Here is a 67,764-nt window from a genome sequence, read left to right as displayed (position 1 = left end):
ACCACGGTAGGTTTGCCCCGTGTTCCCACGAGCTGCAGCGTGATCAGGTTCAGTGCATCCGGGGCCTGATCTGCATATCCGTCCCTCGGAGAGGATGGGCTGCTCTTGGTGCTGTCACCACATTCAATGTTTCCTCTTCCTGGCGGGGGAGGGGAGGTTCCTTGCTGCATCTGAGCGGTCTTGCGACCACAGAAGGCCGTCAAGGAGGGGAGATGATCCGGGGCACTGGCCGTCCCTCTGGCAAGTCTGGACCCTGTTGTCCCTGGAAGTGGCTACCAATGGGCAGAGGTCCAAGCGTTAAGTGTCCGTGCAAAACAGGCCGTTGTGGCTGTAACTGCAAGTTCACAGGGGCAGTTGTGCCTTGTTCAGTTTGCAGGAGTCTCTGCTGTTCATCATTTGACCTGCACCTCTGAATATGCTGTCACCAGTCTGTGTTCAGGGACTGTCCCCCGATCACCGGCTGCTTGTCTGTCTGAGATGGGCTAGGTGCTTTATTACGGCTCCCGCACAGATCTGCAGCCCTTCCCTTTGGCTTTTATTAAAGGGGAAGGCGATGCGAGAACTATCCCTGCCTCCAAACGTAACCAGGGTGAACAGCCAAGGAGGGGTGATCAAATGGATTTAGTTCCAGCTCTTCTTTCTGCCAGCTGCTTTGTGAGGCACGCTCATGTACCCGCTGTGCCCCCCAGCCCCCACACTCCCACGGCCACGGGCTGGCTAGAGCAAAAATAGGGCCAATTTCTTGCATACTCGTGGCCGTTCAATATATGGTCTGTACCTCCCTAAATGCAGCATTTTACTATTGCAGGGGCAGCCGCGCACCTCCCAGCATTGGTATCAAAAAGAACCTCGAAACGTTTCATGTCACTGCTGTCAGCAGCTAATCATAAGAGTTACGCAGCAGGCTCCTGCCATTTCCGTTTAGGCTGAATCTCTGCTCAGTTCATATTCAGTGTTTCTCCTCCTCTGCTGTTCAAATCCCACCTGGCCACGTGCTCTTGTTAGAACTCCTGAGCCGGGGGGCGCATGGAATCCCTCGGTAGTGACCTTAGTCGTTCAGTCGCTGGCCTCTGGGACTGAACCAATGCCCCAAGCTCAGAGCTAGGGCAGCTGTGCTGCTGAATGCACCACCTCTCAGAGGAGGCCCAAAACTGATCGCTACAGCTCAAGTGTTAGCCCAGGTGTGACCAGGAGCCAGCTGAGGTCAGTCAATCAGGGGGAACTGCAAATAAACGCTGGTGGATATTCCAATACTTAGATTTACCCAGCCAGTACAAAACACCTTCTGTAGTACCTCCCTGGTGACTCAGACGTCCAAACAAGACAGTTCCCTTAAAGTGCCCAGCCTCAGGGCTCCATCCAGACACACCTGTCAAACATATGATGATAAACTCTGAAAATCTTGTCTCATCATATAAAAGAAAAGGTTCTGCTGACCCCAAAGGACCAAGCCCCTGACCCAGCTCAAATAATAACTTTAGATCTTACCCCAAATACACGCTTACAGTCAACTCTTATTAACTAAACTAAAATTTATTAAAAAAGAAAAGGGAGAGCGTTGGTTAAAAGATCAATATGCAGACAGACTTGAGTTCAATTCTTGAGGTTCAGATACACAGCAGAGATGAGTTTGTAGTGGCCGAAAGTCCTTTTAGAAATAGTCCAGAGGTTATAGTCCAATGTCCGTGTTCAGGGTGACTCCAGTCAGTGACTGGGGATCTCAATCCTGATGGCTTAAGGTTTCCCCCTCTCGAAACCCAAAGCAGATCTGAGATGAAGAAGAATCGTGTCCCAGGGTTTTTATACATTTCCAGCAGCCTTTTGGCCTGAGAAAACAATCGGCTTCACTTTCCTTCTCCCAAACACCCTGGCCATTAGCCCAGGGTCATTTATTCATCAACAGTTCAGACGCGGGTTCCCACAGCCTTCCCAGAGACAGAGATGAGAATACCGCTTCACTCAAGCGTCTTCCTAAGTGTCCGCAAAAGGCACAGGAGGACTTGTGGCACCTTAGAGACTCACCCATTGATTTGAGCATGAGCTTTCCTGAGCTACAGCCCACTCCATGTTAATATTCCTCTTTTGATCTTTGAATCAAAGCTAAAGCCATAGACAAGACTTGTTTGCCTACATCACAAGACCTGAGAAACATCTCCCCTTCTACCTCTAACAATGCCGGCTGCATTTCAAATCGCTATTCATTTACATCTCTTCCTAACCAGTCTTTAAAGTTCAGCCATGGGTCAGGTCAGTCTGTGAGTTAATTAACTCTTTCTGGCCCTGTCACTTTTCAGTGAGATCTTAATTTTATTAAGATGTTAAAATTTAAAAAAAATGGTACAGAGTTTAAGCGTAGACAATTCTGGTTATCAGGGAATAAGGTACAGATTATCAAGGGGTGCAAAATTCGATTTAGGATTGGATGGCGTAAGGAATACATAATCTGCAATATCCCCCTGATGGGGGGTGAAAGGTTAACGGGTCAAAGTACAAACATTGAGATATTGGGGGTATGTTGATATAATGGCTATGTTCAGGTGCGGGATATAATGAGTGGATACGATGATGAGGATGGATTTACCCTCATTTGGTGAGATTTAATGTTCAGGGAGTTTATGGTTCCAGTTCATATGGTCCATACACTCAGAACGTCACATCAGGTCTGGCTGCTTTCCATATCCAGCAGCTCCCTTTTCTCCCCCACTTCTCCCTGCTGTTTCGGGTGGCTGGGAGGTGGTTCTTCACTTCCTGGGATAAGCCGCTGGTGCCCTTAGGCTGCTGCTATAGTTCAGTGAACTTGGAGGTGCTGTGGAAGGGGGTCTCCTTGCTGATCTAAGCGTTCGTGGTGGAAGCAGGAAGTGCTGACTGAGCCGAGCTCACCCTTGGGTGGGGAAATAGTGATTGCACATATCCTTTGCTTAGTCTAAGCAGCACCACGAAGGAGAAGCTGAAGTCGGCCCCGGAGCAGTTCACGGCAGAGAAGATGAAGCGAGCTTATTACTTGACACAGAAGCTACCTGATCAGGTGTGAGACGCCACTCTTCCCCAGCACTCACCGCAGCTGCTTCGGTCTGGCCCCCCCGACGAGTTGGCACTGTGGCATGTTCCCGAATTTCAGTCCCCTGCTGTTTATCCCCTTTTCACACTGCATCCCCTCTGACTGGGGCAATCAGGGTTCAGTCCAGTTTGTCAAATGGGGCCTCCTCTCAGGAACTTCTGGTTTTCATCCTTTATTTGCCTAAAAATTGAACAGCCCAGTTCCCTCCACAGTTGTTTTCATGCCACTTGCTTTACGTTTGCAGTGGTTACATCCTGACGTCCTACCTCTCCATGTAGCGTGGTAGCTCTCCCGCGGGGAGAGCTGTCTGACAGGCGCCTGGACCACCAATGAATTCGTTCTAGGAGAGAGCAGGACAGACCTATGAGGGCGACTGTATAAAGGGGTGGCTTGTGATGGTGGGGGCAGGGCTCAGCCGCCCTGGGGGTTGTTTCTGGTTTGTATCTGATGTTCCTAAAGCTCATGCTTCAGGGTTTGTCAGCCACCAGCAGGGGTCAGGAAGGGATGTATACTGGGGGCTTTTTAAATCTCCTGCCTCTGAAGCATTGGGGTAGCCACGTCTAGAGACGGGCATCGGGCGCGGAGGGGCAGGGCTCTGAGGTGGCATGGAGCATTCTCTCTCTCAGGTGTGTGGCTGGCTGGCTCCGGCTCACATGCCCAGGGTCTAGCTGATCTCTGTATGTGGGGTGGGGAGGGAATTTTCCCACAGCTCAGAGTAGCAGAGATCTTGGGGGGTTGTCTCCTTCCTCTGCAGCGTGTGGGTCACTTGCCAGGTTCATCTGGGTGTATCTCATGTCAGCATTGCCCTCCATGACGGGGTCCTCGGGCACTGATGCCCCTCGCTCCCTCCTCTCCTCTGCCTGTGGTATGTCATGGGCTGGTCTCCTGTGGGCTGTGCCACTCAGGATCTCATGTCCGTTGGGAAGGTTTAACCAGGGGACTTAGGGATTGGGACTCTGTCCCCAGCTCTGCCACGCCTCCTTTGGGATCCTGCAGTTAACCTGTGTGCCTCAGTTTCCCCCTCCTTAATATCTGCCTGCTGCTCAAGGGACATCCACTGTCCAGTGCACTGCGGTCCCGGGGTGAAAAGCACCGTGGGGCTGGACAGTAGGGAGGGGCATGGGAATCTCTAGCTCTCTGTGACCCTGGGGCACTCTCCGCTGCAGGATTTCTACTCCTCCATCCTGGACATCCTGACCCCGGATGACGTGCGGGTGCTGGTGGAGACAGAGGATGAGTTTTCTCGGCGTGGGCAGTTTGAGCGGGCGTTCCCGACCCGGATCGCCATGCGGTACCTGCGCTTCTTCGAGCAGCCGCGCTATTTCAACATCCTCACAGCCCAGTGGGAGCTGAAATATTACTTGAACAAACCCAGAGGTAACCAGCTGCCCCTGGGGATCTCAGCCCCGGCGCTGGCCAGGGCAGCCCCATGCTGGTGGCTCTAGCTGGCTGGCGCACCGGGCTGAGTGGAGCAGGCCGTCTTCACAGCAGCACTGGGGAGCTTGTTCTGGTGCCAAGCTGCGTGACACCTGAGGGAAGCCCAGATCACCGCTACTGAGCAGCCATCAAATGGTTGGACAGCCCAAGAGTAGGCAACCCTGAGAGGTGTGGGGCTGGGCAGGGCTGGGTCTTGTCCCGTTGGTCATCCGGTGCCGTCATCAAAAACAAACACACCGGGCCAGTCGGGACCATCTGCCCTTCTGCATGAGGTTTTGGGGCCAGCTGGCTGCCCCACGGCCATCGCGTCCCGAAGAGACCTGTGCTTGCTACATGCAGCAGAGCACCTCCACCCACACGCCCTGCAGCAGCTCCTCCGCTGGGGCGCTGCTTTGCGGTCACTGGTTCTGAGCGCCCCAGCTGGCCTAGGGGCCGTTCCCCTTGGGGGGTGTTGTAGCTTGTCCTTCCCCTGTGCATTAGGCCAGGCTGCCTGTATCTCCTGCAAAGTCGGCACGCCCCTTTCGGCAAAGGGACCTGTTGGTGCTCAGAGCACCTGTAGAGTTCACCACTGTCCCCTACACAGAGGGGCTCTCGCCCTCCCTGCCCCGCACCCACCCGAAAGGGCTGAGCTGCAGTCCTGTCTCCAGGTACGCAACGGGCGCCTTGCTGCGAACCTCTGGCCCTTCCAGTAATGTCCCGGCACCGGAGACAGTGAGTGCTTCTCCCCGTCCCCGCCGCCCCGGGGGAGGGGCATTAGACTGCTCCGTTTCACTTGCCGTTTCCCAGGCCCTGGCCCCCTCCTAGGGTCTGAGATCCCAGCACTGCTGGGGAATGTTCAAATTGTTCAGCAACCCCCCGGGAAATGTCTGCAGTCTGTTCGGGTTTGTTCCCACCTGGGAAGCGGGGGGGGATCAGGTCTGTGCCCCCTTCTTTTGCTGCCGTGCGATGTATGAAGGAGGCCTCTGAAGTGGGGGACAGTTCTGCCTGTTGAACACTTGAAATGCAGGTCTTGTCTCCCCTGGGAGACTCTCAGCCGATTAGGAGCTAACAGGACAGGCAGGGGGTATCCAGGACAGGGGTTGTGTACCTGGGGGAAAGCCTAGACTAGCTTTGGATGCGGATTAATCTAAACTGCACAAGGGCACTCAGTGTGGAGTAAGAGCCCCCACATTAGTTGTTGTGCTTTAAATCCACTCCCAAGCTCCTTCACACTAACTTCCCCACATAGACATGCCCTTACTTGAGAGGGGAAGTGATTTCTCTTGAGACTGCTCCAGAGTCTGTCAAACACTGAGAGGCAGATCTTTGAGCCAGCATCTCCCTCCCCTCCATGGAAGAGCTGTGTCCATGGCAGACCTCGAGTTCTCCAGCAACACCAGAGATCCTTCCACATGAGCAGGGAAGCCAGCCCAGCCCCGCCCGGCATTTCCGCTGCAGCCGAAAAGGGTCCAGCCCCAGCCTTTGTTCCCCCTTCGTTCCTGGACATTCCGTACGGTCCCCCTTAGAAACCAGCCGCCTTCTGCAAGGGGTGGCAGCTGAATGCAAAGCAGCCCCCTTTGTCTCTTGCAGACGGATTTGGCCCTGCGGAAGCATCAGGCTGAATGGCCTCTCGCCTCCCGCAAGTGGCAAAATGCATTTTCCCCTTCAGGCCGCTGGGCCGTGTTGCAAGGTCCCTGAAGGACAGCAGGGCCCCCTCTGTTAGATGTGCCCAGGCCAGGTAGCAGAGCCATGGTGACTCCAGCAGGGAGGCCTCACTCTGCCTGGCCCGCACCCCCCGGCGTCTGACTTGGCAGCTGAACGTACTGTGGTTCCCAGCTGCCAAGAAGGGGACAATGCTGGCTCTGTGTTCTGCTTTTTCGAAGGCCCCTTTCCCTGCTGGGCTCCGTGTATAATGTGACTGGCAGGGAGCCTGGCGAGGGCTTTGGGGCATATGGGATCGCCAAGCTGGGCTGTCGTTCGGGTGTTACCAGGCAGGTGTAATGGGCCCTGGGATGAGATCAGGCTGCCCTGGGGCATTCAATGTAACATCCCTTCTCCTTTGAGAGGACCCAGGGGGTTTCCGCTCTTAGGATGTGCCCTGGGCCAAGTTCAACTCAAAGAACACCAGGCACCGTCATAACCTGCCCCGTCCAGCGACACAGGCTCTGTTTGCCAGCCTGAGAGCTCTCTACCAGTGCCGGGTTGTTGGACAGATCCCAGCTTATCATAGAATCTCAGGGTTGGAAGGGACCTCGGGAGGTATCTAGTCCAACCCCCTGCTCAAAGCAGGACCAGCCCCAACTTGTCTTCATGTGGGAGGGACTCGGAGCCCCATGGAAACAGATCAGCTGGGTTTGGAAAGAGACAGAGTAGTTTTGTGGCCACTCTTTGGAACTGCCGTGTTAGGAGAAGGGGAACCAAATCTTCAGGGCAAGAAGCCGATCAGTGAGCTGGTGTGTTCTAGGGCCGTCCCCTTCCCCTGAAGCATCCCATATGGGCCCCTGCCACATGCAGGAGACCAGACTTAAGGGCCCAGTCTGGCAAAAGCTATTGTTTCTGGGTGTGGCCGGGGACACCCGGAGAGGTGTGACATGCCAGGAGCCCAGCCTCCTCTCTGGGTTGCCTGCATCTTACTGCTTGCCCGTCCTTTCCTAGGTTTGGATCTGTTAAGAAACTGGTGTCACAAGGGATACCTCAGCGGGGCAGTGACGGACTTGGCCCAAACGGTGAGTGTCTTCCTCGATCCGGCTGTCCACAAGGCTGTCCCCTCACCGTCTCTCTCAGCTCCTTCCCTCTTTTCGGGCCCATGAGCTCATCCTGGCCAAGTGTCCTGAGTCCAGAGGCTTTCCCTGCCTTTGAGCGTGGCTGGGAGGAAGCCCCATGGCTCTGGGTTTTCATCACTCACCACTTCCTCTAGTTTCCTCTCCCTCCCTTAGCGCCAGCGTTTTCCCTGCTCTCCCCACCCATATCAAAGGGTCAAGCTGCAAGCAGAACGCATCCGCCTGCCTGTCTCGCAGAGCCATGGCCCTCAGCCTCCAGGCCCCGTTAGATGTTCCACCGAACTCCCTTCTCCCCGTCCACCTCCGGGGGACACCGCGGGACCCGTCGGGTCGGTTCTAGCTCTGAGGCTGAGGAAGCGACGGGCTCTGGTGCGATCCGGCGATTGCAGCGTGTGAAAGGCGCCTTTTAAACCACTTTCCCTGACTCCGTCTCTGCCCTGAGCAGGGGAATTCTGCCATTACCATTCTTCTCCCCTCCTAGTGGTCACTGCCAAGGCCCCACCTCTTCCCCAAGAGTGACAGCCACCTGAATGGCTTCTGCAAACTGGAGTCGGGCCAGTTCAGGTGAGTCCCGGGGCGTGTCCCCAGTGGCTGCAGCCAGGGCCTGTGGGGAGGGGCGGGCGTACCTGGCCTTGGGGCTGCCCTACTGGGAAGGAGCTCGGACGGATGGCAGAGCTGCACTGGGGCGGGATGAGGGGCTGCCCACCATGCCTTGGCTTTCGAAGGAGCCGTCCGTCAGGCTAGGCTGACGCGCCCACGTGCGTGACCTCTCCTGGGTTCTGGGCACCCCGCCCATGGCACTGGAGTGGGCGTGGCGGGAGCTTGCCCAGCCCTGGGGAGCAGGTCAGGGGTGCAGGGCACACTCACTCCTGCAGCTGCTTTGTAACGAGTGGAGCTGTCCCGTCATCCCGGGTACTCCTGCGCCTGCCTCTTGCCCCCCGCAGCGAGCCGGGGACTGATGCCAAGGCCTGCCAGGGGGCGTGGCTGGGACGTTTGGGGGCGCGGGCGGATCAGAGCGTTCGAAGCATCCCTTTCTCCGGAGCTCCGTGTCCCCAGGCACTAAGCGGCCTGATGTTCCCTTTTCCTGCAGCAAACCTCTTCCGAGAGATGCCGAGGAAGTTCCCAAGTCCCCGGAGCCCAGCGCTTGCCCCCAGAGTTTGCCTCTGATCAGATATGCCGGTGGAGCCATCAAGAAACCCGTCCTCCCGCGGACACAGAGCCACCTGTCTGACTCCGCCTTGGTCATGTGACCGAGAGCCAAGGGCCCCTCGCCCTGGCGGGGGGCCGCACAAACCTACCTCAAAGGAAGACGCTGGTGCTGGAGGCCGGCGAGGCGGGGGCGACTCGTGGGCCGCGCACGGGCCAGAGGGTATTTTTGGAGAGGGATTATTACTCGGCCAAAGGGTTAGATGCTCAACGTATAGTTTTTAAAAACAAAAGAAACGTTCAGGCACCGAAGCCTTGAGAAGGCAGGTTTGTCCCTTAGCACGGGGGAACTGCAGATCTGCAAGTGCCTCTCCACTGCCAAGTGCCCTCGCGGGGAGGGGCCGGAGGCTCAGCGGGGGCTACCGCGCAAAGGGGCGGGGGTACGTGTGCTTTAACCAGGCTGAGCTCTCGCTTAGCTTAGTCTCGTATGGTTATCGCAGGCTAGTGTCTCCCGAGCCCTGGTAGCCCGGCAGGGCTGAATTCCTGCTAGCCACCAATCGTGGCTTGTGACCCCCAACTCAGCCTTGCCAGGAGCTGCAGCTGGCCCTCAGGCTCCATTCCTATGTTTCTCCTCCGGAAGGAGAAGACTTTGGGGTCTTTTTAATCCATGTGCGTCGGCCCTACAAGAGCAGCCCCTGAACTCTTAGCAAACCTCCCCCCTCCACTCCCCAACCTGACCCTGGTCCCCGAGGGAAGCCAAGGGGGGCGTTAGAAATCAGGGAGTTGTCACTGCACTAGCCACTAGCAGCAGCTGCTGCTCCGTGGAGACCCTGCTCGGGCCCCATTACACTGTAAACGCAAGGCAGGCAGGGGATCCCAGCCGAACAGGCTTGTCTCCTGCCCCTTACAAACACTGTTGCACTCAGTAGTGTAGATGGCCTCTTGGCTCTGGTCCCTACCCGGGCCAATGCTTTGGTGTTTGTCTGGTGAGAGAACCCGAGGGCCATCACGTCGCGGTGAGCCGTTAGCACTGGGCGGTGTTGGGGTGGAGATGGGGCCGTATACGGTACATGCACAAAGAAGGATTGCAGCTGCCCCCTGCTCTCTGAGGCCAGTGCGGTTCCGGGAGGCCCCATCTCCTCGGTTGGGGCCTTTTTATCTGCCTTTTGCCAAGGCCCTCCATTAAAGTTCAACACCCGAGCTGCGCTGACTGGTTTGTTTGGCGGGGTGCGCGGTCCAGCCAGCGGCTGATCTTCCATCAGACAGTGGGACGATTCCTCCTGCTCCTTTCTCCTGTCTCAGCCCAAACCCCTCCTAGCCCAAGGGGGCCCAGTGCTGCTCGGGGCCTCAGAACCAACCCCCGCCCCCCATTTTCTCCCCGGTCTTCGCCCTGCTCGGTGACCCGCTCTCTTTCGGCGGGGAGCCTCCCCTCTGAGCTGCGCCAATGTGCAGGCGAGGGCGGCTGCAGCCTCTGCTAATCCAGCCATTTGCAGGGAGGGGGCCGGGGCAGGGGGCGGCCGTGTAGGTACAGTCGCACCTGGCACCACGAGGGAAGGACACTTGCTACTTTCGTGCTGGGTGCTGACTGATGGCTCGGCTGACTCCGTGTCCCCAACCCTGGGCGCCAGGAGCCTGTTTCATGTTCTTGGTCTTGGGTCGCTGCTGATCTGTCAGGTTGGGAGGGGACAGGAGGGCGGTGACCCTGCAGCCTTCTCCTTAATGGCAGGAAGGACTTAACCCCTTGTCTCCCTTGTCCCCCCGCCCAGAGGCTCAGCTCCCCACAGTGGCTAGAGCCAAGTCCCAGCGGGCGATAGGCCAGCTTGACCTGAGCAGCGGGGCTGTGCCATGCTGAAGGCTGGTATTAAAGACGAGGGCTGGCTGCTCTATTGCCCGGAGCAGGGTTCGCCCCCAGCACCTCCCACGTCTCCCACCTGCTGGGTAACGGTTGGGATCTTTCCAGATCTGACTGAGCTGCTCTGGCCCCGGGGGGAGCAGCTTGGGGGAAACCGGCAAGGGGCAGGTGCGTCTCGTCCGCACTGATGGTGAGCAGGCTGCCGTGTAAGTGCTGTAATTCGAAGGCATCTTGCTGCCAGGCCCCTGGGCTCGCTCGCTCGCTCGGGCTTTGCTGGAGGGCAGGGGAGCTTGTTAGCCTCTAAGGTGCCACAAGTCGTCCTGTTCTTTTTGCGGATACAGACTGACACGGCTGCTACTCTGAAACCTGCATGAAGTAAATGTCTTAAGGGGGGAACGTAGGGGAGGTGCACATTCACCAGACGGGTGAGGGTCTTCTCTCCTCCTGGCACGGCGAGTGCCCGAGGGCTGCGAGCAACACTGAGCCTCTGTCCGGGTCTCGCTGGAAACCAGCACCGGAGCTGGGCTCGAGCTCCAGGACCTGCCCCCCCTGCCCTTTGCATCCTGCACGTTCCGAGCCCAGTGTGCTCAGCCCCCGGGGCTATGGAAAGGGGGAGACGTACCCGGCTCTGCAGCGGTCCTGGCAGAACCACCCACAGCAGCGGACTCCTAGGACCCTGCCCTGGTACGCGGGGGGAATGGGATGGTCCACCTGCAGCTGGACTTTCTCCCCGCTGCCCCATTCCTCATCTGTCTACCAGGAGAGGCCCCATCTGCCTGGCAGGGCAGCCCCCCTTCAGCCTCTCCCTCCCCACGCTACGGACCAGTCTGGTTCTAGGCCCCACCCCTCCTCGGGTGTGCACACGGGGTCGCAGGGCTGTCCCCTTCCCCATGCCCCAGCAACCTGCTTCGTGCTTGCTGAGCCACCCGCTGGATTCACCTGCCTGGATGAGAGGCCCCCCCGTCTCTTGCGGGACTTTGTAAGGGGAGAGCCCAGGCCTGCGTTGTTCAGCCCGTGGGACTCGCTGCCAGGGGACGGGTGAAGGCCGCACATGTAACTGGCGTCTAAAAACGGTTTGGTAAGTTCACGGAGGACAGGTCCAGTGGTGGCTGCTAGCCAAGCTGGTCAGGGGCGTAACCCCTACGCGGGGTGTCCCTAAACCTCTGAGTGCCAGGAGCTGGGACTGGCCAACGGGCTGGATGACTCAGTAATTGTCCTGTTCTGTTCATTGCCTCCGAAGCACCTGGCCCTGGCCCCTGTGGGAAGACAGGATACTGGGGTAGCTGGTGTCACGGAGTCCCCGGGCGATGCTCTGGAACCGCTCCCTACGAAGCCAGGCAGGACTCTGGGGAAGTCTCCTCTCGGGGAGCAGCCTGTCTGCAGGACACACAGCTCCCCCGGCTTCCACCTTCCTGGGTCTGACCTCGGAGCATTCAGCCTCCTCTGCCCCTCCGTGCGCTTCCCACAGCGAGTCCACTCAGGCGGGGTCCTGGGGGGCCAGAGGGTCCTGCCCCCGACTCCGCAGTCAGACGGGACTCTCAGCCAGCCAGTAAAACAGAAGGTTTATTAGACGACAGGGACATGGTCTAACACAGAGCTTGCAGGTGCAGAGAACGGGACCCCTCAGCTGGGTCTATTTTGGGGGGCATTAAGCCAGACAACCCCATCTGCCCTTCACTCCGTGTCCCCAGCCAGCCCCAAACTGAAACTCCCTCCAGCCCCTCCTCCTCTGGGCTTTGTCCCTTTCCCGGGCCAGGAGGGCACCTGATTCCTTTGTTCTCCAACCCTTCAGCTCTCACCTTGCAGGGGGAAGGCCCAGGCCATCAGTTGCCAGGAAACAGGGTGTCGGCCATTCTCTGTGTCCAGACCCCTGCACACACCTGCCCTCTAGGGCTCTGCAATGATCATACACCCTAACCCCACCCCCTAGATACTTAAGAACTACCTAGGGGAAACTGAGGCACTATTCAGAGGAAACATTAAGAACAGTCCCGCTTCGTCACAGCTGGCCCCTTCTTCTGACCCAGTCTGGCTGCTCCTATGCCCCATGGAAATTAGGGGCCTGATCCCAAAATCTTTGGCAAAATTCCCATTAATTTCTGTGGGAGCAGTCTCAGGCCCTCGCTGCCTATGTGGCCAGCGCTGGGCAAGGGCAGTGGGGTTGTGTGATGTAGCAGGGAGCGGGGAGTGTTGACCTGGGAATGTGGCAGGGGAGTTTCACTGGGGATGGGAGACCTGAGAGCCTGTCACCTGAGCCAGGAGGGGGAGGGGGAGGTGACACCTCTGCCCAGGAATGTGAACAGAGGCTGCAGCAGGGAACCTGCTGGGTGGGTTTAGTTTCAGTTTGGGGCTGGGGTGGAGGAACACAGGGAACCCCAGGGCTGGGGTCTAAGCTCCCTGCTCCCCCGGAAGGGCTTGACTGAGGGGTCCTGGGGGTACCCACAAGCTCTGTTGTGGACTGTGTTCCTGTTGTCCAATAAACCTCCCGTTTTACTGGCTGGCTGAGAGTCTCAGTGAATCCCAGGAAGAGGGGTGCAGGGCCTGGACTCCCCCGCACTCCGTGACAGGTTGTCCCCTGCAGCTGTCAAAGTGAATTTCCCTTGGAGTTAGCCGGCTCTGCAGCTGGGGTCTGGAAACCTTCCCCAGCCCAGCAGCTGGGGGCCCCACCTGGGGACCAGACCTGCTTTGTCACTGGCATAGCCTGGTCGGGTGGGGGGTCCCCCGTTCCCCCATGCTGTGCCAGTCACTCTCCCAGCCGTGCTGTTGGACCCGGACATGTCATGGGTGCCTCGCTCGGGTCTCCTTAGTGCCATCCCTGCCTTGAGTAGCCTTTACCCAGTGACCTAAGAGAGCTGCCAGGGTGAAAGCGGAGAGGCCTGGTGGGGTGTCCTCCCAGCTGGATTCCCCAGCTGCCGGTGCCTTAATCCCCCACCGTGGCAGGGGCGGAGGGACACAGCCCTGCCGGCTGAGCAGGACCCAGGGCCACGTCCTCAATCCTGGCATGGGTTAGACTTGGGTCAGCCAAAGCGCAGCTGTCAGATCATGCCCCTGGCGAGCGCTTCTCCAGCGCGGGCCAGGCCCCTGTTGGGCGGGCGGCGAGGGGGGGGATCCCTAGGAAAGGTACTGGGGGTGCAGCCTGCTCTGTTGGGGTAAATCCGAGGCAGCCCGTAGCTCCGCGCAAGCCCCGCAGGCCCCCGCCGAGCGGCAGGGGTGCGTCTGCCACGTGAGCCTGTCTGTGCCACCCCCTAAGTGCCCTCCGCCCCACCCGGCCTCTGCTTTCCTGGAGGAGCCCTGCCACGCTGCCCTTCCCTGGCCACCGGGAAACCCTTCTCTGCTACCACAGCCGGCTCCCTCCCGGGCGGTGCCTGGGGGCCGCTGGGTTCTGGGCAGACCCCCAGCTTATGACACTTGGGCGCGCAGAGGGACGGTTGTAGGACCCTTCCAGGAGAAATCCTCCAGGAGGCAAGGGGAGGCCGGGCTCACGCCGGACGGGTGGATGGGGGTGGACAGTGCCTCCGTGCCCCGGCCCTAATCCCGTCCATGCCGCCCCGCCAGAGCTGGATCTGCCGCGAAGAATCTGGTCTGCGAAGCGCGGCTGGACGCTGAGTGTCCGTGGGCGGCTGCCCCAGCATCCTGCCGCCATGTGACATGTTTGAATTCCCGGCCACATGGGCAGCTCCCCAGAGGGGCAGGGCGTCTGACTCTGCCTGGAGGTTGCTGGTTTGCTGGAGGGAGGTCTAACGGTGTCTGTAAGTGCTGAGGGGATCGCAACATTGGCTTGGCCTCCAGCCCTGCCGGTGGGCGAACAGCTGCTGGGTCTGGATGTTGAGGATCCGACCCCACAGCCCTCCGCGTTCTGCCTGCAAAGCCCCCCTGGTCCATCGGCCCCATGCGCTTCCTTCTCTCTCGGGCTGGCCCTGTTCTGTATCCCCGCTCCCGCCACTTCTCCCCCTAAAACCAGAACTTCCCCTGGGACCCTTTACCTCGCACACTGCACCCACCGCTCTGCATGCGCTTTGTGAAGGTGGGTACCAGTACACCATCTCCTGGGGAAACCGAGGCACGGAGCAGCCTCCTTGAGTTACCTGATACTGGCTTCCTACCCACTAGTCCTCATGACCTCCCTGTTTCAGAGATCTTAAGGCTAGAAGGGAGTGTTAGAAATCATCTCCTGCAACCTCTGGGACGCAGGTCACCATGACGGGCTCCCTGGCACGAGGGTCCGATCAGGATTTAAAGATCGCACCCACGTCCTTCAAGCCGCTGAGCCCACCTGCCCCTTTACACGTGTGTCTTACTTCCAGCCCCTAGAGCTCGTTATGCCTACTATGGGCTCCATTAATGAGGCCTCGCCTGCTTCCAGAGAGGACCAAGGCAGAAATACGGCTGCATTCTTCCTCTGCGCCCCCTTCTCCTCCCGGCTCCAGCTCTCACGGCTGCCTTGCTGGGAGTTCAGGGGGTTACTGGAACCAGAGAGGATCCTTCCATAAATAGATCTGCAGCCCTCGCCAAGCTGGCAGCAAGCCGCAAACTAGGGCAGGGGAAATCGAGCACCTAGCCCAAGCCCCTAGGGAGGGAGCTTTCCCCTTGGGTAGACCCAGGGTGCCTGGCCCAGCACGGGCTCGCGGGAGCAAGGAAGAAGTCATCTCTTTCGGGCAGACAGGAGCTGTGGTGGTAACAGGCTCGCTGCAGCTTCTGCCAGCCCCCGCTGCCTCCGGAGCACCCCGAGATCCTGCTCCCAGTGCACCCCGCAACCCTTCTCCCCTCAGCCGGGGGTTCTGCCAGCCCCACCGGGCCCCCTGTGCTGTGCTGAGTGACGGGGAGACGCGGGAAGACCCCAGTCAGCGCAAAGGAACTTTCCCCACCGAGGCTCGTGGCCTGGGGCTGACCGGTGAGAGTCCCGGCCAGGCTTGGGGGTGGGGGACTCGGCCCTGCCTGGCCAGGCCATGGCGGGAGTAGGACCAAGCCCCAGCCCAGTTGGTCGGGAAGCTGGGCTGAAGTCATGGGGCAAATTCCCCTTTGGGGTAGAACGCCACTGACCCCTGGGCCGGGAGCGCTGTGCCCCGGCTGGTTCGGGTCACTGACGGATCCGTGCTGGGAGCAGGCGTCCGGCCTGCGGAGCTGGCCCCGGCTGCTGAGCGGGGCAGGGCTCTCCGGCCTGGGATGTGCCGGAGCCGAGAGGGGATAATCCTGCTGGTCCCGGGGGCCCAGGAATCCCTGCGGCTGCCCCAGCTGCTCCGTGCGGGGACGCGCTGGCAGGTGCCAGGCACAAGGCGTCTGGGGCCGGGGCCGGGGGGCTGGATTCCCTGTTTGGAGCGTGAGTCACCCCAGTGGAATTCCCCACGGCCAAGGGCGGGGAGGGGAGCTGGCAGCCTGGCTCAGTCCGGGCAGCCGCAGGGAGCCGGGGGCACAGCATGGCAGGGGGCACGGCCCTGGCTGAGTGGGGCTGGGCGCCAAGGCGGAAAGTTCTGCAGGTCAGTGCCAGAACGGAGCGTGGGGAGACCCTGACCCTTCCACCTGCCGTGAGCTGATCTCCCCCGAGCGGCCCTACGGCAACAAGCCGGCCCCCCGGCCCCCCGCGCCCCTGCAATAACAAACTACACCCCCTGTGACCCTACGACAACAAGCCCGTGCCCCCAGCGACCCCGCAATAACGAAACAGCGCCAGAGGCCTGGAGACGCGAATCTGGGACGATCAAAGGGTCCAAGTGAGGGGCTCCCGCCATGGCCTGCTGGGGCTGGCTCTGCCCCACTGAGTGCTCACCGGGGTCCCTGCAGGCTGGGGGCTCTGCCGGGCCTCTCGGGGGCCGGCATCGCGGTGTCCAGTTCCAAATCGCCTGCCTGTTTCTGAGCCCCCCAGCTGAGCTCACTGCCCCACGCTGGGCAGCGCAAAAGCCTTCTCTAGCCCAGCCCCTGGCGCTGCCGTGCCCACCTGGCTCTGCCCCCAGGCCACCCCGCTGCAATTCATCTCCTCCGCAGCCCCCCGCCCCCACCGGGGCTTGGCCCTGCGACTGCCCCCTCACTGGCTCCCTTGGCCGCTCCCAGCAGGGTTCGTGGCCCGGCTGAGTCTCCGATTCGCCACCCTAAGCACAGCCCTGGGGGTGAGTCGGGGCAAATCCTGCCTCCTTCCCCACCCTGGCCTCCCTTCTCCATCCCCAAACACCCTCCTCCCTCCCCCATCTGTGTGTGTCCCTCCATCCCCAAACACCCCCTCCCTCCCTCCCTCTGCCCCTCCCCAATCTGTGTGTGTCCCTCCATCTCCAAACACCCCCTCCCTCCCTCCATCCCCCCCAATCTGTGTGTGTCCCTCCATCCCCAAACACCCCCTCCCTCCCTCCCTCCGCCCCTCCCCAATCTGTGTGTGTCCCTCCATCTCCAAACACCCCCTCCCTCCATCTGCCCCTCCCCAATCTGTGTGTGTCCCTCCATCCCCAAACTTCCCCCTCCCTCCATCCGCCCCCCCCAAAATCTGTGTGTGTCCCTCCATCCCCAAACACCCCCCTCCCTCCCTCCTTCCCTCCCCAGGCCCCTTCTCTCTGGCTGACCCATTTAGCTGCAGAGAGAAGCTGCTGGGGGCGGGGGGGGGAAATATCTGTCACTGGACCCACGTCCCTTGGGGCGAGAGACCCGCTTTCTTTCGCGCTCGCTGAGCCCTTCGCCAGGGCCGGAAAGGCCCCCGAGAGGAGGGCGCGGCGTGCGAGGCACGGGGAGTTAACACGCCTTGCCAGCGCCCATCCCAGGGCAAGCGGGTGGTCAATGGGCTGCGGTCCCTGGGCAGGACCAGCTGTGCCGCCGGGCATGCGCCAGGAGAGCCCTTCTGGGCCCCGGAGCCCAAATTCTGCCCTGTGCCCCTGTCTGTCTGTCTGTCCCCCGTCCCAGCTCTCCGGCGTCTGTCTGCCCCCTTCGCCCCAGTCTGTCTGTCTGCCTGCAGCTCCCGGGGGGGGGGTGCAGGTCTCTATTTCAGGGCTTCGCTTGGTTCGGCTCCCCGCAGCCCGGGAAGTGCCCGTGGGGCCGTGGGCTAAGAGCAGGTGGCTGGCTGCCGGCCGTCCCCGCGGGCCCTTCCAGCCGGCTCCGGCGCGTCTCCGCGGAGGGCCTGGCAGGCCGCTCCCACAGCTGGGTGCCAGCCTGACACTCAATCTGCCGGGGCTGGGGAGCGAGCGGCAGGCCCAGAATAGCATGGAGCAGCTCACGGCCCCGGCTGCACGGCAGGTAGGGGAGGAAACCAGGGGGCGGCCGGGGTGCCCTGTTTGGAGGGGCCTTGGAGAGGGGATTGCCTTGGGCCCCTCCTGCAGCCATGCCAGCCTTCGGAGCAAGCCTGGGGGGACTTCCTGTCCCAAACTGCACCCACCGACTTCCTGCTTCCTTTCAGCCCTGCAAGGCTAGCTTTCACCTCCACCCCCGAGACCCCTTCTTGCCCCTGCCGCCACCCCCTGGCTTCTCCCCACCCCGCCCCCTCCTCCTTCCCACCTCCCTTCCCTACCTGTCACCCCCAGCTGCTGCCCCCTGCCGGCCCTGCCCTGCAGCGGTGCCCAGCCCGGCTCCCTGGCTGCCAGCTGCGATTCCCGTCTCAGCTGAGTTTACTCCGCCCTTGGCACTGGTTTGGAACAAAAGCGCAGCCAGCGGGAACCTGACACCCACGTGCGTTTCCCCCGGCGATGCTTTGCCCTCCCGGGGCGTGCCAGGCTGCTCTGTTATTGTAGGGTTGCCCCATAGCGACAGGCTGGGCCCGCTGGGTTTTGGTTGTAGGGCAGATTGTGAGCACTGGGCTTGGGTTTCCTAGGGCAGCCCAGCTGGGCTTTCCTGTCGTCGGATCGCTGCTGAGAGAGAGGTGTGCTTGCTGGTTTGTCATTGTAGGGTTGGTAGCAAGCGCTGGTTTGTTATTGTAGGGTTGCTTGCTGGCAGGAGCTGGGTTGGATACTGTTAGTTTGTTATTGTAGGTTTCAGAGTAACAGCCGTGTTAGTCTGTATTCGCAAAAAGAAAAGGAGGACTTGTGGCACCTTAGAGACTAGACATTTATTTGAGCATAAGCTTTTATGAGCTACAGCTCACTTCATCGGATGCATGCCGTGGAAACTGCAGCAGACTTTATATATACACAGAGAATATGAAAAAATACCTCCTCCCACCCCACTGTCCTGCTGGTAATAGCTTATCTAAAGTGATCATCAGGTGGGCCATTTCCAGCACAAATCCAGGTTTTCTCACCCTCCACCCCCCCCACAAATTCACTCTCCTGCTGGTGATAGCCCATGCAAAGTGACAACTCTTTACACAATGTGCATGACAATCAAGGTGGGCCATTTCCTGCACAAATCCAGGTTCTCTCACCCCCTCACCCCCCTCCCAAAAACCACACACACAAACTCACTCTCCTGCTGGTAATAGCTCATCCAAAGTGACCACTCTCCCTACAATGTGCATGATAATCAAGGTGGGCCATTTCCAGCACAAATCCAGGTTTTCTCACACACCCCCCCACCCCCATCCACACACAAACTCACTCTCCTGCTGGTAATAGCTCATCCAAACTGACCACTCTTCAAGTTTAAATCCAAGTTAAACCAGAACATCTGGGGAGGGGGTAGGAAAAAACAAGGGGAAATAGGCTACCTTGCATAATGACTTAGCCACTCCCAGTCTCTATTTAAGCCTAAATTAATAGTATCCAATTTGCAAATGAATTCCAATTCAGCAGTTTCTCGCTGGAGTCTGGATTTGAAGTTTTTTTGTTTTAAGATAGCGACCTTCATGTCTGTGATTGCGTGACCAGAGAGATTGAAGTGTTCTCCGACTGGTTTATGAATGTTATAATTCTTGACATCTGATTTGTGTCCATTTATTCTTTTACGTAGAGACTGTCCAGTTTGACCAATGTACATGGCAGAGGGGCATTGCTGGCACATGATGGCATAGATCACATTGGTGGATGTGCAGGTGAACGAGCCTCTGATAGTGTGGCTGATGTTATTAGGCCCTGTGATGGTGTCCCCTGAATAGATATGTGGGCACAGTTGGCAACAGGTTTTGTTGCAAGGATAAGTTCCTGGGTTAGTGGTTCTGTTGTGTGGTATGTGGTTGTTGGTGAGTATTTGCTTCAGGTTGCGGGGCTGTCTGTAGGCAAGGACTGGCCTGTCTCCCAAGATTTGTGAGAGTGTTGGGTCATCCTTTAGGATAGGTTGTAGATCCTTAATAATGCGTTGGAGGGGTTTTAGTTGGGGGCTGAAGGTGACGGCTAGTGGCGTTCTGTTATTTTCTTTGTTAGGCCTGTCCTGTAGTAGGTAACTTCTGGGAACTCTTCTGGCTCTATCAATCTGTTTCTTCACTCCTGCAGGTGGGTATTGTAGTTGTAAGAAAGCTTGACAGAGATCTTGTAGGTGTTTGTCTCTGTCTGAGGGGTTGGAGCAAATGCGGTTGTATCGCAGAGCTTGGCTGTAGACGATGGATCGTGTGGTGTGGTCAGGGTGAAAGCTGGAGGCATGCAGGTAGGAATAGCGGTCAGTAGGTTTCCGGTATAGGGTGGTGTTTATGTGACCATCGTTTATTAGCACTGTAGTGTCCAGGAAGTGGATCTCTTGTGTGGACTGGACCAGGCTGAGGTTGGTGGTGGGATGGAAATTGTTGAAATCATGGTGGAATTCCTCAAGGGCTTCTTTTCCATGGGTCCAGATGATGAAGATGTCATCAATATAGCGCAAGTAGAGTAGGGGCGTTAGGGGACGAGAGCTGAGGCAGCGTTGTTCTAAATCAGCCATAAAAATGTTGGCATCCTGTGGGGCCATGCGGGTACCCATAGCAGTGCCGCTGATCTGAAGGTATACATTGTCCTCAGATGTAAAATAGTTATGGGTAAGGACAAAGTCACAAAGTTCAGCCACCAGGTTAGCCGTGACATTATCGGGGATAGTGTTCCTGACGGCCTGTAGTCCATCTTTGTGTGGAATGTTGGTGTAGAGGGCTTCTACATCCATAGTGGCCAGGATGGTGTTATCAGGAAGATCACCGATGGATTGTAGTTTCCTCAGGAAGTCAGTGGTGTCTCGAAGGTAGCTGGGAGTGCTGGTAGCGTAGGGCCTGAGGGGGGAGTCTACATAGCCAGACAATCCTGCTGTCAGGGTGCCAATGCCTGAGATGATGGGGCGCCCAGGATTTCCAGGTTTATGGATCTTGGGTAGTAGATAGAATATCCCAGGTCGGGGTTCCAGGGGTGTGTCTGTGCGGATTTGATCTTGTGCTTTTTCAGGGAGTTTCTTGAGCAAATGCTGTAGTTGCTTTTGGTAACTCTCAGTGGGATCAGAGGGTAATGGCTTGTAGAAAGTGGTGTTGGAGAGCTGCCGAGCAGCCTCTTGTTCATATTCCAACCTATTCATGATGACAACAGCACCTCCTTTGTCAGCCTTTTTGATTATGACGTCAGAGTTGTTTCTGAGGCTGTGGATGGCATTGTGTTCTGCACAGCTGAGGTTATGGGGCAAGTGATGCTGCTTTTCCAGCAGGAGAGTGAGTTTGTGTGTGGATGGGGGTGGGGGGGGGTGTGAGAAAACCTGGATTTGTGCTGGAAATGGCCCACCTTGATTATCATGCACATTGTAGGGAGAGTGGTCACTTTGGATGAGCTATTACCAGCAGGAGAGTGAGTTTGTGTGTGTGGTTTTTGGGAGGGGGGTGAGGGGGTGAGAGAACCTGGATTTGTGCAGGAAATGGCCCACCTTGATTGTCATGCACATTGTGAAGAGAGTTGTCACTTTGGATGGGCTATTACCAGCAGGAGAGTGAGTTTGTGTGGGGGGGGCGGAGGGTGAGAAAACCTGGATTTGTGCTGGAAAGGGCCCAACTTGATGATCACTTTAGATAAGCTATTACCAGCAGGACAGTGGGGTGGGAGGAGGTATTGTTTCATGGTCTCTGTGTGTATATAAAGTCTGCTGCAGTTTCCACGGTATGCATCCGAGGAAGTGAGCTGTAGCTCACGAAAGCTCATGCTCAAATAAATGGGTTAGTCTCTAAGGTGCCACAAGTCCTCCTTTTCTTTTTGTTATTGTAGGGTTACTTGTAAACACTGGTCTTTACACGCTGTCATTCTGGGGTTGTTCTTGCTGCTGGGCTGTGCACGCAGCTTTATTATTGTAGGGTTGCTTGCAGGGCCGCTCACCCGCAGGGGTTTGTTATTGTAGGGTCGCTCAGGGGTGTCGGGTTCCCGGCCCATTGTGTTTTTCTTGAATTAGAGAAAATCAGAGGATTAAAGCCTTCTATTTGGGGAAAACCCAGGTGGGTTCCTTGGGGTCCTGCTGAGGGGCAGTGGTTCTGGGGGAAGGGATGGATGGTTTAGTGCCCAGCGCTAAGCACGGTGGTGCAGCCTGACCCTGCCCGGGGGCACAGAGCAGTCCACATGCGGGTTTCCCCAAGGGCTGGCTCTCTGGGTTCTCCAGTCCGAGCTGGGGGAACGTGGGTGTCAGGCACCCGCCGCCGGCCCTGAGCCAGCTACCAGCTGGAGTCAGGTGCATTGTCCAGTCCCAGCTACTCAGTGCGATGGGGAAGGGCAGCGGGAGGCAGGGATCTGGGTTGGGCTCCGGGAGGGCACAAGACTGGAGCTGGTGCATTCCCTCCCGAGCTGGGAAGGGAACCCAGGTGTCCTGGCTCCCAGCCCCACCCTCCCCCAAACTGGGAATGGAATCCAGGGGTCCTGACTCCCAGTCCCCCCACCCCCTCCCCCCGAGATGGGAAGGGAACCCAGGCGTCCTGACTCTGTGAGGCAGCAGGGAGGGGGGAGTGTTGACCTGGGAATGTGGCAGTGGAGTTTCTTTGGGGATGGGAGACCTGAGAGCCTGTCACCTGAGCCAGGAGGGGGATGGAGCCAGGTGACACCTTGGCCTGGGAACCCAGACAAAGGCTAGAGGAGGGAGCCGGCTGGGGGTGGGGTTGGTTTCAGTTTTGGGCTGGGTGGTGGAACGCAGGGAACCCCAGGGCTGGGGTCTAAGCTCCCTGCCCCCAAGAAGGACTCGACTGAGGGGTCTTGGTTGTACCCACAAGCTCTGTTTTAGACTGTGTTCCTCTTGTCCAATAAACCTTCTGTGATATTGGCTGGCTGAGAGTCATGGGGAATCCCAGGAAGAGGGGTGCAGGGCCCCCCACACTCCATGACAGACTCCCAGCCCGGTGCCCTAGCCACAAGCCCAGCCTTGAGGCACTCGAGGCGTCAGGGACTCACTGTGGGGCACTGCAGAGCCCTGACCTCGAGGCCGGCTCAAGCAGCCCTGTCGCCTTCCTGGAGCCCCGAGCTCCATTTGGCCAGCAGTGCCTTGCCGGGGTGGCCTCCCGGGGCAAACGGTCAGCGGGGGCTGCAGCCGTGGCACTCCGGAGAAGGGGGAGAAAGGTCTGCCTCTGACTCCAGGGCTGGGGAGGATCAGCCCTGAGTCCTCGCTGTGCCCGGCTCCCCCTGCCCTGGGGGACAGCTCAGCCCCTGGCCTCTCCGGGGCCTGCCACTGGCGGGGCCTGGTGTGACGAAGTGGGACTGTTCTTAATGTTTCCTCTGAATAGTGTGGGAGTGCCTCAATTTCCCCTAGGCAGTTCTTAAGTATCTAGGGGTGGGGTAAGGGTGTATGATCCTTGCAGAGCCCTAGAGGGCAGGTGTGTGCAGGGGTCTGGACACAGAGAATGGCCGACACCCTGTTTCCTGGCCACTGATGGCCTGGGCCCTTCCCCCCTGCAAGGCGAGAGCTAAAGGGCTGGAGAACAAAGGAATCCGGTGACCTCCTGGCCCGGGAAAGGGACAAAGCCCGGAGGGGGGAGTCAGTTTGGGGCTGGCTGGGACATGGAGTGAAGGGCAGACGTGGTTGTCTGGCTCACTGCCCCCCAAAATGGACCCGGCTGAGCGGTCCTGTTCTCTGCACCTACAAGCTCTGTGTTAGACCATGTCCCTGTCGTCTAATAAACCTCTGTTTTACTTGCTGGCTGAGAGTCACGTCTGACTGCGGAGTTGGGGGGCTGGATCCTTTGGCTTCCCCAGGGCCCCGCCTGGGCGGACTCGCTGTGGGAAGCGCACACTTATCCCACCACCTAGATACTTAAGAACTGCATAGGGGAAACTGAGGCACCCCTACAGTATTCAGAGGAAACTTTAAGAACAGTCCTGCTTCGTCACAGGGTGTCTCTAGGGGGGTGTCCATGGGGGGGTCTCTGTGGCGTGTGTCTGGGGGGGTGTCTCTAGGGTGGGTGTCTGTGATCGCCCCCCCCATCACTCAGTTTCCAGGGTCTGGGGAGTGTGACAATGAACCTGCCCCTGGGCTGTTCACACCTGCCCTGGGGCGCCCCCCTGTGGCCTCCAGTTTCTCTGCAGCGGCCCTCCGGGGCCAGGCCCCTCTGGGCTCAGCATAAGGCGACTGGGGCTTTGGGGCTAGACGTGGCCCCTCGGGCAGTGCCAGGGGCCGGGCACTCATCGCTCCCAATGGGGGGCCTCTAGTGGTGGGATCGGCCCCACAGGGAACCTCTGGTCCAGCCACTGAGCTGCTCAGACCCCAAGAGCCCACCGGTTCCCATCCCCCACTGCCTCCCCCCTGCCCCGTCAACAAACTTCACTGCCCTGCCCCCGGTCGCCCCCTTCCCAGCCCCACGGCTCCCTCTCTGCCCCAGACCTTGATCACTGGAACCTCGCCCCCTCCTGGCTTCCCACCCCTCCCTCCGGCCCACCCCACATACCCCCGTGGCCCTCCCCACTGCGACCCCTCGCCCCCTCCCGGCTTCTCACCCCTCCCTCCTGCCCACCCCACATACCCCCGTGGCCCTCCCCACTGCGACCCCTTGCCCCCTCCTGGCTTCTCACCCCTCCCTCCGGCCCACCCACATACCCCCATGGCCCGCCCCGCTGTGACCCCTCGCCCCCTCCCGGCTTCTCACCCCTCCCTCCGGCCCACCCCACATACCCCCATGGCCCGCCCCGCTGTGACCCCTCGCCCCCTTCCTGGCTGTCCCCTGCTGCATCTCAGCTCCTCTTCCCAAGCCCCCTCCGGCCCCCGATGTGAGGCAGCAGGGAGGGGGGAGTGTTGACCTGGGAATGTGGCAGGGGAGTTTCAATGGGAGACCTGAGAGCCTGTCACCTGAGCCGGACGGGAGAGGTGACACCTCTGCCCGGGAATGTGAACAGAGGCTGCAGGAGAGAGTTGCTGGGGGGGGGGTTAGTTTTCAGTTTGGGGCTGGGTGGAGGAACACAGGGAACCCCAGGGCTGGGGTCTAAGCTCCCTGCTCCCCCAGAAGGACGTGACTGAGGGGTCCTGGTTGTACCCACAAGCTCCATTTTGGACTGTGTTCCTGTTGTCCAATAAACCTTCTGTTTTACTGGCTGGCTGAGAGTCTCAGTGGATCCCAGGAAGAGGGGGGCAGGCCCCGGACTCCCCCACACTCTGTGACACCCCCATCTCCCCTGCCCCCGGCCCCCTCCATCCACAGAGCCAGCGCAGGGGCAGCATCTCCTCTGCTCGCCCGTGTGACCAAGCTGCCCAGCCTGCGCCCTGTCGGCCCCAAGGGGCAGGGAGCGGGTCCTCTCCCGCCCAGCCCCATGGGCAGCCTGGCCCAGGCTGGAGACCCCAGCCTGGCACCCCCCAGCATTCCAGTCGGGCAGCTCCCGGTGGGTGGTGGATCATGTGGATAGTTCAGCCTCGGATGCCTCGAGCAGGGGGCTCAGACCCTTGCCCGGGGGCTGAGGGGTCACGCCCCCGTCTTGGGCACGCAGGCTTGGAGCCACGGCACGGGGCCTGCTTTGGGGTGGGACGGGGGGATGGGGCCCTGCTGCCCCGTGGTGCTGCTGCCCCGCTGGGGTTGGCACATGCCATGCTCCGATGCCCCGGTGATGGGCAGGGGAGGCTGACAGAGCAGGTCTGCGCTGGCAGGGCCGGTGGGCGCTTGGCTCCTGGAGACACATGGGCTGGCTCTTGTTCTGCCCCGTCCTCACTGATTTCTCTCTCCCCCCAGGTACGGTTGCCGGCCACGCGTCTCCGCTCAGAGGAAGCAGGTGAGTAGGGGGGCAGGTGGGGGGGGGCAGGGGGCACTGCCCGGCTGAGCAGCTTCGCTCATCTGTGCAGCAAATGCATCGCTCCTCAGCCCCACAGCTCTGCTGATGCCCCTCATTCCTGAGCCGCAGCCCCCCTTGCTATCCCAGCCCTGGGGTCCCCCCACACCCCAGTTCTGCTCTGCTGATGCCCCTCACTCCCGACCTGCAGCCCCTCCCCTCAGTACTGGTTCGCCCTTCTCATTAAAGGCACCAGAGCGGCTGCACCCCCCAGTCTGATGAAGCCCCGAGCCCAGGGGTGTCTCCCACCAATTCCCGATGCCCACGAGGACGGCGTGTCCCTCTCCTCACCCCGTCCCTTGCTGACGCAGCTGGAGGGTCCGTGTCCACCCTGACCCCAAATACATCCCTGAATTGTCGCGGTCGCAAACGAGGCCGAGACCCACCGGCTACTGCTCCGGCCGCGCCCAGAGCTCGGGGCTGGGGGCCCTGGCACGTGCAGCCGGTGGCCTGGCCCCCTGTGGGCGTTTGGGACAGGAATGGCCGGGGCAAAGCGGGACGCCAGCTGCTCGAAGGGGGAGGGTGCCCCACAGGCCTGCTGCCACGCCTGCCCGTCATCCTGCCCCAGGCCTGTGGGGATGGAGTCCCAGCGTGTGACCTTGCCCCGCTAGGTTCCCGCCTAGGTCCAGATACCGGGGCAGCAGGCTCTGATGCCGGGGTGATGGGCTCCAGCGATGGCTCCGGTACCCAGGACGCAGGCTCCGATGCCGGGGTGATGGGCTCCAGCGATGGCTCCGGTACCCAGGACGCAGGCTCCGATGCCGGGGTGATGGGCTCCAGCGATGGCTCCGGTACCCAGGACGCAGGCTCCGATGCCGGGGTGATGGGCTCCAGCGTGAGCGCCGAGGCCGGCTGCATCCCTGGCACCGGTGCCAAGGCCGAGGGCTCGGACACCAGGAGCCTCCCTTTGCACGCCGAGCTCCCGGCGCTCTGCCCAGAAGCCCTGTTCCAGGGCCCCGAGGCCGAGCCCTACATGCGGTTCCTGAGGAGTCACCACTGCTACGCCGCGGTCCCCACCAGCTCCAAGCTGCTGGTGTTCGACACCACGCTGCAGGTGAGCGCCGAGGGGCCAGGCCACGGGGCTGCCCTGGGCGTTGGGGGCTGGGGGGGGCGGGCTGAGGGGACCCTGGGGGCGCAGCTGGGCCGGTCCCTCCCTCCACCCCGAGCAGTCCCATAGCCCCGTGAGGCAGGCTGGCGGGCGAATGGGGGCTGCCCTGTCGTCCCCCCTCCCCGGCGGTCTCACGGCCCCTCTGCTTGGCTTGCAGATGAAGAAGGCCTTCCTGGCGCTGGTGGCCAACGGGGTGCGGGCCGCCCCCCTCTGGGACAGCAAACAGCAGTGCTTTGTGGGTGAGTGCCGTGGGGGGCAGGGGGAGGGGGGCAGCGAGTCCGTGCCAGGCAGCCTCGGCTAGGTGCAATGGCATAGAACGGGGGGGCTGTGCCCTGTGCTGGGATGCCCAAGGCCTGGACAGGGATCTCAGCGACACCCACGCCCACGATGCCCAGCGTGGCACCGTTGCCCCCCTGACACCCAGCATGGCCCAGAACCCATCATACTCCAGGGCACGTTGGCACCGGCCCGGGTTTGCTCCTGGCCCAGGTCCTTGCACCCACGGAGCCAGCTGCTCTGCGGCTGCTGGTATGTGACCTGCTGGGCTTGTTCACCCCTAGTAGGCTGGCACGCAGGTGGCCCCCGTTTCTGGCTCAGTGGAGGGGCCAAGCTGCGAATGGGCCATGGGGCCCGGCTGCCTCTTACCCTGGGAGTGGGTGGGGGCGCCGCACCATGGGGCACTGCGGAGGGTGCCGCTGCCCAGCCGGTGTGTGCCCTGTGGGCAGATGGCTTTGCCCGAGCAGGGCTGTGAAGCCAGCTGCTGGGGAATGGCCGTGGTGCCCCCAGCCAGCTGCCCCCACTGACCCTGCCCATCTCCCCCGGCAGGGATGCTGACCATCACGGATTTCATCAACATCCTGCACCGCTACTACCGGTCCCCGCTGGTGAGCTGGTCAGGCCTCTGCCCCATGGCTGGGGAGCTTCTGCCCCTCTGGGGCAGCTCCCCCTCGAGATCAGACTCCCCCAGCAAGCGGGAAGGGGGCTCAGGAACCGCTTGTGGGGCGGGAAGAGGGGCAGGCAGGATGTTACACTGCTGGGCACGTGCCGGGGTCCCCAGTGCCAGGGGGCTGTTGAGTTCCTGGTGGGGGGACCAGGGGGGCGCCAGGAGGGGACCCCAACAGCATCTGGCTCAGTGTTAGTGCGAGAGGCAAAGCGTGTCCCCTGGGCAGAGCTGGCTGGCTGGGGACATGTCCCTTCTGGTGCCAGCCACGGGAGGAGACAGGACGCCAGGCTAGATGGGCCCATGGACAGACCCGCTCTGGCAGACTCCGGCTACATCCGAGTGGGTGCCCTGCCTCTGGGATCTGCGTCCCCAGCGTGGCGTGTGACCCCGGCAGAGCTGGTGGGGGCCAAGTGGCCATCTGACACCACCCAGTTGAAGTCCCCCTTGGGAGCCACGCAGCCAAAGGCAGCCCCTGACCAGAGGCAGCTCCCAAGCAGCCCCCAGTGGGTCCTGTGGCTCCCCCAGGGCCCACCCCACGGGTCCCCCTTTGCCACCTGGCCCGGGCATCCTGCCTCACCCCCCTTTCCCTGTGCTGCAGGTGCAGATCTATGAGCTGGAAGACCATAAAATTGAGACCTGGAGAGGTAGGGAGAAGACGGCGGGGGGCAGGGAAGGTGTGCGTAGGTGCAGGGATCTGTGGGGTGTGTACAGTATGGCGGGCTGGAGGGTGAAGTGGGGGGTGCGTTGGGGCTGTGGGAGTTACAGATCCTGCCCATGCCTGATCCCCCCCTGGGCCCTGATCCCCCTCGGGGGCGGGGCTGCCCCGGGCACCGGGAGCTGCAGGTCAGACGCCCTGGCAGGCTGCCCCGGCTGCCCCTGCTCAGAGGTCCTGCCCGCCCCAGCCTGCCCCATAGGCCTGAGCTGTCTGGCACCCACATCCCATTGCCCTTGTGCCCCAGCCATGCCCTGGCAGAGACTGTGCCCCCACAGGGACAGACTCAGGCACCCCTGCTCGCCCCCTCTGCCACCCCCACAGCCTTGGCTCCCCACTCACCCGCTCAGCTCCCTGTTGGCCCCCCCCGAGCCTCGAACCCCAGATCACCCCGTTTATCTCTCCACACCCTTGGTTCCCTGCTCACCCTCATCAGCTCCCGGTTTGCCCCCTCTGCCCCCACCCTCGGCCCCCCACTCACCCTCTTTGCCCCCTCAGCTCCCCTCTTCTCCCCACTGCACCCTTGGCCCCCAGCTCACTCCCTCTGAGATGTCAGGGGGGTTTCCCTCCACCCTCCCGCTTCCCGGGCCCCTGTCCCGCAGACAGCAAGCGGCAAAAGGCCAGGCGTCCGAAGGGCAGACGAGGTGATGTTTGCTGGGTGAGTGTCCGAGCCAGCATGTTCCAAAGCCCTTCACACCACTCGACAGAGTCTGTTCCCCAGTGTTCCCTCCCCGGCTCCGACGTCGGGGAGCCTTCACCCCGCGCCCCCCCCGCCCGGCTCCGACGCCGGGGAGCCTTCACCCCGCGCCCCCCCCGCCCGGCTCCGACGTCGGGGAGCCTTCACCCCGCGCCCCCCTGCCCGGCTCCGACGCTGGGGAGCCTTCACCCCGCGGCCCCCTGCCCGGCTCCGACGCCGGGGAGCATTTACCCCGCTCCCCCCCGGCCCAGCTCCCACGCTGCACAGTCTTACCTGTGTCCCTGTTCCCCATTCCCTATTCCCGCCCCACCCTTAGCAAACATGATTCCAATTTTCCCTTCCACTTCCTGTTTTACCCCAGTTTTTTACGGTAATATTCTCAGCTATACCTTAACCCAGCGGTTCTCAAACTTTTGTCCTGGTGACCCCTTTCACTGAGCAAGCCTCTGAGTGCGACCCCCTTATAAATTAAAAGCACTTTTTAATATATTTAACACTATTATAAATGCGGGAGGGAAGCGGGGTTTGGGGTGGAGGCTGACAGCTCCTGACCCCCCATGTAATAACCTCGTGACCCCCTCAAGGGTCCAGACCCCCCAGTTTGAGAACCCCTGCCGTAACCAATCATTTTACTGAAATTTAACTAACCAATCCTAGCACATTGTAACATAATTCTCTAACGACTGGTACCCCACCCCCCTCATTAACTTACCCCAGCATCATGAATTATACAGCGAACAGAAACAATTAGAGATCCAGACAGATTGACAGTAGAAAAGTGGGGGCCGGGCCATAAAGATAAAACATACAAGAATGAGGGGTTCACAGCCACAATTGCGGGAGGGATAGCTCAGTGGTTTGAGGATTGGCCTGCTAACCCCAGGGTTGTGAGTTCAATCCTTGAGGGGGCCATTTAGGGCTTGGTCCTGCTTTGAGCCAGGGGTTGGACTAGATACCTGCTGAGGTCCCTTCCAACCCTGCTGGTCTATGATCCTGCGGAGAAGGGATTTCGTGCCAGACAGGCTGCTATCGAACGGTGTTTTCTTTCACCGCCTTGAGCTGGCGGTGATGGGCACTATCCGGACAGGATCGTCTCCCTGCCAGCCCGGTGGCACTGTAGTCCCATGGGACTGGTCTGAGAGGTGAGGATGAGCCTAAGAACCAGGCCTCCGACTCTCCTAGTGAGAGAAGCCCAGACACGGGCGGACTGTGATTTTGATTCTTTCTTTTGTACCCCTGTAAGTAGCTAAGTGGTAAAAATTCATCTAAGTTGTTAAAGAATAGGCCTTTACAGGCAGGCCTGAGTATCTATATCCTGACACACCCCTGCACCCTCGGCCCCCTGCTCACTCCCTCTGCTCCCCCGCATCCCCGACCCCCCAGCTCACCCCCTCTGCTTCCTTTCCAGAGGTTTATCTGCAAGGCTCCCTGAAGCCCCTGGTCTCCATCTCCCCCAATGACAGGTAAATCCACCCCCAGCCACATCGGGGAAGCACCTGTCTCTGGGCCGACTGCCCCCACTGCAGCCCCACTGGCCACCCCAGATGGAGCCTGCCAGGGCCTGGGTGCCCATGGCAGCCCCTAGAGCCAGGCTGGTCCTGGTGGGAGCCCGGGTGGGGGGGCTGGGACAGGTCCTACACAGAGTCTGCCCCACAGGGAAAGGGGGAACCAGGGGTTGGGGATGTGGTGGGGGGCAGTGAGGAGAGCGGGGGCGCATTGGCATATGAGGGAGTGAGGCCAAGAAACAACCCAGGAGTCCAGGCCACTATTCTAACCTTGGTCTGCCAGGGCTGAGCTGGGCAGCCGAGCCCGGGCGTGATGGGGGCAGGGTGGGGGGCCGGCAGGGGCAGGACCAGAACCCCCCAGTTGGCAGAACATAGCACCAGGCTAGATCTTGGGTGGTGCAAGAGGCTGGGGTAAGAGGGGCAAAGGGGGGGGGAGCAGCGGACCCCTGGAGCCCCCAGTCCTTGGTATTACTCCAGAGTGCCCTGAAGTTCCCGCCCAAGGCTCTCCAGCCCCCCCCCCGCCATCACTGCCTCGGTCTCCCCCAGCCTCTTCAACGCCGTCTACCACCTGATCAAGAACAGGATCCACCGGCTGCCGGTGATCGAGCCCTTGTCCGGCAACGTGCTCTGCATCCTGACACACAAGCGCATCCTCAAGTTCCTCCACATCTTTGTGAGTGGGGCGGGGGGGTGGGTCATTGCTGTGCCCGGGGGCCGGGTGCAGGAGGTGGGGGTGAGGCCTGTCCGTGCGGGGTGCGGGGGGTGGGCAGTGGCCTGTGTTTGTGGGCTGGCCCAGGCCGGGACAGGCAGGCAGACAGGGCCGGGTGTGGGTCTGTGCGCAGTGCGGGTGTCGAGAGGTGTTTGGGCAGGGGGTGTATGGAGGCGTACAGCGGGGGGGGGTGTATTCGTGCAGCGCGTGCAGACGGGCACTTGCTTGCGGCAACGTACCATGCCCGGGGGGATCTGCCTGGCCGTTGCCCTTGGCCTGACTCGAGGGAGCCCGGGACCAGCTGTGGGGGTTGGGGGGTGTCACCTCGTGCTGCCCAGGAGCCCAGGGCACTGCCCAGTGTGAGCTCGGACTGCAAACCCGAGCCCCGTCCCTGCCGGCCTCGCTGGCTCCGGCAGCAGGGGGCCCTCGGCGTGTGCCCGGGAGCTGCCCCCTGATCGCTGCTCTTCTCCCGCCGCAGGGGGCCATGCTGCCCAAGCCGCGGTTCCTGCAGAGAACCATCCAGGAGCTGGGCGTGGGCACCTTCCGGGACGTGGCCATGGTGCTGGAGACGGCGCCTGTCTACATGGCCCTGGAGATCTTCGTCGACCGCCGGGTGTCGGCACTGCCCGTCATAAACGAAGCCGGTACGGGCAGAGACACCAGGGCACGCTAGGCAGCCCGTCTCCCTGACCTCTCTGGTCCCGGTCCACCTCCAGGGTCCCCCTCTGGACTCCCTCAGCTGCCCTCCTTGGGTCCCCCAACCCACAGCCATCCTGAGCACCTGCTGTCCCGTCCCCCCGTCCCGCTGGGCCGGGCCCACCGCGGACCCCACTCTGCGCAGCCAGCACCGTCCTTGTCTTACCCCGATCCACGGCTCGCTCCCGGAATCGCTCCCAGAACCAGGGCTCCTTGGATCCCCCTTTGCCACCCAGTGTCCCCACCACGCCTTGGCTGCCCGTCTGACCCCACTGCCCGCAACTGCCCTGCTCTGCCCCGCCAGTGACCCCGGTGCTCTCTCTCTCTCGTTCCAGGGGAGGTCGTGGGCTTGTACTCCAGGTTTGACGTGATCGTGAGTATCACCCCTGGGTCCGGATCGCTGGGCTCTGGGCAGCAGAGAACGTCCCCCCATCGGGCCGTTACCTCCCCTCCCCTTCACTCCTTCCACCCCAGAGTGCCGAGCAGGGATCCTTTCCCCGCCACCACAGTGCAGCCCCCTCTGTGGTGGAGCATGGCGGCTGTTTCACAGTGCAAGAGCTGAGAGGGAGAGTGAAGGCGAATCCCCTAGCTCGGGCTGTAGGGTGGATTGTGGGGTGGCAGGGACAGTGGGGCTAACCCCCCATCTCACACAAGGGGGCAGGCGTCTCCGGTGCTAGGCCTGGGCCCTGACCGCGGCCATCTGTCCCCTCTCCCCAGCACCTGGCTGCCCAGAAGACCTACAACAACCTGGACATGAGCGTGCGGGAGGCCCTGAGGCAGCGAACGATCTGCCTGGAGGGGGTGCTCACCTGTCACCCCCACGAGACCATGGGCGACGTCATCGACCGCATCGCAAAGGAGCAGGTAGGGCTGGGGGGGCCCTGCCCCCCACCTCAGATCCTGCTCCAGGCCTCCAGGGCTAGTGCTGGGCTGGGCCCCTGGACCCGGGTCCGCCAGTTCCCCCGCTCAGCTTCGTCTGTCCCTGGACTCGCTTCCCTCCCCCCAGACTTCAGCACTGCCCCCAGTCCCCTGGCTGCTCCTTTGTGAGGCTCACCCCCTTTGTGCCCCCTGTCAGGGTTCCCTCCCCACTCTGAACTCTGGGGTACAGATGTGGGGACCCGCATGAAAGACCCCCTAAGTTTATTTCTACCAGCTTAGGTTAAAACTTCCCCAAGGCACAAATCCTTTGTCCTTGGACGGCACGCTGCCATCACCAAGTGATTTAGAGAAGACGCAGGGAGAGGACCACTTGGAATTCCTGTCCCCCACAAATATTCCCCCAAGCCCTGCGCCCCCTTCCTGGGAAGGCTTGAGAATAACATACCAAGCACATAGGTAAACCAGATTCTTACAAAACAGAACTTTATTTTAAAGGAAAAACAAGTAAAAGAAGCCCCTCTGTAAAATCAGGGTGGAAGGTAACTTCACAGGGAAATCCGATTCAGACCAGAGGATTCCCCTCTGGGCAAAACTTTAAAGTTACAAAAACCAGGGATAAATCTCCCGCTAAGCACCGGGAAAATTCACAAGTTGAAAACAAAAGGTAATCTAACGCGCCCTGCCTTCCACACTTCTGACTGCCTCTCTTTGCAGTATTGAGACTCACTTGAGGATGGTTTATAGGAGAAGAAGTTTTCTGACCTGGTGTGTCTCTGCTTCCCCAGAGAACGCACACACAAAGAGCCCACAAAAAGCCTCCCCCTGCCCCCCCCATTTGAAAGTATCCTCTTTCCCCACTGGTCCTTTGGCTCAGGTGCCAGCCAGGTTATTTGAGCTTCTTAACCCCTTGCAGGTAAGGAGGAATTCTAGGCTGCCCTTAGCTGTATGGTTATGACCCCCCCACCCCGCCCCGACAGTGGTCTGTCCCCTCCCACGGGCTCTTGCTGACCCCAATCCACTGCCATATACCCCCTCTGACCCGCCCCTCACTGACTGACCCTGATCCCCCCCTCTGACCTGCCCCTCACTGACTGACCCCAATCCCCCCCTCTGACCCAGCCCCCTCTGACTGACCACAATCCCCCCACATGCCCCCTCTGACTCAGCCCCCACTGACTGACCCCGATCCCCCCATGTACCCCCTCTGACCCAGCCCCCCACTGACTGACCCCGATCCCCCCATGTACCCCCTCTGACCCAGCCCCACACTGACTGACCCCGATCCCCTCGCACGTACCCCCTGTGACCCAGCCCCCATTGACTGACCCTGATCCCCCCCCACGTATTCCCTCTGACCCAGCCCCCCACTGACTGACCCCGATCCCCCCATGTACCCCCTCTGACCCAGCCCCACACTGACTGACCCCGATCCCCTCGCACGTACCCCCTCTGACCCAGCCCCCACTGACTGACCCCGATCCCCTCGCACGTACCCCCTCTGACCCCGATCCCCCCACTGACTGACCCCGATCCCCCCCCACGTACCCCCTCTGACCCAGCCCCCACTGACTGACCCCGATCCCCTCGCACGTACCCCCTCTGACCCAGCCCCCACTGACTGACCCCGATCCCCTCGCACGTACCCCCTCTGACCCCGATCCCCCCACTGACTGACCCCGATCCCCCCCCACGTACCCCCTCTGTCCCAGCCCCCACTGACTGACCCCGATCCCCCCACGCTGCCCGTTCCCTGCCCACCCCTGGCTCAGCGGGTGAGGCTGATGGTGGGTCTGGCTCGGCCGACAGGTCCATCGCCTGGTTCTGGTGGACGAGAAGAACTCGCCACGGGGGATCGTCTCCCTCTCCGACATCCTGCAGGCCCTGGTGCTGACGCCCGCAGGTATCAATGCTCTTAACTCTTAAGCCCGCGACGAGCGTCCTTTCTCCATTCGTACCCTCCATTTCCTCAGCTTCTCTCCGGCTCAGGTAGGCTCAGCCCTCGGCCTCCCCCTCTCTGCTGCTTGCCACCCCCATGGGCTACGCTCCTGGGGCCCCCGCCCGGCTGGCTCTGCAGGTCTGTATTGCTCTCCGGCAGCAGGGCCTGGCCTCGCAAGGCGCCACGTCCGGTCACCCTCGAGGGCTCCGGCCCGCCTCCCCTGGACTCGGAAGCCCTGTGCCAAGTGGGGGACCGGCCCCCACTCTGGCCGTATGAGCTGAGTGCAAATCGCAGCTGCCATTGCTGGGGCGGGGATGCCAAAATCAGCTCCCCCCCACATCCCTTTCATCCGTGGCTTTCTCGCCTGCGTCCCTGCAAAGCACCCACGGGGGTGAGGTCGTTCCTGTGGGGGGGGGCAGGGGGTGTAGGTGGCAGCTGACGGACGGCTGGATCCAGGGCCAGCCGCCTGGCACGGCTCCCATTCGCCCAGGGATCCCCTTGGCACAGCAGATCACTGATTCCTGGAGCCCGCCCCGTGATCCGGCCCAGCTCGATCACCCGTCCAGCAGCGCTGGCATGGCCCGGCTCCTTGGACCCCTCCCCGTGGGGTGCTCGCCGCATCATCCCCGCGGGCGTTGGGCAGTCAGAGGTCACCGAGCGCAGGCCTCCGAGGGGAACCCACTGATGGCCTGGAGCTTCCCCTCTGCAGGACTCGATCCCTGGTCACTGGGGCCCTCTCTGGTAGGGATGGGGCCCCGATGACTGAGACCCCTTGGCCAGGGAGCCTGCGGGTTGCCCCGTGGGGCAGTGGCTGTGCGGGGTGCTGTGACCCCATCGTGCCCCAGTGGGCTGGGGGTGAAGGGTCTCAGGGGAGGGGAGCTGGGCAGCACTGTGTTCCTGTAACACTCGGGGGGAGGGGACAGATGGCACAGAGGTGGGGATCTCCCCTCCCTGCCCCCGGCCCCCTGGCCGTGCCCACTCTGAATGGCCACAGCTGCCAGCAGCACAAAGAGACCCCTCCACGACCACGGCGTCCCTCCCTCCCGGCATGGCTGGCCCCATAGCCTGGGGGCCCCCAGGGCAGGGTGGGTGCAGAGAGCTGGGGAAAGAGAGCAGGCAGGATGCCCAGCTGCTGAGGGCATCTACGAGGCTTCCCGCTGGCATCCTGGGGGCCCCCCCAAAAGACGGGCGGGTTCGAAGTCAGCATGGCCGGGGTGGGACATTTGGCCTGGGCTGGTGCAGAGCTTGGCTGGCGGGCGATGCCGTCCGTGTCCTGAGAGGTGCTGTGTGCCAGCCATGGGGCTGGCATGGCTGGGTCCCTTGCAGCCCCTTCCCCCGCTGCGTATCTGCCTTGTTTTCGCGCCTGGCTGGGCACCGGTAGGGGTAGCACCCGCGGGCTGAACGCACTTGCCGGTGGGGCTGCAGAAGGCTGCTTGGCAGAGCTTCCGAGAGGCCTGGGGCCCAAGGCCACCCCCTCGCCCCCGGGCACTGCGGGGCCTTTCTTCCGGCACGCGCCCACCTTGCTGTCTGCCCGGCGGCGGCTCTCTGGGGCCTCGTGGCCGTGGTGGCATTTGTTCATTGTGGCCCGTTGAGTTCCCATCTTACTGCCCCCCCCCCACTTCAGCCAGTCAGCTCAGCTCTGGGGCCAGGACGGGGGCCAGGGGCTGTGGCTGGAGGGACGTGACCAGTACTGGCCTAGGTGGGTGCGGGAGGGATGGCTTGGAGGCACTGGACATGGGGCCTACCCCCCCCGCCCCCCGCAGAGGGCCCCGGTTCTAACCTGGCTGCAGATGGCCCATATCTGAGTGGGAGCCGTTCCCAGCTGATGGCTCGTTGCTGGCCTGGGCTTGGGGCAAATGGCCGGATCCCGCTGCCCAGTTTGGAGCCGTAGCCAAGGGGACGGGTTGGTTTCTGGCCTCCCCGGCGTCTTTAGTCCAGTGACTCCTGCTCTCTGCACCAGAGTGGGGCTGAGCTCTGCTGTCTGCCCGCCGGGGCGTTTGCCCAGCCTAGCACACTGGGGAGGATGGGGCTGTGCCCGCGGGTGCGATCCACTGTGTCCACGCGGCTCCCTTTGCGCTGGTGGCTACGGGCCGGCAGTAGCTTGAAGTCACCCTGAGGAGGCTGGGGGGGCAGCCCATGGGAGCTACAAGTCCCAGGGTGCAAAATCCTAGCCAGTGTGTTGCACGTTGGGACCTGTAGTCTGAACAGGCCTGCAGTGGGTGCATGGAGACGCGGGTGGCGGGGCTCTGCTGGCATCGGGCCGGGTCCCCTGCCAGCTGTGGGGCGGGCAGCTGTTGCCACCTGGTAACCCCCATCCCTGGTTTTCTGCAGGCATCAACCGGCAGTCGCTCTGAAGGTGCCAGGGAGGGCTGCTGCCACGTCTGTCTGGGTGGCCCCTTGGCGCTGCCCGGGGGAGGACAGCCGTGCAGCAGGCCATGGCAGAGCCTGGCTGGTGACTCCGCTTCTGGGACTGTCTTTGCCTCGGGGGCGCACTCTCCGGGAGCTGAGCGACAGGACACGGGGAACCCCAACCACCCAGCCCAGCGGACATAGACACAGAGCTGCCCCCTGGCACACACTGGGGCAGCCGCTTGGCTTGGCACCTGGCCGGGCCTGGCCCAGGGAAGAGCAGCCAGGCCCCACTGGGCCAGGGTAGGAGTCACGTATAGAGTAAAGCTCAAGTGACACAGGGGATGCCCGCAAAGTCCCCCCTCCCCAGACCTCCCGGCCCCCGCAGCCGCTTCGCAAGCCAAAGTGCTTCCGTCAACTCAGCTCCGGTTCCGCCCGGCTGCTCCCTCCGGCGCTGGTGTAAATAATCCCCCCAAGGACCGAGACGAAATTCTGCCCCTTTACCCGATGGCTTCAACCCCTGCGCTGTGGGGCAGACTGCTTTGTTAGTGCAGGGTGGGGGGGCTGCTATTGTAGGGTCACTCGGTTGTGCCCCCACCCAACTTGTTATTGTGGGGTTGCTCAGGGGGAGGGCTGGGGGGCTCAGCCTGCTTTGTTGGCGTTTCTGGACGCTGCCCTCTGCACACTGGCTCGTTATTGGCGGGCAGCCCACGCTGGGTGGGTACTTTGTTAGCGCAGGGTTGCTGGTGCGTTATGTGTATTTATTCATGGCTGGCAGTGCTCCTCCTGCTGAACATCGGCCCTCGCCGGGCATCAGGCTGAGTTTCCTCATTGCTGCCCCTCTGCCCTCGCCCGCCCACTGACCCGCTGGTAGCGTGCCCCACGGCTGGCAAATACCCCTCCCCTCACCCTGACCCAGGGCCAACCCTGGAGCAATCGCCAGATGTTATGGGCTCCTCTGGGGGTGCCACCGTGCCCAAGGTTGGCCCTTGGCAGCGGGCTGTGAGTGCCACCACTGAGCCCTCTGGCAGTGCCAAGGCACCAGGTGGAGATGGCATAACATGGGTCAAGGGCAATGGGCACCCATGCCTTGACTTGCCCTGGACAGCGCAGCAGCCGGAGGGTCATGCCCGCAGCTCTCCATGCTGGGAACAGGCTGGCACCTGGCCTTGGGTGATTATTTAGAACCCGCACTAGTCCAGGAGAGCCCAGACCTGTGGGTGTCACGGCGTCCCCGGGCGATGCTCTGGAGCTGCTCCCTACGAAGCCAGGCAGGACTCTGGGGAAGTCTCCTCTCGGGGAGCAGCCTGTCTGCAGGACACACGGCTCACCCGGCTTCCCCCTTCCTGGGTCTGACCTCGGAGCCTTCAGCCTCCTCTGCCCCTCCGTGTGCTTCCCACAGCCAGTCCGCCCAGGCGGGGTCCTGGGGGGACAGAGGGTCCTGCCCCCCAACTCCGCAGTCAGACGGGACTCTGAACCAGTCAGTAAAACAGAAGGTTTATTAAACGACAGGAACATGATCTAAAACAGAGCTTGTAGGTGCAGAGAACAGGACCCCTCAGCTGGGTCCATTTTGGGGGGCAGTGAGCCAGACAACCCCGTCTGCCCTTCACTCCATGTCCCAGCCAGCCCCAAACTGAAACTCCCTCTAGCCCCTCCTCCTCTGGGCTTTGTCCCTTTCCCGGGCCACCGGATCCCTTTGTTCTCCAACCCTTTAGCTCTCACCTTGCAGGGGGGAAGGGCCAGGCCATCAGCTGCCAGAAAACAGGGTGTCGGCCATTCTCTGTGTCCAGACCCCTGCACACACCTGCCCTCTAGGGCTCTGCGATGATCATACACCCTTACCCCACCCCCTAGATACTTAAGAACTGCACAGGGGAAACTGAGGCACCCCCACACTATTCAGAGGAAACATTAAGAACAGTCCCGCTTCGTCACAGTGGGTCACTAGCCAAAGGGGGGACAGCCATGGGCCACCACTGACAGGGCTGCTGCTCCCCACAGCATCGCCTGCTAATCTGAACTGAGCCGAAACCAGCCCGCCGGGATCCCCGCCCAGCACCTGGGACGCAGAACCCCCCGGGGTGAAGAGGTGGCGCTGGGGACCATCAGTGTGGGGGTAGCCCAGCCCAGAGCTCCCCGGGCGTTCCCAGCAGCCAGCCGTGGTGCAGGGCCAGAGCCCTGGGGAATCCCAGGCCAGTGGGGCAGCCGCGGGGTGACGGCCTGGCCAAGGGGCTGGCGGAGGTGGGAGGGTGCTGTGGGCAGTGCCAACCTCACCTTCTGCACCGTGTCTTGCCAAGGGGAGCCTTTTCCACGGACGCCCGTGGGGGCCGCTCACCGTGTCGGTGGCTGGCGCCTTCCAGCTGCGGGGGGGGCAGGGGCAGGGGCTCCGTGCCACCCTCCCTGGTGAGCTGAGGGTAGCACCAGGGAGGAAACGGGCAAGGCAGGCAAGGGCCAGGGATTGTTTCTGGAGAGGGAGATGTCTCACCCTGTGGGGGTGGGGGCCTTTACCCCCCCCCGGGATGGCCAAGGGGCTGGGGGTAATTGAACTCACAGCCCCTCATCCTCCCCCCAGCTGGAGCGCCCATGAGCGAGACGCCCTGTCCTGCTGGCGGGGCGGGTTTGTCAGTGTAGCGTGGGGCAGAGGCGGGGGTCGGGGGCACAGGGGGAAGCAGGGCAGTAGAGCAGGCCAGCCCCTGGACCCAGGGCTAAGCTGGAGCCGGGCTTCCCTTGAAGTGACTCCATCCAGGAGCATCGGGGGCCTGGGAAAAGGAATCCAGGGTCTCAACCCATGGCAGAGCTGAGGCAAACCCCCAGCTGCAGCTGGCCTGGGGCCGGGGCTCCCCTCTCCGGGCCAGGCCACGCTACCCCCTGCACCTCTGTCCTTTCCTTCTCCCCGGTCTGCTTTCGTTCTCCTGCCAGAGAAACGCTGCTCGGGAGCGAGCTGTGGCCTGGCGAACGCAGGGCCCCGCTGCCCACAGGCCCCTGGCTGGCTCAGGGCTACCACTGCCCGCTGAGGTGCCGGCAAAGCCCAGGCTGTCAGAAGGCCGAGCCAAAGGGCAGGTTGCTTTGCAGTGGGGGGAAGCCTGGGGCAAAGACAAAAGCTCTTCCCAGGGGCTGGGGGCCCAGCCTAGCCCAGGAACAGCATGCCACATGCCAAGCTGCCCCCATCACGCCAACCTCTCGTCTCCCCTGCCCTCCATGACCTCACGCTCCAAAGAAATCTGATGAGGTTCAATAAGGATAAGTGCAGGGTCCTGCACTTAGGACGGAAGAACCCAATGCACAGCTACAGACTAGGGACCGAATGGCTAGGCAGCAGTTCTGCGGAAAAGGACCTAGGGGTGACAGTGGACGAGAAGCTGGATATGAGTCAGCAGTGTGCCCTTGTTGCCAAGAAGGCCAATGGCATTTTGGGATGTATAAGTAGGGGCATAGCGAGCAGATCGAGGGACGTGATCGTTCCCCTCTATTCGGCACTGGTGAGGCCTCATCTGGAGTCCTGTGTCCAGTTTTGGGCCCCACACTACAAGAAGGATGTGGAAAAATTGGAGAGAGTCCAGCGAAGGGCAACAAAAATGATCAGGGGGCTGGAGCACATGAGTTATGAGGAGAGGTTGAGGGAACTGGGATTGTTTAGCCTGCAGAAGAGAAGAATGAGGGGGGATTTGATAGCTGCTTTCAACTACCGGAAAGGGGGTTCCAAAGAGGATGGCTCTAGACTGTTCTCAATGGTAGCAGATGACAGAACGAGGAGTAATGGTCTCAAGTTGCAGTGGGGGAGTCTAGGTTGGATATTAGGAAACAGTATTTCACGAGGAGGGTGGTGAAGCACTGGAATGGGTTCCCTAGGGAGATGGTGGAATCTCCTTCCTTAGAGGTTTTTAAGGCCCGGCTTGACAAAGCCCTGGCTGGGATGATTTAGTTGGGGATTGGTCCTGCTTTGAGCAGGGGGTTGGACTAGATACCTCCTGAGGTCCCTTTCAACCCTGAGATTCTCTGATTCTGTGATCAGGCCCCTGCCCCTGCCCCTGGCCTGGTGCTGCTGACGCTCACTGGCCCCCGGGAACAGGGGTCGCCCCCCTCGCTCCACATCACGCTCAGACACAGCCCTGCAGGAGCATAAGCGCACGTTGCTTTATTGCTGCCCAGCTGGGCTACAGGACCCCCCCACGCCTGGGGCAGCGCTGACAGCCCCCGGCCCTGGCCCCCCGGGGAAGCTGGGAGGTTGCAGGCACGCGGCAGGTCGCTCACCAGAGGGCCTCCGGGCCAGGGCGGGCATGAGAGTCGGCGTCGGCGTTCGAACCCAGGAGTCCTGGCGCCCAGCCCTATGCGTTCGTCACAGGTCGGTGGCAGGGAGGTTAGTGGAGCCCACTGCAGCCCAGCTCCGGCCAGGCCTGGCCGGGTCCCCCCTGGCGGTGCCCGAGACAGACTGTCCCGGTGCAGAGTTTCCTCTGCCGTGGGCGGGGGGCAGGGGCTAGGTGGCGCTAGAGCGGTGGGGGCATATTGGGGCAACCCCCCACCCCTCCCGCCGCCCAGCCTGGAACGGGCAGCCCCTGGGGCAGGGCGAGGGGGGGCGAGCTGCTCTTCGGGTCCCTGCTGCTGCGGGGAATTCCAACGACACCGAGGGCGGAGACGCGGAGTTTGCTCTTTGGATCAGAGCAGCGGCACCTCCGGCTCGGTGCTTTCATGGTTAAAGGGGACCCCAGCCCCCCCAAGCAGCGGGAGGCCCTGACCCATCCCCGGGAGCTGGGGCGATAGCCAGACCCACCAACATACCCTCAGTTCAAGCTGGGCACATCTTGCTGGGCAAAGGGAGCCAGGCCGAAGTGGTCCCAGCAAAACGCCTGGCCGGGGGAGCTCAGGCCTGGTGAACACAGCCTGGGTGGGGGGGTCTGGAAATGAACAAACCACAATGGGTGAGGGGGCAGTTAGGCCTAATGGGCAGACAAAGCAATGGGGGGGGCGGGAGCTAGGCTCCCCATCGCTGTGGCTGCATCCTCCAAAGGAGACTGGCACCACTTGCCCCCCGGCCTTCCTCACGCTGAGCAGAGGGACCCAGCTGGCAGGGCTGCCTCTGCCGGTGCCAGCCGTATCCTGCCACCCCTGGGCTGACAGCCAGCTCCGGCCCATCTCCACTAACCTCTCCTCTGTCCCAGGACGTCCTCAGTGCCAGCTGAGAGTCACCCCCGGTGCCTTTTCCTTCCCGTTCCCAGCCAGGCCTGACTTAGCCCTGCCCGGTTCCAGGCTGGCGCTGCTTCTCCCCGGTTTGGGGATCGCTAGTGAAAGGCAACCGGGGCATTTGCCAGGGTGTCCGGACGGCCCCGGCTGCGCCCGCGAACCCCAGACCCTGTTCAACACCCTGTAAGGCTGGAGTGCGACGGGTACAGGAACACCTTTGGCCCATTGATTCCAGCTACATGGAGACCACACGGCTGCCCTGCCCACGCCAGCCGAGATCCCACCTACACCCTGACCCGTGAGCAGCTGCCATCCCCAGGGCCTAACGGGGAGAGAGCTGGGCCCAGGGCAGACCTGTCTAGCCCGGAAGGCCCAGGCGAGGGGCGGACTCGGATGGGGCCCTGGGATGAGCAAAGCGGGGTGGGCGCGCTCAGGGGGCCGGCTGGCGGGCAATGAACTGCAGGTTGATGGGCTTGTTGGGCACCAGGACAATGCGGGAGACCGACTTCACCTCCGTGCCACGGGGATCCGGCCGCAGCTCGAACGTCTGGATGATCTGTAAGGAGAAGGAGACGTCTTGTCTCTTCAGTGCCCCGGAGCCCCCTCCCCGGAGCACAGCGCCCCGGCCCCTTCTGCCCCCCGGGGTGGCTCGGGAGTTTTCTCCCCAGTGGTTTTGCACACGGGCCCCGTCTGGGGGCTCATGCCGTGGCTGGGGCAGTCGGCTCCTACAGGGTGGTTCAGTTAGCAGCGGGGTGAGGGGACACTGAGCTCCCCCTCTTGGGGCATAGAGTCACGCAGCATCCCTGAGACCTGGGGGGGACGTGTCTCCGATACGGGGGGGGGTGCTGTCTGCAGCTCTGGCCCTCGGAGCGCCCTGTCCTGCGGGCCGTAGCCAACCCCCCCGTCCGACCGCTGGCACCGCGAGGGTCCCCACTCACCCTGGCCAGAGCCAGGTGCATCTCCAGCTCCGCGATGCGCCGGCCCAGGCAGCCGCGGAGCCCGTAGCCGAAGGGGATGGAGCTGAAGGGGTGGTGGGCGGAGCCGTGGCCCCGGAGCCAGCGCTGGGGCAGGAAACGCTCGGGCTCCGGGAAGCTGGTCTGGTCGCGCGTCATCGCGTAGTGAGCCAGGACGAAGAGCGTCTGATGGAGCCGAACAGAGGAAGTGAGACCCATCCCCACGGCAAGCCGTGTCCCAGGCAACATGCCACCCCTCTTGCGGCCCCGAGCACGTGAGGGACCAAAGCCCTGGGTGGAAGGGCTGGGGGCATGGGCTAGATCTGGGCCCGGAGTGTGCTTAATTACCAGCACCCCTTGTTCGGGACATGTAAGCCCTGGGCTCCCTGTGACCAGCTCTGCCGGTGCCCCTCACTCCCGACCCGCAGCCCCTGCCAGCCCACCCCTGGGCTCCCCCTCGCCCCACACCTCTGCCGGTGCCCCTCACTCCCGACCCGCAGCCCCTGCCAGCCCACCCCTGGGCTCCCCCTCGCCCCACACCTCTGCCGGTGCCCCTCACTCCCGACCCGCAGCCCCTGCCAGCCCACCCCTGGGCTCCCCCTCGCCCCACACCTCTGCCGGTGCCCCTCACTCCCGACCCGCAGCCCCTGCCAGCCCACCCCTGGGCTCCCCCTCGCCCCACACCTCTGCCGGTGCCCCTCACTCCCGACCCGCAGCCCCTGCCAGCCCACCCCTGGGCTCCCCCTCGCCCCACACCTCTGCCGGTGCCCCTCACTCCCGACCCGCAGCCCCTGCCAGCCCACCCCTGGGCTCCCCCTCGCCCCACACCTCTGCCGGTGCCCCTCACTCCCGACCCGCAGCCCCTGCCAGCCCACCCCTGGGCTCCCCCTCGCCCCACACCTCTGCCGGTGCCCCTCACTCCCGACCCGCAGCCCCTGCCAGCCCACCCCTGGGCTCCCCCTCGCCCCACACCTCTGCCGGTGCCCCTCACTCCCGACTCGCAGCCCCTGCTAGCCCACCCCTGGGCTCCCTGTGACCAGCTCTGCTGGTGCCCCTCACTCCCAACCCGCAGCCCCTGCTAGCCCACCCCTGGGCTCCCCCTCGCCCCACACCTCTGCCGGTGCCCCTCACTCCCGACCCGCAGCCCCTGCCAGCCCACCCCTGGGCTCCCCCTCGCCCCACACCTCTGCCGGTGCCCCTCACTCCCGACCCGCAGCCCCTGCCAGCCCACCCCTGGGCTCCCCCTCGCCCCACACCTCTGCCGGTGCCCCTCACTCCCGACCCGCAGCCCCTGCCAGCCCACCCCTGGGCTCCCCCTCGCCCCACACCTCTGCCGGTGCCCCTCACTCCCGACCCGCAGCCCCTGCCAGCCCACCCCTGGGCTCCCCCTCGCCCCACACCTCTGCCGGTGCCCCTCACTCCCGACTCGCAGCCCCTGCTAGCCCACCCCTGGGCTCCCTGTGACCAGCTCTGCCGGTGCCCCTCACTCCCAACCCGCAGCCCCTGCTAGCCCACCCCTGGGCTCCCCCTCGCCCCCCAGCTCTGCCGGTGCCCCTCACTCCCGACCCGCAGCCCCTGCTAGCCCAGCCCTGGGCTCCCCCCCACTTTAGGCTGGTCCCCTTCCAAGCAGAGCTGGTTTGCTGTGCCCAAGGGGGAGCTGGCTTTGTGTTGCCTTCACATGGCACATCTAATTCCTCCAGCTCCTTCCCTGGGCCCCGCAGCCGGTGCAGCCGCAGGGCTGGGGAGCGACAGCCTCAGGCCCAGGGGCCGGGAAGCAGACCAGAGACCCCCACTCACGTTCTTCGGGAAGCGATAGCCTCCAATGACGACGTCTTTCTCCACCATGACCCTGGAGTTGGTGGGGACCACGGGGTACAGCCTGCCGGGCAGGGAGAAGAGACGGGGCTACGGCATGGGATGGGGCAAGTGGCACGCCCCCCCTCTCCCGTGCAGAGCCATTATCCCCATTGCACAGATGGAAACTGAGGCACAGAGTCCAAGGGACACAGGGCAGCTGTGAGAGCAGGGCACTGGATGCTGAATTGGAGCCGGGGCACTGGCCGCTGGCCCATCCTTCTGTGCTGGCGAATGCCTGAAGGACCGTTTGTCCAGTGCCGGGCTCCGAGTCACACCAGTGCTGGGCGCAGCGCCATCTCCCTGGGACCGGGGGGGGGGTGTGGGGCTGCTAGGGGAGGTTTGCCAAGTGCCGGCTAGTGAGGTGCATGGTGCCATTAGTCACCACCTCACCCTCCCTTCATGAGTCTGCCCCACCCAGGGATGCCAACAGGGCTGTGGGTTCTGCCAAGGGGGCCCCTCTCGGGCCAGGCCCCGGGGAGAGCGGGGGACGTACCTGAGCGTTTCCTTGATAATGGCCCGAAGCAGCGGCATCTTGGCGAGATCCTGGGCGCTGGGGATCTGCTCTCCAGGGACGACACTGTTCACCTCCTGGTACAAGGAGGTCTGGGTCTCTGGGCTCCTGGCCAGGTGGTAGAGGGCCCAGGACAAGGTATTGGACGTCTGAGGGGGACGACAGCAGAGACAGGGTGAGGGAGCAGCTCCGCACAGACAAGGGAGGCTGCAGGGAGGAAAAGCGGGAGCAGGCTGTGATGGACAGGGCAGCCCCTCGTGGCTCCCCAGGAGTCCCCCACCCTGCCCCACGTGGACGGGTCCCCACAAGCAAAGCCTTCGGCAGCTCCGAGCTCAGCCTAAACCCAGCCCTGCATGGCGGGGCCTGCCAGCCCAGAACCCCCACAGCTGGCTGTGGCACGCTAGTGCCAACTGAGATGGGGCCCCCCCATCGTGCCAGGCGCTGCCCAGACCCCTACGCAGATGGGGGCCCCGCTGCACCAGCTGCTGCCAGACCGCTATGGAGACAGGGTCCCCGTTGTACCAGGCGCGGCCCAGGGACAGTCAGGGACAGCTCCTGCCCTAAAGAGCTCACCATCTAAATAGACCAGAAAAAGACAGAGGGGAAACCGAGGCCCAGAGGGGACGTGACTCACCCAGCAAGGCTGTGACAAGCTAGGAATGGAACCCAGGCTGGGCTGCTGCCCTACCCACTAGGCCCCACAGCTCCCCAGCGCGCTCCCTTTTAGACCCACTGCATCTGCCCTTGGGGTGCCCACCCCTTCCCTCCCCACCCCACACAGAGCAGCTCCTCAGCAACCCCCCACGCAACGGGGTTTGTGCCACAGCCCCCCCCATTCCAACAGCCCCCAGGCCTGACCCCCTTGGGCCGGGTGTCAGGGCTGCGGGCGGCCGGCCGCCCTACCGTGTCCACGCCGGCCAGGAGCAGCTCCGCCACGCTGCCGTACACCTCCTCCGGCATCAGGTTGCCGCTGGCCAGCAGGTAGCTCAGGTAGCCCGAGGCCTGCTCGCCTCGCTCCAGCTGCAACTCCAGCTCCTCCATCTTCCTGTCAATCAGCTTCTTGCCTGCAGAGCCAGAGGGTCCAGAGCCGTCAGGACCCTCGGCGGGGGGTGGGGGGCAGCTGGACTGTCGCACAGGGGAGGGGGAATCACAGCGGGTCCCGCGCAGAGACGGAGGTGGGGGAAGGGGCCTGGGGACCGTCGAGGGCTGCCCACAGAGCGACGGGGGTCACAAGCCCAGGGGATGCCCAGCTGCGAGCTCACTGCCAGGGCTCGCCCCAGACCCTGCCCAGCCGCCTCCGCGGTTGCTGGCTGGATCCCACAGGGACCCGTAACGTGGGAGCACCCCTGATGGGCACGCCTCTCCCCCAAGGGAACGGGGCTCCCCAGACGGCCCCCTCCCGCGCATGCTGAGAGACCTGGACTCACGGGCACAGCATCTCCCTGCCAGGCAGGGCCAGGCGATCCACCATCAAGGGTGGGTCTGGATGACTGCCTGTCCAGCCCAGGGCTATAGCTCCAGAGACCGGGGGTTGGGGGGATCATGGAGTCCCTCCCTCAAAGGGAGATTTCACTCTCCGTGCGGCCACACCTCTGCCAGTGGGTACTTGAGGGGCTCCCTGACTGCGGATGGAGCCAGGCAGGGAGGGCACCAAGCCCAGGGCAGGATCGACGCAGGCCCTGCCGTAGCTTGATGGGATCGAGTGGATCCTTGTTGCCCCCCCAGGACTGACTGTGATGGGAGGGTGGGGGGGCAGGGGACCTGGGCCATGCACCACGGAGCAGATCAGTCTCCCTGTGCGAATTGTTGGGCCACACATCTGAGCTGGGGCCGGTATCCCGGCAGCCCTAAGCCCCAGGGAGAGGGGTGAGCAGAGACCCCAAAGCAGCAGAATTCGCTCTGGCTTCCTGGGACCCCTCAAGGCCAAAGGCTCCGTCAGGCTCCTACCAGGCCTGACAAACCCGCTCCAGCCAACCCAGCGCTCTCCCCGCGAGCGCCCGGTGAGGTAGCGGAAGAAAGCCGAGGAGACGCGGGTCGCTAACGTCGCTGCAAAATGGGCACACTCCTGCTACCCAAGGAGCCGTGTGCTCAGGAGGAAATTCTCTTCCCCAGTCTGGCACACGGCAGCGTGGACACGCCGACGCCCGTCCGCTCCACTGCCCCGGCTCGGGGGGCAATTCATCATTGCAAAGCAAAGCCCCGTTTACATGGTAAGTCAACAGGGAAAAGCAGTGGTGGTGGGGGAGAGGTGAACCCAATGGGGGAGAGCCGCGGAACAAGGAACGGGGGGGACTCGTCGTAGCTGTGGGTGCATTGCAGAGGCTGACGGGCCTATCTAAGAAATGCAGAAGGCCCCTGGTTTACCCAAACAAAGAGGAACCCCCTGGAAGTACGTCGATACGGCAATTAAAAACCCACGGCTGGCCTGTGCCAGCCAACTTGGGCTGCGGGGATGTTTCATTGCAGTGTGGATGCCTGAGCTTGGGCTGCAGCCCGACCTCCGGGACCCTCCCACTTTGCAGGGTCCAGGAGCCCAGAAGTCTAAACAGCCCCTTAGCCTGAGCCCTGTGAGCTGGCCTGGGCCAGCCGCGGGTGCCCCCCTGCAGCGTAGACGTCCCTTGTAGGGCGAGGGGTGGGAACTCGGATCCTGGCTACGACTGGAATCCAGCACCTCTGTCAAAACCTGCTTTGCTCTGTAGGAACAGGACCCAGTGTAGACCCAGACCTGCGATTTACCCCCGGAACCTGTTCTGTTTCCATTTCTTAGCTGCACTCACATGTCGCCTTTGCTAATCAACGTCCAGTTGTTCCACTATAAATACCCGGGCTGGCATATAAGTATATAAATATAAGTGCCCCGGCTGGTATATAAGTATATGAATATAAGTGCCCGGGCTGGCATAAGGGCGCGATCCTGGCTGGGGCCCGTCCAGCTGCGTGGACCCTGTCTCTCTGCAGACAGCTGGCCCCAGTGCCAGGGGCTGGCTATTACCGAGGGGCTCGGGGGTGGGGGGGGTCTGTCACTAGCCTGCGCACAGAGGGCGAGGGCTGGGAGATCTGGAAGCCAGGGCTTGGTTTCAGGGAGCTGAGCTGCAGCAGGTAAAACTGCTCCCCGCGAAGGGCAGGGGGTGGCGACGCGGCTCCCAGCCCTGGGTACCATCCCAGCGACGCCAGGGTGGAGTCTGACCCCGGCTCCCCGCCCAGGCCACAGACCGAAGGCGAAGATGATGTCCCAGTTCTCCAGGTAGCGGTTCCAGAAGGGCAGCAGCTCCCGGCTCCACTGGGGCAGGATGGTGACGAAGATGGAGTTCTTCAGCATGAGGCCGATGGCGTCGATGAAGCGCCGCGTCTCCACGGGGATCTCCTGCTCCAGGCACCTGATGCGGGTCTCGAAGAGGATGTAGGAGATGCCTGGCGGGAAGGAGAGGAGAGGGGCTGGTAGGGGCCCTGAACACTGACAGGGCCCCCCTGGGGGAAGGGGACTCCAGGGAAGCAGCGCAGGGCTGCAGCAGATCCGTCTGGATGCACTAGGGGGCAGCGTGCAATGCCCCACAGGGCCCCCTGAGCCCCACTCCTTCCCCCCCGAGCCGCCCCCCTGCCCCCTACCTTCCAGGGCGAAGCTATAGAGCAGGTTGGTCACGTTCCCCACCAGGACCCCCGAGGGGCTCCCCGCCCTCTCCACCTGCAGCCGGGCCATCAGGTCCGACACCACCTCGTTGATGGCCCCCGTGTACAGCATGGCCTCCGACGGCTTGAGCATCCGCTGGTTGAGAACCTGGCGCAGGCGGTACCAGCGTTCCCCTTCCCTGCGGGGGAGGCAGAAGACGGCTCAGCACCCGCCCACACCGAGGGGCAGCTGGGAGCGGGACACCGAGCCGCCCCCTCCGCGCACGCGGGGGCTGGCAGGGATGGGCCAAGAGATTAAGGGAAGGCCGGGAACTGCCCCGTAACACCGGGGTTCACTTTTCCTCCCCCCCCCAACACACAATTCCAGCTATGCCCACTGCCTGCCCCCTGCTCCTCATCCAGCTGCCCCAAGCAACAGCCAAATGGTGGCACCGGGCCCACCTAGCCCCAAGAGCAGGCCCTGCATCCGGAGAGACTCTGCTAGGTGCCCCCCCAGCGCCAGGAGAGGGGTACAATTGTACCAGGGTGCTAAACCCCTTGCTCCAGGGCATGAGCCAACCATGGACTCTTGGGCATGGAGGAAAACATCCCACGGGCTGGTAATTCCAGAAGTGCCCACTGTGGGGACGGGGTCCTGGGCAAACCCCAGTGCCTCTGTCCCTCCACCTCCCTGCTGCCCGCAACACCAGTCTGACCCCGTCGGGGGTCCTGACCCTCCCCAGCTCCGGGCTCCGCACCCCACAGCAGCTCAAGGCTAAGGGCCTCGGTCGCTAGCGAGACCTGGCCTGCATCACCGGAAATGCTCTGTGATGAGAATTTCAGCAGAAGCTCCCACCTTTCCCCGGCACCAAAATCTTTCTGCCCAATCCTCGACTTCACCCCAGTGCTGTCTGATCACCCATTTAGAAGCAACACGTGTTAGAAATGACACACGTGGGGGAAACTAGGTCAGCCTTGACCCATCAAGCCTGCCCGTCTCTTGCACACCTTGCCTTGATTCTCTGTACGGCTTTGGCAGGCCCTGGCGAGCCTTCGGGACGGAGCGAAGGCAGGAGTCCAAATGCAATGCTGCCTGGGTGCCAGAACCGCCAGGCAGCCGCCCGATCAAGGACATTAGTCTTGCTAGCACACAAGGGAATAGCTCAGTTTCCTAGAGCCGTCTTTCTCAGCCTTCTTCATACCAGGCTTGCTGCCTTCCTCAACTGTGCCGGGGAGATCTCAGGGACTAGCACCGGTCCACGGACCAGTCATGGAGAAACACAGGCCTAGAGGGTCCGAAGGGACCATTAGATCGAGTAGTCTCCCCTCCTGCATGTTGCAGGCCATTGTCTTGTACCCAGCTGCTCGGGACTCCAGCCCTGTATTGATCTGGGAGCCCACATGATGTTTGCATTGCAGCAGCGCTCAGGAACACCGTCAGGACGGCTAAAGCCTTGATCATTGGACTCACTCGGTGAACGGGCCGTACGGCAGCTGCCTGATATCCCGATGCTCCTTCCACAGGGCCATGTCGCTCCTCATGGGGTATTTCCCCTCCTGCCTCAGCAGCTGCTCCAGGATCTCCGGGCTCCCGATGTTCACGTTCTTGTACTTCCCAAAGGTGGATTTCCACATGGGGCCGTAAAGCTTCCGGAACGTAACCTGCAATTCACCACAGCAGGTTGGCCCCGACTGGCACGCCAGCCCCCCGTGGAGGATTGGGAGTGGGGTATGTAGCCTTGCATTGCTGGGCTGCCACTTCCAATCCAGCCACAGGGCGGTAGTGACCAGACACCACTGTGATGGTCGGGGAGCAGATGGCTTTACCTCCCCATGCTCCAGCGGGCCAGCCAGAAACCTCCCTGCAGCCCATGATAAAATTCAATGTCCCTGGGCACTGGGCTACTTACCTTCCTGAGCGGTTGCATTTCGTATTGGGAGTGGGGCAGCATATCTGAATGTTACCAGCGAGAACATCAGAGTCCACCCCTGCGGATGCTGGGAGAGTCCTACCCTGAATCTGCCCTTCTCTGGTAACAACGCCTCGGTGCTCTCAGAGACTGAGGTGACAGGAGAAGGGGGGCTGGCACAAGTCACCTGGCACCACGCCCAGATGGTCCAGCCAAGGGATTTAAAGGAGCTCTAGGAGAATGGGCTAAACTGCTAGCAAAACCACACAATCTCTGACCAAAAACGGCCATGGTCCCGGAGAACTGGAAAGCAACACTTTATTCTATATCTATATTTTAAAAAGACTCTGGGGGCGATTCGGGGAATTCCAATTTATATCTGGCACACTGGCTGAAAGGAGAATTAAAAACAAAACAACAAAACACCGGCCGATCCTGCGGGGAGAGGCTCGGCCCGGCCTGGCCCTGCAAAGCCAAGCTGCACCTCACCAATCTCTTGACAAGGTCTCATACAAGTAGCTACAAAAGAAGGGAAATCGTCCTGGGGTGAGAGGCCAAGTATTGTCCTAGCACAGGAACAGGCCAAGAGTCAGGGAGCAAAGTATAGCATGAAATGGTCCATTTCCACCACGGCCCCAGGGTCCTGGTGGGACCCATCAGGCTCTGCCCTAAATCCCGGGTTAATATATTTCTTAACAATCTGCACGGCGGGGTGGCGGGGATAGTGAGGTAGCACAATGGAAAGATGACACAGCTATTCAGGGGAGTCACGAGCAGAGAGCTGACTAAGTTGGGTGACCGGGAAAGATGACAGCAGATGAAATTAATGCAAAGTCCGCAGGGGGAAAAGTAAATGACTCACACACCGCCTGGGGCCTAAATGAACTGCATCGACGCATGAAAGAGACCTGGGCATCACTGTAGACCATGCGATGGAGACCTCTGCTCAGTGCACAGCTGAGGTCAAAGAAGCAACCAAGCCATTCAGCTGCATAAGGAATGGGAGGGGAATAATTACGGTGAAGTCTCTTGTACCATTCTCGAAATCTGCTGGGCAGCCTCACCTGGACACTGTGTGCATCGCATCGCAGAGAAAACCACAGCCGAGAACAGAGAGAAAAAGCCAAAGTGATTAGTGGGACGAAGAGATTTCTGCAGAGAGAGACTGGAACAGCTGGGAGAGTTCACCTGGCGGGGGGAGCAAGAGGAGATGGGACCGAGGCATATGAAGTAATGAAGGGGAGCGAGGAGGCAGGTCAGGTGCTGCTGTGGACACTCCCTCAGAACAGAAGAACAAGAAAAACTCGCCATCTCAGGTCAGTTAGGAAAGCTCTTGCCACGCCAGGCGGAACAGGGCTGTGTGCTCCCTGCCGTTAGCCACCACGGAGGCGGAGAGCTTGGCATGACTTCTGAATGGATCGGAGACTCTTCTCCGGGCAATGGGCACATCCCCAGTGATGCCAGGCAGGATTCGACAGAGATCTTCCTGCATCAAGCCCCGAGTCAACCTCTGGCTGAGCTGGGTCCAGGCAGGTTATTCCAGAGGTAACATTGGGGGTTCTGGAACCTTGCTCTGAACACTGGTGGAGATGGGTCCCATAACTAGATGGATCTGGGGTCTGAGCCTGTGTGCACACTACAGGTCATTATGGTGGAGACTAAAGTAGGGAAACATGGGTTTCAGTGGGAGTCAGGTTCCTAAATACCTTTGAGGATCTGGCCCACATAGGACAATCTCACATAGGATCTAGGGCCCCAATCCTATGCATGTGGCCCCCTGAGCCTACTACAGTATCGAGGCCTACGCTGAGTAAAAGCATAAAAATACACAACACTGTGCAAAGCAAAGATAAAGGGCATTTCCCCTCTCGGCTGATTCGTTTGCAGAACAACAAAGCCTTATTTGGAAACCTGACCGGCAGGCTGTGACCGAGACCCCGTAGGCACAGCAGGGCACGTCCATTCCCTCGGTGGGTATGGCACCACCATCCCTTATCGCTGCTTCGTCAGAACAAAGCAAAGTTGCAACATATTCCAAAAACCGGCCTCTCTCGTCAGGGCTCCAATGCAGAATGGTTCCCCCGGCTCTGGCTATACCAGCCCTGGTTCCTTTTTCTAGGGAGAAGCTGTGACGAAGTGGGACTGTTCTTAATGTTTCCTCTGAATATTGTGGGGGTGCCTCAGTTTCCCCTATGCAGTTCATAAGTATTTAGGTGGTGGGGTAAGGGTGTATGATCATTGCAGAGCCCTAGAGGGCAGGTGTGTGCAGGGGTCTGGACACAGAGAATGGCCAACACCCTGTTTCCTGGCAACTGATGGCCTGGGCCCTTCCCCCCTGCAAGGTGAGAGCTAAAGGGCTGGAGAACAAAGGAATCAGATGACTTCCTGGCCTGGGAAAGGGGAAAGCCCAGAGGAGGAGGGGCTGGAGGGGGTTTCAGTTCGGGGCTTGCTGGGGACAAGGAGTGAAGTGCAGACGGGGTTGTCTGGCTCACTGCCCCCAAAATGGACCCAGCTGAGGGGTCCAGTTCTCTGCACCTACAAGCTCTGTTTTAGACCATGTTCCTGTCGTCTAATAAACCTCAGAGGATGCTGAATGCTCCAAGGTCATACCCAGGAAGGTGGAAGCTGTGTGAGCTTTGTGTCCTGAAGACAGTCTGCTCACAGAAAGGAGACTTCCCCAGAGTCCTGACTGGCTTCATGGGGAGCAGTTCCAGAGCATCACCCAGAGACTCCGTGACAGAAGCCAGGATGGGCATCTTGGAAATGCACAGAACAATAATCCTACAGCTAAGTCACAGGAGTGAAAGGAAGACGGTCATTGGCCTAGACGCATGCATATGAGTTTGCCGTTCACCATCAGTTACGCTTCCCCACCTTGATAACATTCAGATGGGTTTTCGCTTGCTGCTTTTAGTAACCTAGTCGCTGATCACACGTTCCTCTCCCCAAGGACTGGACGGCAAACACACTGAGGCCCATGGGGTGTACATCTGCATTTCCAGCGGGGAGCAGTCCTTACTCACCAGCGTGGCTATTGGATTTCTTGCATGAGGGAGGACTCCCTGACTGAGTGAAGACTTGCAGGACTGGATGCTTAATGAGCAGGGTCTATTTAAGCTATAGAATCACCCTCTGTGCTAAGCCCTGTTCAAAGGAATTTCCCCATTAAGTTCAGACTTGAAAAGCAACCTAGCAACAACAGTGAATTCAGCTGCAAGGCTGGGAACCTGCTGGGAAGAGGGATTATTTCACTTTGACAAACAACATGTAGAAGATCTGCTTGGTTGAAAGCCACACAGGAGGCCGACAGCGTAAAGCCAGTGCCTGCTCATGACAGTTTGCATGGTCTCATTGTGTTGCTTATTCTCAGCAAAGCAATTGGGATGGCCAGAAATGTCAAGGTCTGGTGCCAGAGTTTTATAACTTAGTAACTAATTGCTCTCTATTTATACCTCCAGCTGTATATCATGTAGAAATGCACCCAACCTCTTAAGGGTTCCTGGCTTTGCCGGGGGATGTTGTGAAGGCCAAAACCATAATTGGGTTAAAAAAACCCACAGGAGTTAGATAAATTCATGGCGGATAGGTCCACCAATGGCTATGGTGGCCAGGGAGGCAACCCCACCCTCGGGGTGTCCTTAAACTTCTGACTGGCAGAAGGTGGGACTGGATGACAGGGGATGGATCACCCGATAATCACCCTGTTCTGATCAAGGAAGCACCCGGTATTGACCACCGTTGGAAGACAGGATACTGGGCTAGGCAGACCATTAGTTTGACCCAGTCTGGCCGTTCTTATGATCTTATTAAAAAAATACAACTAAGGAAATTCCCAAGCAAAAAGCTTTGTTACACTGCAGTTAAGGTTTTGATCACATCAACCACTAATGAGTTTTGAAAGTGTTTGAAAAGAACATTCCCTTTTTAAGCTCTCTCTCCCTCACACTCAGACCCCCTCCCTTTTGGAAAGATACCCCCAAATCCTGCATCTTGGCAGGGGGTTAGGCTAGAGCAGGGTTCTCAACCAGGAGTATGAGTCCCCCTGGGGGTACGCAGAGGTCTTCCAGGAAGTACATCAACTCATCTAGCGATTTGCCTAGTTTCACAACAGGCTACATAAAAAGCACTAGCGAAGTCAGGACAAACTAAAATTTCATACAGACAATGACTTGTTATTAATGCTCTAGATATTACACACTGAAACGTAAGTACAGTGTTTATATTCCAGTTGATTTATAATTATATGGTAAAAATGAGCAACTCAGCAATCTTTCCGGAATAGTGTGCTGTGATACAAAATCAGACACAAAAATACAGAAGTAAGCAGGTAGTTTTTACGTGAGGTGAAACCTGGGGGTACACAAGACAAATCAGCCTCCGGAAAGGGGTACCATATCTGGAAAGTCGCTGGACCAGCTGACCCTTGCGGTCCCCTCTCACCCAGCTGCGACCCAGGAGACAATCAGCTCCTCAGATAACCAACAACTTCATCACACCAGTCCGGTTTTCAAGGGCATTGCCGGCTGCTAGCTTTCAGCGTTGCCTGTACCCGCCAAATGAGCCTGACTGCTTCCTGTGTTAGATTTAGGAGGTCTTTTCGTTTCAAGAGGAAAACAAACACCTGGATTCCCCAGCACCTCCCATTTTCCCCAGCACCACATGCCCCCTGGGGAAACTGAGGATTGGCACAGACTGTGTTTGTGGGCGGGAGGCTCTGGAGCTGCTCCTTGTCCACATGCTCCTAGGCTACAATTACCCAGGCAGAGACAAGAGGCAGCCTGTCAGGGCTTTGGCATTCAGCTGAGCACAGAGTTCATAATAGCATGGGCTCGGCCATTTCATTTTGAAGGAGAGTCAGTTAATAGCCATGTATACCACCCCACGCTACAGATAGGGAAACTGAGGCACAGAGCACAGACATGACTGGCTAAAGAGACATAAGACACTCCTCCTTCATCCCCTTCCCCCCAGTTCCTCTCTGTGAGAAAAAGCCCCCTGCCCGGGTGCGCATTTAAGTGAGGAGGACTTTAGCAGCTTCTAAATATTCCAGCGTGCCCTGAGAAGGAGAGGTGACTCTTTCTCTCCAGCTGGGTATTTGGGTTGCCCAGGGTGACTGGACACAGAGCAGAACCTGAACCCGATTCCTCTTTGAACTGAGAGCAGGAGATCCTGGACACACTTCCTAGATCCCAAGGCCAGAAGGGATCGTTGTGATCAGCTAATCTGACCTGCAGCCTAACCCGAGCCCAGAACTTCCCTGAATGAATTCCTGTTTGAATTACAGCAGATGCTTTAGAAACATCCAGTCCTGATTTTAAGATCGCCTGTGATGGAGAATCCACCACACCCCTTGGTATGTTGTTCCAAACGTTAATTACCTTCACTCTCAAAAAGTTACTCATTATTTTCAGACTGAATTTGTCAAGCTTCATCCTCCAGTCATTGGGTCTTGTTAGACCTTTGTCTGCTAGACTGAGGACAGTGGCATCATTTCAGATTGGGGGGGAGGGGGCAACTTTAATTGTGATTCCAGGGGCTACTTGGGGGTTTTTTTGCAGATAACTTAGCAATGAGTTGACAGGGGCACTGTATCTAATTCCTATTCAAAGAAAGAAAATTAAATATTAGACCCACTCAGCTCTAATACGAACACGTTCTGACATCTTGTGTCAAGTCACTTAAGGGACACTGGTTAGATTTAAAATTGTAATGTCTATTCTTACTCTTGAATACAAGAATTGAAATACTTGTAGAAAAATCTCGATGATTTTCTATCCCTTCTTTTCAGTTCACCAAGCTTGGAATAGATCATTTAACTTTTGGAAACGTCCTACGAGGGTAAGGCCCCGTGAGTTTATACTGCACCTGCCTGGGGCTCGAGGTGCAGTATAAACTCGTACTACAAATTGTAGGCTAGATAGAAACTGAATTTAAACAGGAATGAAACAGGCCCTGTCAAGTCACTTTCACAGGACTGCCATCCCCAAATGTTCAAAACTCATGAATCAGGCTCACCAAAAACCGTGAGATGGGCTTTAAAATCATGAGATTACATAAAATAATAGATTTGGGGATCTTTTCATTTGCCTTCTGCTTTCTGAGCCTTAAGGGTGCACTAGGGGTCACATTTTGATGCTTTCTCCACAGCCACCAGGGCTAGACACTTCGTTTCTCTTTAAGAACGACGGATGAAATCATCACAGATCACCTAACTCCAGCAGCTGTGACTTTAAGGAAAACAATTATCATGAGACTCGTGACAAAGTCCTGAGAGTTGGCAACACAGCTTTCCTTTCTGTTTAAAGGCGAGTGACTTTCCAGAAGGCTCTTAAAACACAACACCCAGCAACTGAGTTGCGGTTCTCACAGGAGAATATTTAAAACCAAACACCAAGAAAATGCCACATTTTAAAACTGAGGAAAAAATGGAGACTTCTGAGGTATGTCAGGGCCACGGCAGGCGGGAAAGGAAAACAAACAGGCCCAGGTGCTCTGGGCAGCTCTTCCTCTTGAAAGAAAGTGGGAGGGTTAAATCTAGTCCTTAACCGAGTAAAACTTCTATTACCAAACTTCTGTCCACTCACAGCTATAAACGTTACAGTGAGCACGTCCTAACATGTGGTCAATAACTCTACACTTCATCCTTAAATATCTGAGCCGTCTTATCCAGGGCTACATATCCGCTCAGGAACTACATTGTCTGGCCTATTCTGAACAGTGCAGAGCACACACATGGTGCCCAAAGAATAACACAAATCATGACAGGTTTCAGAGTAACAGCCATGTTAGTCTGTATTCGCAAAAAGAAAAGGAGGACTTGTGGCACCTTAGAGACTAACCCATTTATTTGAGCATGAGCTTTCGTGAGCTACAGCTCACTTCATCGGATGCATACCGTGGAAACTGCAGCAGACTTTATATACACACAGAGAATATGAAACAATACCTCCTCCCACCCCACTGTCCTGCTGGTAATAGCTTATCTAAAGTGATCATCAGGTTGGGCCATTTCCAGCACAAATCCAGGTTTTCTCACCCTCCACCCCCCCCACAAATGCACTCTCCTGCTGGTGATAGCCCATCCAAAGTGACAACTCTTTTGGATGGGCTATCACCAGCAGGAGAGTGAATTTGTCTTCTCGTGGCTCTTCTCTGCCCCCTCTCCAATTTATCCCCAGCCTGTCTGAATGGTGGGTGCCAGAGCTGGACACAGGATTCCAGCAGCGGCCACACCAGAGCCCAAACCAGAGATAAAATAACCTCCCTGCTCCTCCTCGGCATTCCCCCGTTGATGCACCCCGGGATCACATCAGCCTGTTAGGCCGTAGCATTCCCCTGGGGGCTCATGTTCACCACAACCTTGATATCTTTTTCGGTGTCGCTGCTTCCCGGGATAGAGTCCCCCAGTCTGTCCTGTCAGTCTGGCCTGGCCTCTGTCCCTTGACGACTTTCCGCTTGGCAGTACTCAACGTTTGGCTGTATTGTATGTTTGCTTGTGCCCAGCTGAACAAGTCCAACCTCCCAGACCCTAACCCTCTGCCTCCCATAGCACGCCCTGCCAGCCCTCCGCTACTACGGCCAAGTACTCAATGCTATTTGAGTCTGTCCGAGACAGGTTCTTACCCACCTCCATCACTGCAATACCTGGGCCTCTTCTAACCCCGCACCCAGGGACACGCTGGCACCTGTGGATCTTCCTCTCTCTCACCCTGTCCCGCGGGGAGCGCCGTGCCCGCAGGGACTGGCTTGCTTTGGTTTCGAAAGGCTCGCTGCTCAGTGTTTTGGGCAGAGGTGGCTGGGTGGAGAAGGCACTGGGCACGGGGATGGAGAGGTTTGGGACGGCCCTGGAGGAGTTAGTCTGACAGTCTGGGTCCAGCCCCCAAGGACCCCGTGTCTCGTGCCCAGACAAGCCTCACCCTGAAAGCAGAACGTCCCATGGGGCCAAAGGCGCGGTGCTGTCACCCACGGTCCCCGTCCATTGCTAGAACCCCAACGCCAAGTGCCCAGCCCCACAGGGCACAATGCTCAGCCCCCCAATAGCGTGCACCCTGCTGCCCCACTCCTAGGTACCCAGCACCCCCCTCTGTTTGCCCACCCCCTAAGCCCAGCTCCCCCAGCCGGTACCCAACACCCAGCCCCCGCCTGCCTGGTGCCCAGCCCCCCGACTGCTCGGTGTCCAGGCTCCCCAGCCGGTGCCCAACGCCCAGCCCCCCGACTGCCCGGTGTCCAGACTCCCCAGCCGGCGCCCAACGCCCAGCCCCCCGACTGCCCGGTGTCCAGGCCCCCCAGCCGGTGCCCAACGCCCAGCGCCCCGACTGCCCGGTGTCCAGGCCCCCCAGCCGGTGCCCAACGCCCAGCGCCCCGACTGCTCGGTGTCCAGGCTCCCCAGCCGGTGCCCAACGCCCAGCCCCCGACTCCCGGTGCCCAGGCCCCCCAGCCGGTGCCCAACGCCCAGCGCCCCGACTCCCGGTGCCCAACGCCCAGCCCCCCGACTCCCGGTGCCCAGGCCCCCCAGCCGGTGCCCAACGCCCAGCGCCCCGACTCCCGGTGCCCAGGCCCCCCAGCCGGTGCCCAACGCCCAGCGCCCCGACTCCCGGTGCCCAACGCCCAGCCCCCCGACTCCCGGTGCCCAGGACCCCGGCCCGCACCTGCAGCTGGTGCGTATGCAGCAGGTAGCCGCGCCCGAAGATCCAGTACAGGGAGCGCAGCAGCCCCGGCCCCGGCAGCTCCTCGGGGCCCTTCAGCGGCCGCTCGCCCTGCGCCGCAGCGGCTGCTCCGGCCGCGCTGGCTCGGCCCCTCCGGGCCGGCTCCGAGCGCGGCGCCCCGGCCAGCGGCTGCAGCCAGCGGCGCAGGGGGAGCCCCGCAGCTCGGCGCCCGACGCCCGGCCCCGCCATGGCCACACTGCCCGCGCCGCGGTGGCCCGGGGCGGGGCCGGCACCTGGGGGGGGCCGAGGCGCGAGTCCCACGCCGGGGGCTGGAGGAGGAGCGAATCTGGAGCGGGCGGCAGGAGGGAGCAGCGCGGGGGGGGGGCAGGAGGGAGCAGCGCGGGGGGGGGCAGGAGAGGATCTGGAGGGGAACAGGAGGGGGCAGCGGGGGGGGCAGGTGGGGATCAGGAGGGGGCAGTCGGGGGGGGCAGGAGGGGATCTGGAGGGGAACAGGAGGGGGCAGCAGGGGGGCAGGTGGGGATCAGGAGGGGGCAGCCGGGGGGGGGCAGGAGAGGATCAGGAGGGGGCAGCGGGGGGGCAGGTGGGGATCAGGAGGGGGCAGCCGGGGGGGGCAGGAGGGGATCTGGAGGGGAACAGGAGGGGGCAGCGGGGGGGGCAGGTGGGGATCAGGAGGGGGCAGTCGGGGGGGGCAGGAGGGGGCAGGAGGGGGGGGCAGGAGAGGATCAGGAGGGGGCAGCGGGGGGGCAGGTGGGGATCAGGAGGGGACAGCCGGGGGGGGCAGGAGGGGATCAGGAGGGAGCAGCGCAGGGGAGGGGGCAGGTGGGGATCTGGAGGGGAACAGGAGGGGGCAGCAGGGGGGCAGGTGGGGATCAGGAGGGGGCAGCCGGGGGGGGGCAGGAGGGGGCAGCCGGGGGGGGCAGGAGGGGATCAGGAGGGAGCAGCGCAGGGGAGGGGGCAGGTGGGGATCTGGAGGGGAACAGAAGGGGGCAGCAGGGGGGCAGGTGGGGATCAGGAGGGGGCAGCCGGGGGGGGCAGGAGGGGATCAGGAGGTGGCAGCCGGGGGGGGCAGGAGGGGATCAGGAGGGGGCAGCCGGGGGGGGCAGGAGGGGATCAGGAGGGGGCCCCCCACTACAGAAAGGATGTGGACAAATTGGAGAGAGTCCAGCGGAGGGCAACAAAAATGATTAGGGGGCTGGAGCACGTGACTTCAGAGGAGAGGCTGAGGGAACTGGGATTGTTTAGTCTGCAGAAGAGAAGAATGAGGGGGGATTTGATAGCTGCTTTCAGCTACCTGAGAGGTGATTCCAGAGAGGATGGTTCTAGATTATTCTCGGTGGTGGAAGAGGACAGGACAAGGAGCAGTAGTCTCAAGTTGCAGTGGGGGAGGTCTAGGTTGGATATTAGGAAAAACTTTTTCACTAGGAGGGAGGTGAAGCATTGGAATGGGTTCCCTAGGGAGGTGGTGGGATCTCCTTCCTTAGAGGATTTTAAGGTTACGCTTGACAAAGCCCTGGCTGGGGTGATTTAGTTGGGGTTGGTCCTGCTTTGAGCAGGGGGTTGGACTAGATACCTGCTGAGGTCCCTTCCAACCCTGATATTCTGTGATTCTATGTTTAGGAAAGGGATAGATAATAGGACAGAAAATATCATATTGCCTCTATATAAATCCATGGTACACCCACATCTTGAATACTGCCTGCAGATGTGGTCACCCCATCTCAAAAAAGAGATATTGGACTTGGAAAAGGTTTGGAAAAGGGCAACAAAAATGATGAGGGGTATGGAACAGCTTTTGTATGAGAAGAGATTAACAAAACTGGGACTTTTCAGCTTGGAAAAGAGATGACTAAGGGGGGATATGATAGAGGTCTATAAAACCATGACTGGTGTGGAGAAAGTAAAGAAGAAAGTGTTATTTACTCCTTCTCATAACACAAGATCTAGGGGGTCACCAAATGAAAATGTTGTGAAGGCCAAGACTATAACAGGGTTCAAAAAAGAACTAGATAAATTCATGGAGGATAGGTCCATCAGTGGCTATTAGCCAGGATGGGCAGGGATGGTGTCCCAAGCCTCTGTTTGCCAGAAGCTGGGAATGATGACAGGGGTGGATCACTTGCTGATTCCCTGTTCGGTTCATTCCCTCTGGGGCACCTGGCCCTGGCCACTGTCGGAAGACAGGACACTGGGCTAGATGGACCTTTGGTCTGACCCAGTCTGGCCGCTCTTATGTTGTTCAGGAGGGGATCTGGAGAGGGGCAGGAGGAGGGGGTTGGTAGGAGTAGGGGGCAAGTGGAGGGAGTAGGTGGGGGAGGAAAGGGGGGCAGGAGGGGATCTGGAGGGGGCAGCAGGGAGGAAGTTGGTGCAGGAGGAAGGGGTGAGGCAGGAGGGGATCTGGAGGGGGCAGCAGGGAGGAGGTTGGTGGGGGAGGAAGGAGTGGGACAGGAGGGGATCTGAAGGGGGCAGGAGGAGGGGGTTGGTGGGAGTAGGGAGAAGGTGGAGGGTGCAGGAAGGTGTTGGTGAGGTTTGGAGGGGGGCATCCAACCTTCCTGGACAGAGGAAGCTGGCCATGGGGGTCTCAGGTTGCTAAGACCAGACCCCCCCTGCTGGGAATGTGCACCTGGTTTCTGGTACCTGAGTACCCCCTCTCTCCCTGAGCCTACCCTACTGCCCAGGGTACCCATCAGTAGTATAAGGGCCCTACCATCAATCAAACCCTAACCCGCCCCTTGACCACTTAGCCCCACCCCTTGACCCCTTAGCCACACCCACCAGAAGTCCCACCCTCATGAGTTATTACTTCTGGGGTCAAGGCTGCCACATGACCGGAAGCGAGGTGTGTCATGTGACACCCACCCCTTGACCCTTAACCCCACCCCTTGACCTCTCCCCCCCACCAGAAGTCCTGCTCTATGGGGTATTACTTCCAGGGTCAAGGCTGCCACGTGACCGGAAGCAAGGTATGTCATGTGACCCCTCTAACAACTCCTCCCACTGCCCTCTACCAATCAGGATGGGTTTCACCCCCTGTAGGACTTCTCCCAAGAGGAGCTTTCACCAATCAGGGCGAGTTCCGGGGCGGGGTGTCCTCTCTGGAAGTGGGTCTTGTGACCCCTCTAACAACCCCCCCACCACCTTCTACCAATCAGGATGGGTTTTGCCCCTGTAGGACCGCCCAGAGAGGAGCTTTGACCAATCAGGGTGAGTTCCAGGGTGGGGGTGTCCTCTCTGGAAGTGGGTCTTGTGACCCCTCTAACAACTCCTCCCCCGACCCCGCTACCAATCAGGAGGGGTTTTGTTCCGATAGGACCAAGAGGAGATTTGACCAATTAGGATGAGTTCCGGGGGCGGGGTGACCCGTCCGGAAATGATTCGTGTGACCCCTCTAACAACTCCTCCCACCAACCTCTACCAATCAGGCCGGCCCGAGAGCAGATTTGACCAAAATAGGGCAGGTTCTGGGATGGGGTAAACCGCCCAGAAGAGGGGCGTATGACCCCTCTGCCAATCAGAGCGCAGCACCATCACTCCATAAGGCCCAGCGTCGGGCAGAAGAGGCTGTCTTTTACCAAGAGCGTGTGTTTTAGAAATCGTGGAAACATGGACTCCTTCACCACCCCCGTGAGAACTTTGGACTTTGTTTTAGCCCCGAGGGCCTTCAACAAACCGCGGAGAAAGCGCTACATCAGAGAGAGTTCCGAGGAGGAGGGGACGATTGAGGGGAGCCCTTTGGCCCAGCCATTGATGGACACACCGGAAACCGACCCCGAAACCCGGCTGCTTGTGGGGCCCCGCGATGAGCGTGATGGCCTCTTGTTGTCCACCCCCCGAGAGGTGGAAAGTGATCACGGCTTGGGGGAGTTATGGGCGGACAACGTGAATGAAAAAGACGTGGCTCAGGTAAATGAATGTTTAAGAAGTGAGGGTCGGGGTGGGGGTGTAACGGGGGCTAGGAACCAGGGATTGTGTAAATCAAAAACCAAGCAGTAGTGTGCTTACGCTGTTTCTTTTTTGAAAAAAATCTCTCAACAGCTCGATGATGCCTTTCTAGAGGACCCGGAGACTCTGGACAGCGTTGCACCAAGCAGCGAAGATGAACCGGGCCCACCTTGTTTTTGCTCAACGCCGATACAAAATGTTGAAGAGGACTCCGAGGATGACGGCTATGAGGAGTTTAGGAGGAGGTTTGGCATGGAACTGACTGAGCCAGTGCCACGTCGTGAGCGTAAAAAAGTCATGCGGATTATTGTACGCGTTGCTGTTTATTCTGTTCTTAATCACTGTCTTAGGCAAAAGCTTTCTGAAGATTGTGAGGGCTGTGTCATAGATGCACCATGACTGTGTGACTTGGACTTCAGTGGATATAAACTGCAAGCTCCGGGGGCCTGTGTGCTGAGCTGTGTTTGGAAAGCTTATTAAACACTGTTATTGCCATAGGTTATGCTATGCAATGTCTGTGCCTAACCCAAGAACATTTAGCACAAGGGGTGACCTTGATAAATGCTGTGCAATTCAGTGGAGACCCTGACCATGTTTTAAAGAAAATGACCAAACCGGAAGATGCCTGCTTAGAGCGTTATATTGACCGTCTGGTCCGCACAAAAAGTTACAGAACCCGGCTTAAGAAAAAGTCTATTTGTAAGAAATCTAAAAGGATTAAGTTAGAAAATGGTGAGGGGCCAAACATGCGATATAAAACTTGGTAGCTGTAAATTTAAAAAAAAAAAAATCTATTGAAAAGGGCTTTGTGACTATCTGTATTTCTGTTAAAAGGTCTCTGGCCCCTAAGGGAGCTTAAAGTCTTTTTTTCTTTCTTTTTTTAATGGAGCATCTTGGTTTGTTTTCAAGGAGCTGTATGTCTTTTAAATAAAAAAAATTGTTTGTGAGAACCTAGCTCTTGTGTCTTTTGTGTAAGAGAGACCCATTTACAGCAAAAAAAAAAAAAAGCTGAAATGTATGTTGTGGGAGGGGGAAAAGTATCCTAAAAATGTGTTTACAATAAAACAAACAGGGATGGTTCAGACATGTGGTTGAGTACAATAGAGCTGACTTATTCTGTTGAACTGAACGGGTTTAGCCACCCCCCCTCACTGAATAGCCGGGGTGACTGATTACTCACCCTTGTTGCCATAGGGTTAATTTTGATGGGGGTGCACCCATAGTAAGGGAGGTGGGTGGGTGAGGATGGTGAGTTCTGATTAATATGAAATGAAATGAAACCTCAGGAGTTTGCCGATGCTATTGGGCAGTTTAAATATAACCCCTGGAGTTGGTGGAATGCTATAGGCCAGTTCAAATATGGCCCAGGAGTTGGTTGGTTGAAGGTGATTTTCTAGAAATCACCCCCCGCCCCACCAAACTTTAAGCATGAAAGAAACATGTTTTTAGAAACAAAAACAAGTCCCAAGACATTCATTGATATCTGCAAAGGGTCCCTCACTTGAAATGGTTACTATAAGAAGTCCCTACAGGGGTGGGGAAAAATAAAATGTATTTGAACTTAAAAAAGAAAAAAAAGAAAAGCAGCCCAATTGTGCAGAAAACTTATTCCCCACCCCCGATCACAAAAGGGAATGCTAGGGAGGGGTGATCCAATCAACCTGCTAACTATTTTGAAACAAAAGAGTTAGGATGGTGTAAAAAAAACCCAAAACCTCAGGTAGCTTGGAGACTGTCTCTTTCAACAGAAACTCTCTTGAATTGCTGCTGGACTGCAAGAGGAGGTATGTTCCCTGGTTTTTTTTAACTCTGAAAATATATATATATTAGATAATGCCATTTTTCGGCCATGCTATCTTAGTAAATAATGGTGCCTATCTTTATTGCAGTGTGATCTGTTTAGCATGGAGCCAGTAACTTTAAGTTGCAGTTCATCACCAGGCCAAGGTAAAAACCATTTTTAACTGTAGTTGTGCTTAATACCTGAAGTTATTACATAGGTTGAATAGGGACTTGGGAGCTAATACTAACTAACATTTTGGTTTGTTTTTTTTACCCCAAAGACCCCAAGCGCACATGGCTGGGGCGGGGGCCAGAACAACCAGAGGTCTTTTTAAAAGCATGTGGGTTTATTGAAAAGTGTTTTGTTGCAAACAGTTTTTAAACTCTATGTGTGTGTGTAAAACATAGGTGTTTTTTAAAAAGTATATGTCTACAAACTGATGGTGATGGTATGTTTCCAATTAACAGGGTTTTTACTTTGCAAAATGAGATGTATTTTTTAAAAAAAATATTTGTGGGGGTTGTTTTCAAAGTGGTAGAAATAAACTCAAAACCTGTGTTTGTTGTACAGCCTGAAATGGATTATTTTGTTTTAAAGCTATGACTTTTTTAAATAGAAAAAACACCCTAATGGATATTTTTTTATTTTATTTTAAAGTTTACTAGACAGTTTCATGTGTTTTATTAGAATGTTGTTTGCTTTACAGCACGGTCAAAACATGAGCGGGTAAAAATGCTCAAAAGAAAAAGGAAAGAGACAACTGAAAAGAAAAATTCACAAGTATCAGTGACAGATGGATGGATGAAGCCGGGTAAATATATTTTGCTTATTAGTCTGGTTAATTATGAGGTTTTGTATTTTAAGTACATACATAGGTGTGGGTGAGAAAGCTGGCAAAGTTACGTTTTTGTAAAATGCTTTTTTTTCCCACCTGCCCCAAGCAGGCATATGCAGCCCTTCTGACAAGGCTGTAGTGGGAGCTACAAGGACCCGTCCCCGAGAACCACCAAAGAAGCAGGAATCCCGGAGCAGGCGCTCTAGGGATTGTGAATAAAAAACCAAGGATTGAAAACACCTGCGATGCCAAGGTATTGCAACCATGCAAACACAACTCCAGTTCGTCAGTGGCCACCGCCGCGCCAAGCCTTGAGAAAACTGTGAGCGAAAACGCCCACATTCACAAACCGGAGTAGGCACTCTAGGGGTTGTGAATAAAAAACTAAGGACTGACAAAGATCCCCCATATTCTAGTATTTGGGAAGAGTTTGATGCTTCATTTAGAAAACTGATGGACACTGTATCCTCGGGGGGTCTAAAACTACGGCATTCTAAAAAGATTTGGAAAAAATACAACTCTTTGTTCAGAAAACTGATGGACGCTGAATCCTCAGGGAGCCTAAAAGAAAGGGGGGCTGGAAAGGGTGGCTCTGATCAGGCATGACTAGGTGTGGAAAGGGGTACCCTCAAGGGTGCACATCAGCTCGTGTGTAAACAAAAGGGCGGACGGCGCTTGGGGGATAAACAGATGGCTGCCAAAAAATTCCAGACCAGGGTAGCTGTAAAAATTTTAAAAAGGGCTAAAGAGGTAATGAGGGAAAAAAGCCAAAAAGAGATGCCCCCTACCAGAGGCTCTCAAACTGGTATGTCTGAAAATGGGGAGGCGAAATCAGACTCTGGTTTAGAAAATTCCCCAGAGTGCTCTCTAGACGGAGTCCCATCTACTCCCAATGACCCTCACGGAGGCGTCTCAGAGTCTGACTCTCAATTAGTATCGGATGTAGAAGATGCCACTGATGGTTCCGTAGAGGAACCCCCAAGTAACCCTGAAAATGCAGAGGTGTATATGGAGAGAGTGAGAAGTTGGCAACGTGAATTACCCAGATTTGGGGGGGTCGGTGTATTGTGAGGAGTTTCGTTTTGTCCATCTTGAGCAAATAAATTCAGCTCAACAGGCTGTTGAAGCCATACACAGAGGGATACAGCTAGTTCTTGATGACGTTAATGGTAGGGTAGGCCCTGATGATTACGTACAGTTACGTTTAGAGAGCCGTCGTTTAACTAACCCTTTGTTTTCAGTCAGAAGAACTAGGGATGAGCTGTCCGCTGAGAATTTCTTAAACCAGGCCTCAAAGCTGCTTCAGAGCAATAGAGAATTGCATCTCGATGGGACGTTGCACCTCGTTGTCACAGTTGTAAAAAATAGGGGTGGGGGCGCTCGAAGAGTTTTAAATTCTATCCTTAGTAGTCAGATTATTCATAAAAAGAGACAATGTTTAGTAGACCTGACTTACACCGGTACCAATCTATGTTTTGCGGGAGGGCTCTTGGCCGTCATAGCCGGTCATTAACCTACGGATGCAGAATTGTTAGCAGAGGCGAGAAAGTTGCACGAGAAACTGGGGTGGTCAGATCAAAAAAAGGTTCTGCTCAGTGATGTAGCAAAGTTTGAACAGCATTTAGGAGTTAACATACAGGTGGTGCTATATGCGGTGAAAGGTGGCTGGGGTTTTTTC

General features: G+C 59.5%; 3 protein-coding genes across 12 annotated transcripts in view; 2 read left to right on the top strand and 1 right to left on the bottom strand.

Moving 5' to 3' along the window:
• Window positions 1-9,600, top strand: part of TTLL4 (tubulin tyrosine ligase like 4) — a 45,186-nt gene extending 35,586 nt beyond the window's left edge. For 7 of the 8 annotated variants that reach the window (XM_073304905.2, XM_073304904.2, XM_073304903.2 and 4 more), the window contains 5 exons: window positions 2,923-3,025; window positions 4,225-4,435; window positions 7,130-7,200; window positions 7,736-7,818; window positions 8,345-9,600. In XM_073304905.2, the coding sequence (XP_073161006.1) occupies window positions 2,923-3,025; window positions 4,225-4,435; window positions 7,130-7,200; window positions 7,736-7,818; window positions 8,345-8,504 (628 nt within the window). In that variant the 3' untranslated portion in view covers window positions 8,505-9,600. Of the gene's footprint in view, window positions 1-2,100; window positions 2,248-2,922; window positions 3,026-4,224; window positions 4,436-7,129; window positions 7,201-7,735; window positions 7,819-8,344 lie in introns of those variants that run through there. The other variant, XM_073304906.1, reaches the window with a different exon arrangement.
• Window positions 9,601-40,958: 31,358 nt separating this feature from the next.
• CYP27A1 (cytochrome P450 family 27 subfamily A member 1) lies at window positions 40,959-59,772 on the bottom strand. Its single transcript, XM_073304883.2, has 9 exons — window positions 59,512-59,772; window positions 50,425-50,615; window positions 48,954-49,153; window positions 48,561-48,758; window positions 46,251-46,411; window positions 45,330-45,496; window positions 44,777-44,858; window positions 42,965-43,165; window positions 40,959-42,582 (listed from the first exon to the last, which is right to left on the bottom strand). The coding sequence occupies exons 1-9, from the start codon at window positions 59,755-59,757 to the stop codon at window positions 42,457-42,459; spliced, it is 1,572 nt and encodes a 523-aa protein (XP_073160984.1). The 5' UTR covers window positions 59,758-59,772; the 3' UTR covers window positions 40,959-42,456.
• Window positions 59,773-60,678: 906 nt separating this feature from the next.
• LOC144930947 (uncharacterized) lies at window positions 60,679-64,380 on the top strand. 3 transcript variants are annotated; one of them, XM_078854728.1, is made up of 5 exons: window positions 60,679-60,827; window positions 61,147-61,276; window positions 62,430-62,489; window positions 63,117-63,429; window positions 63,562-64,380. In XM_078854728.1, exons 4-5 carry the CDS (start codon window positions 63,130-63,132, stop codon window positions 63,865-63,867), a joined length of 606 nt encoding a protein of 201 aa, XP_078710854.1. In that variant the 5' UTR covers window positions 60,679-60,827; window positions 61,147-61,276; window positions 62,430-62,489; window positions 63,117-63,129; the 3' UTR covers window positions 63,868-64,380. The 3 variants fall into 3 exon arrangements, with proteins under 3 accessions (XP_078710854.1, XP_078710852.1, XP_078710853.1); XM_078854726.1 differs by lacking the exon at window positions 61,147-61,276 and having other exon boundaries at window positions 63,176-63,429; XM_078854727.1 differs by lacking the exons at window positions 61,147-61,276; window positions 62,430-62,489 and having other exon boundaries at window positions 63,176-63,429.
• The last annotated feature ends 3,384 nt before the right edge of the window (window positions 64,381-67,764 follow it).

The sequence above is a fragment of the Lepidochelys kempii genome, chromosome 11 (genome assembly GCF_965140285.1).
Source record: "Lepidochelys kempii isolate rLepKem1 chromosome 11, rLepKem1.hap1, whole genome shotgun sequence".
Lineage (NCBI taxonomy): Eukaryota > Metazoa > Chordata > Testudines > Cheloniidae > Lepidochelys > Lepidochelys kempii.
This window is presented reverse-complemented; position numbering and strand designations above follow the sequence as displayed.

What these genes read in the sequence shown, in the direction of transcription:
- LOC144930947 (XM_078854726.1), top strand. Translation starts at nt 60,710, where the DNA reads ATGATTAGGGGGCTGGAGCACGTGACTTCAGAGGAGAGGCTGAGGGAA. An exon ending in TGCTTTCAGCTACCTGAGAG is followed by an intron (nt 60,828 to 62,429) that starts GTGATTCCAGAG and finishes CCCCCCCACCAG; the next exon opens with AAGTCCTGCTCTATGGGGTA. An exon ending in GCCACGTGACCGGAAGCAAG is followed by an intron (nt 62,490 to 63,175) that starts GTATGTCATGTG and finishes ACTTTGTTTTAG; the next exon opens with CCCCGAGGGCCTTCAACAAA.
- CYP27A1 (XM_073304883.2), bottom strand. Translation starts at nt 59,757, where the DNA reads ATGGCGGGGCCGGGCGTCGGGCGCCGAGCTGCGGGGCTCCCCCTGCGC. An exon ending in GGACATCATCTTCGCCTTCG is followed by an intron (nt 46,412 to 48,560) that starts GTCTGTGGCCTG and finishes CTGGCTCTGCAG; the next exon opens with GCAAGAAGCTGATTGACAGG. An exon ending in ATTATCAAGGAAACGCTCAG is followed by an intron (nt 44,859 to 45,329) that starts GTACGTCCCCCG and finishes CCTGCCCGGCAG; the next exon opens with GCTGTACCCCGTGGTCCCCA.